Consider the following 72,089-nt stretch of genomic DNA (forward strand, 5'->3'; position numbering starts at 1 on the left):
CATCAACAAATATGGAGAGAGAGTTATCCTCAAGATGGCAATTTACAAAAGGACAACTTAGATCCATCTGATATCAACTCAATAAGACAACAGACTAAATCTGACTAGAACCAAAACCATTTCCAAAATCACATAAAATCTAGATTTCTCCACAAACCGGATGCCACAAAGGAATGAAACAACAATACACAAGTACACTAGTTCCAACCCAGACATTAAGTGAAATTACATCTTTTAACTGTAAGTGAATCAAAAAATGAATTTCATAGATTAATGCATTCACTGCATTTAAAGTATTTGTCTAAGAAGTTCGAATGTGAAACCTCTGAATGTGAAATCTCTGCATATTATCACACATTCTATTCCAAACAATAGATAAATGAATTAAAACACAATGCGAATGGGATGGACTGCCCACTATGAGCATCAAAAATACATTTATAAATCAATGTACCTCCAATTAAAACATAATACAAATGGGTAATGCAATCTTGGCATTGAATTTCCCTTGTAACCAACTTACTTCGAATCCAAACACAATGCAAAATTTCTCTTACAAATCAATTTACCTCCAATTCTACCAACTATGGACATTGAATGACTCTTATAAATGAATATACAATGCAAAATGGGCTGGTAGACCAGATTTCTATGAGCATTAGTTTACCTTTTTAAATCAATGCACTTCCAAATAAAACACAATACAAATGGGCAATGCACTCTAGGCATTGAATTTTCGTTATAAACCAACATTCAATACATCAACAAATATGGACACAGAGCTATCCTCAAGATGGCAATTTACAAAAGGACAACTTAGATCCATTTGATATCAACTCAATAAGACAACAAACTAAATTTGACCAGAACCAAAACCATTTCCAAAATGACATAAAATCCAGATTTCTCCACAAACGAGATGCCAGAAAGGAATGAAACAACAATACACAAGTACATTCATTCCAACCCAAACATCTTTCAACTGTACATTTGTTCCAACCCAGACATTAAGTGAAATTACATCTTTTAACTGTAAGTGAATCAGAAAACACAATGCACCCATTTATCCTTTAATCATTTTGTAAACCCGAGACAATTCCTTAATGGCTCTAACAGAAGAATTCCGAGAGAGGACCTTGAGTTTAAAGGATATCAGCATGCCACAAAGATAAAGGGAAAAAAGCAAAAGAGAGCCCCCAACTCAAAGTTGGTGAGCACCCATTTAAGCACATTCTACCATAAATAGAAAGAAAGAAACATAATGCACATGCAAATTTGCCATCTTATATATTTTCATGGAGATTAACGTTATTATTCAAATTCAAATAAAATGGACTAGAATTTTTCTGATATTCATAGCACAAAAGTTGCTTTCCATCTCTATACCTCCAATTGTGTATTGTAACAGGGAGGAAGATATAAATAGAGAGACTCCACCTGTTCCATTTATAAGGGGAATTTTTTTTACTTTGAACATTATAATTCAACAAGAAAATAATCTGTAAACATGGGAACAACTTCATCCTAGTGTCCATATAGCTTGCAGAGATAGTAGTTCTGAATTCCAATGAAAGGGTCAAGAAAACAACGCACAAGAATCAAATTATAACGGATAAAATAGGAGTGCGACTGTAGTAAAAGAGAGTCTTGGGTTTTCTGAGTGAAAGGAAGGTGAATAAACAAATTATGATGTCGAGCTTCCTTTTTCGAGTGAGATACTTTGTTCAAGCCTGAGATTGGGAAGTCTAGAGGGCCTAAGTCTCATCCATAACATACATACGGTATGGTTGTGATGAGAATTTTTTTCGAGATGAAGAAGAAAGAAAAAAAACCACATCAAAATGTTGTGGCATGTGATGAGAAATTCATCGGTGTATTATAAGAGATGGAACCTAATATAAGAATTTCCTGGAGTATAAATTTAACAGAAGGGGCTCTTGGACGATGGTGTCATGAAGGATAATATCCTGTAGCCACAACCATATAGAGTGGAATAGAACATATAAATAACAAATGTTCGACTTAAAAGGATAAACCTCCACAGAAATACCTCAAGATAGAGTTTGTACGCACTGTATGTTTTAATGCAGAAACATGGATGGAAACTAGGGGAATATGAGAATACATGAAAGGAGAAATAAACCTATGGGAATTTCAAATGAGTTACGACCTTCACGGACAAAGGCGGGCATGATTTTTGGAACTTAAATGCACACAGAGTTCAAAAGAAATGCACAACATTCGAGTATGCGAGTATGATGACTCCTTTTTACTACACTCATCTTAACATTTCTAAAATTGCACAATGCTAAAGTATCTTCCTATATAAACACCAAGTAAACGAATCCAAATTACTCAACAAGTCAGTGATAACACGATTCAAATGGTAGCATCGAGCACAAGTGGACGACCACACAAGAAAAGAAAAATAAAGAAATATGAGGAGGAAAATGTGGCAGAAAAGTAATATTCAACAAATTGTAGGGCCAGTGAAAAACCAAATTGCCGAACAAATGAAGTTGCAGGGAATGGGTGTTAAGCACAATGGTGGTTCTCACCGTCGTGAAGTTGGGAAGGTGGGAAACATGTAGCTACTATAGAGGAGAACAAGACCGGGTCTAAAATCCAACCAAAGCTTCTTCCCAACAGGGCTTTACAATGATTCTTCTGTTAGAGCTTGATTTTTACATCAATGCACTTCCAAAGCTACCCGAATCAACAAAATCCATAAGAAATTGCAGAAAACATGCGATAAGATTTCATTTCATAGCAAATTCAACTGTTCACAAACACAATAGTACAGTAAGAGCAAAAAAACAAAAATCCCAACAACAAGTTTAGGTGTTGAAAAACACAATGGCTGGTAGGATTTAAAATCCTACTAGATAGATGCAGAGGCCACCACCATGTCCAAACGTCCCCTAGACCTTGCCAAACCTGCAACCAAAATGAAAAAATTAGCAGATGGCTAAAACATACAAACAAATTACAGGCAATGGGTGTTAAGCACAATGGTGGTTCTCACCGTCGTGAAGTTGGGAAGGTGGGAAACATGTAGCTACTATAGAGGAGAACAAGACCGGGTCTAAAATCCAACCAAAGCTTCTTCCCAACAGGGCTTTACAATGATTCTTCTGTTAGAGCTTGATTTTTACATCAATGCACTTCCAAAGCTACCCGAATCAACAAAATCCATAAGAAATTGCAGAAAACATGCGATAAGATTTCATTTCATAGCAAATTCAACTGTTCACAAACACAATAGTACAGTAAGAGCAAAAAAACAAAAATCCCAACAACAAGTTTAGGTGTTGAAAAACACAATGGCTGGTAGGATTTAAAATCCTACTAGATAGATGCAGAGGCCACCACCATGTCCAAACGTCCCCTAGACCTTGCCAAACCTGCAACCAAAATGAAAAAATTAGCAGATGGCTAAAACATACAAACAAATTACAGGCAATGGGTGTTAAGCACAATGGTGGTTCTCACCGTCGTGAAGTTGGGAAGGTGGGAAACATGTAGCTACTATAGAGGAGAACAAGACCGGGTCTAAAATCCAACCAAAGCTTCTTCCCAACAGGGCTTTACAATGATTCTTCTGTTAGAGCTTGATTTTTACATCAATGCACTTCCAAAGCTACCCGAATCAACAAAATCCATAAGAAATTGCAGAAAACATGCGATAAGATTTCATTTCATAGCAAATTCAACTGTTCACAAACACAATAGTACAGTAAGAGCAAAAAAACAAAAATCCCAACAACAAGTTTAGGTGTTGAAAAACACAATGGCTGGTAGGATTTAAAATCCTACTAGATAGATGCAGAGGCCACCACCATGTCCAAACGTCCCCTAGACCTTGCCAAACCTGCAACCAAAATGAAAAAATTAGCAGATGGCTAAAACATACAAACAAATTACAGGCAATGGGTGTTAAGCACAATGGTGGTTCTCACCGTCGTGAAGTTGGGAAGGTGGGAAACATGTAGCTACTATAGAGGAGAACAAGACCGGGTCTAAAATCCAACCAAAGCTTCTTCCCAACAGGGCTTTACAATGATTCTTCTGTTAGAGCTTGATTTTTACATCAATGCACTTCCAAAGCTACCCGAATCAACAAAATCCATAAGAAATTGCAGAAAACATGCGATAAGATTTCATTTCATAGCAAATTCAACTGTTCACAAACACAATAGTACAGTAAGAGCAAAAAAACAAAAATCCCAACAACAAGTTTAGGTGTTGAAAAACACAATGGCTGGTAGGATTTAAAATCCTACTAGATAGATGCAGAGGCCACCACCATGTCCAAACGTCCCCTAGACCTTGCCAAACCTGCAACCAAAATGAAAAAATTAGCAGATGGCTAAAACATACAAACAAATTACAGGCAATGGGTGTTAAGCACAATGGTGGTTCTCACCGTCGTGAAGTTGGGAAGGTGGGAAACATGTAGCTACTATAGAGGAGAACAAGACCGGGTCTAAAATCCAACCAAAGCTTCTTCCCAACAGGGCTTTACAATGATTCTTCTGTTAGAGCTTGATTTTTACATCAATGCACTTCCAAAGCTACCCGAATCAACAAAATCCATAAGAAATTGCAGAAAACATGCGATAAGATTTCATTTCATAGCAAATTCAACTGTTCACAAACACAATAGTACAGTAAGAGCAAAAAAACAAAAATCCCAACAACAAGTTTAGGTGTTGAAAAACACAATGGCTGGTAGGATTTAAAATCCTACTAGATAGATGCAGAGGCCACCACCATGTCCAAACGTCCCTAGACCTTGCCAAACCTGCAACCAAAATGAAAAAATTAGCAGATGGCTAAAACATACAAACAAATTACAGGCAATTTGGAAAAAACCCATGTCTTTAGAAATTTACCTAAATTTACCTTCATGTACTTTGAACTAGTTATAATTTCGCACTGGCTCCTTCATGGACCTCGAACTTGTTAGAATTTTGCATAGGCCGCGAGAATGAAACAGAACCCTAAAACCTGAACAACAATGGTAGGCGCAATCAAACAACCACGACACAAACCCTAAGCTACTAACGAGATAGAGCAAACAACCTCGTCGGGTGAGCAGGTCGCAATGGCAAGCGCAATCAAATAACCATAACATAAACCCTAAACTGCTAACGAGACAAAGCAAGCAACCTCGTCAGGTGAACATGTCGCAATGGCATGCGCAATCAAACAACCACAACGTAAACCCTAAACCGCTAACACGACAGAGCAAGCAACCTCGCCGGGTGAGCAGGTCAAGAATGGCGGGCAAGGGTATTGGAGCCGTCCCAAGCCGTCGTCGGCGTAACGCATCGCCCAAGCATCAGACCTGAACAAAACAACACAGGGCAAAGCAGACATTGAAGAAAACAACATCAATGAAACCCTAAACAATTTAGGCGGTAACATAAATGATCCCACCCACCAAAACACCTGGCAAGCGTGAATCGACATGTGTCGTACACTGTTGGTAGGTGTCCATGTGGTCAACACTAAGGTGGAGGGGAAGGCACACAAGTAATGGCGTCCCTCCCTTATATCTTACATTTCTTTTGTCTATACACTTATTTTCATTTTACCTTTATATTCATTATTATACTTGTAAATGATTTACTATTCATATTCATTTTCTCATATATTATTTATACACATTTTTTGGTTTTATTTCTATTCTATTATATTATTTTTGTTTTCTTCATTTTTATTATATTTTAATTTTTATTATGTTTACCTTTCACTGTGTATTAACATTGTCATATATATATATATATTAATTTTTTTTTTGTCATAACCACATGTTTATATGTGGTACACCTTTATAATAATCTATTATTATATAATTATATATATCACAATGCATAAACATAGTTGGTTTATATATAATTTTTATACCATGTTATTGTTATTACTAATTTTGATATATATATATATATATATATATATTTATTAATGTGAATATAAAACCTTTATAATAATTTATTATTATATAATTATATATATCACACTGCGTAAACATAGTTGATCTATATATAATTTTTATACCATGTTATTGTTATTATATATTTTTTATTTTTATTTTATTTTTTATTTTTTAAGTGAATATAACTATTTTTTTTTCATTACCCATTATTTATAGCATATCCAAAACATCAATCCTTTATAACACCAAAGTTAATTCTCCTGGATGATTATTTGGAAATTAGGTTTGTGTTTTTTTTGATAATATTCATCATTTTTTATTTTTATAAAACACTGGTTCATCATAAAATAATGGACATATATATATTTATTTATTGTAGTTAATATTTAAAGTATATCACATAAAGTGTAGTCATATTGTATAAACATGTGGTTTGTTTATATCTAATTCTTATATTATTTTATTGTTATTATTAATATTCATATAAATTTTGTTTTTCCTTTACGTGAATATTATTTTCTTTATGTGAACGTAACTATTTTTTCACCAAAGTTAGTTTTCCTATTATTATTCGTATGAGGGTAATAACATATTAAAAAAATTGATGTTGACATTAAATCTAAGTTGTCCAAAAAATTATGAAAATTTTCCAAAATTTAACATTATAAATTAAAATTTATTATTTTAAAATCATATTTAAATTCATTTATCTAAAATATTATTGGTTCAATTCTTTCACTTCTTATTATGTAATGATGGTAGATGTACTTCACTATTAATTAATATTGTACAATTTGATGTACAAATTCCACTATTAACCAAACTAAGATTAATTACTCCATAAACTTACATGGAATAGGGTTGAGAAGACATGAAGTACAGAAACCAAGGCTTACCATCACATATGAAACCTGGGATCTAAGGTTTTAGCTCCCAGGTGTTGTGCAATTGCAACTGCTGGCCCGCGAATCAGCTCCCCCCTCGGCTCTCACTCTCATCTTTAGCTAAAAGTCTAGGGTTTGTATGCAAATACTAACAAATACTAATAAGAAAAACCCTAGTGGATCTAACTGGATGATCAATAGCCATAAATGTCAGGAAATCGGTAGAAAGATACTGTGATTAATGATCAGATACAAAATTATGGTAGTGTGAAATCTGGAGGAGAATATTAAATGCAGGTCCGCAATTCAAAAATTCGAATCATCTGACAGAGGGACAGTCATACCATATAATTAAATCTCATCATGTAATATTTTCTTGAACCATTAGTGAGCTTGGACAAAACATTTGAGCCAATTTCACAGCGAACCTTGCTAAAAATATCCAAAACAATTTATTGAACTTTATACCCTCATCTCGTGATTCAAGATTATAAGATGGACAACTATTCCTTAGATAACTAAATGAAAATTAAATATTCCCTTAGCTATGGGATTAGGGAGCAATATAATTTTTTACAAATGAGAGCGAAAAAAATTGATAAAAAAGTAAGTAATGGAAGATCATTACCTAGTAACTTTATCCTACATAGTTGTAAACACTAAATCTCCAATCCTTACCTTTATCATACATAACTACATTGAATATAAACAAGTGCTACATGTAGCTTCTTCCCCCACTCACTAAAAGAATAATGAAGCTATTTGCTATATATAAAAATAATTAGTTACTATGTTTTTTTACATGGTTGAGTTGTATGATTTAATAATATGTTTATTAATTTTTAATTTATTGCATGAATAGTGTAATTATCTTTTTTGCAAAATTGAAACTATAGTTTCTTTTTAATTTTGAAACATAATTTATATTTGTTTTTCATAATTTCACATTTATCTTAGGATTTATCATATTACTTAAAAGTATAATATCATGTTATGATGAATCACACATGAACTACATTAAGTGGTTCGAAATGTTGACCAAGTCTCAATGATGTAATTAATTAGAAAGGCAATCTCATTATCAATGTAATATCAATTTAATTTATTGTTTAAATTTTAAAACTAGATATTCTTTTAATTTCAAATTAAATTATTTAGACAATTACATGACCACTTTTTTAATTTCATTTTTAACTTGTTTAAGGTAACAAATTATATATATATTAACGACATTAATTTGATAAAAATTATTGTTGTATGTATTAAAATTTGTATACATTAAAATTTTAAATATATAATTTGAAGAATTGTTTATTATTATTCCCTGCGGTAGCATGGTAATAACGTATTAAAAAAATTGATATTAACATTAAATCTAAGTTTGTTTTCCAAATTTTAACATTATAAATTATAAATTATTATTTTTAAACCATATTTAAATTCATTTATCTAAAACACTATTGGTTCAATTCTTTCACTTCTTATCATGTAATGATGAGAGATGTACTTCACTATTAAATGGGCACACGTTTCCTAGTCCACAAGTTTACTTTATATTTAGGAGGAGAGATATCCTAATAAATGCTAAAAACTACCAAAATATACAAAAATCTTAGAGGGGGCTCCATAATAAGCATTCAATCTTTAATAATGTATTAGTTGACATAAAATAATTTATTGGTGTTTCAAATTTATAGAATTTTTTGAAACAATTCAGTGGAACTATTAATGTTCAGGTACAAATAATCGTAAATATTATTAACAGTTTACTTATAAGTTATTATTTATTATAGTGCAATCACGAATTAAGTAAGAAGTATGGAATAATAAGATTTTTACAATTACAACAAATAAACGCTGATTAAAATATTGCAATAAATAAAAAAGTAATTGTTAAAGTTTTATTTCGTAAAATTGAAAATTATTTAACATTTTTTACCAAAATAGATGGTCAAACAAAAACCTAATGCATAATACCTGCCAGAGGCAGGTATAATAGAGTATACATCACGAAGGATAACACGTACTAAAAATTTGCAGACGATTCCATACTTAAACGCATATAATAGCCTATGGAGATAATAATATTATAATATTATCACTATCTAGTGAATGTTTTTATTAGGGCCCTACGTATAAACAAACTAATTTAATATTTAAAATGTGTTTATGTACAAATCAGAGAAAGTACATATTATCCTTATTAGGGCCCTATGTATAAACAAACTAATTTAATATTTAAAATTAGGTTGGCTTTAGTCAATGTTTATAACATGTGTTTATGTACCTTTATTATAATAATACATTTCATAACATTTGTGACATGGGCCTCTAATTTAAGGATACTTTAAATAAGTAAGAATATCTACAAAGTAGCCCTTGTTCAAATACAATAGTTAGTTCATACATTTCAAAATTCAATAATTGAACTAAGTTGCAGGAAACGCTAGCTATGCGGCCTTGTTTGGAAATTGTGTTTGTTTTTTGTGGCTAATATCCATCATTTTCTATTTTTATAAAATACTTGTCCATCAATATATGTTTTAAAATTTGACATAAAATATAGTATATAAAGTGTAGTCATATTGTATAAATATAGTTTCTTTATATATAATTTGTATATTGTGTTATTGTTTAGTAATTTTCATATAAATTTCTTTTTCCTTTACGGAAATATCATTTCTTTTATGTGAATATAACTATTTTTTTTCCTTACCCACCCATCCTTTCCAACACCAAATTTAGTTCTCCTTAATGATTATTCGGAAATTGAGTTTGTTTTTGGTAGCTAATTTCCATCCTTTTTTATTTTTATAAATAAATAAATATATTTTGCAGTAAAGTGTAATACATTTAGAGCAACACCAATTTCCATCCTTTTTTATTTTTATAAATAAATAAATATATTTTGCAAATAATATTTAGGGTAAAGTGTAATACATTTAGAGCAACACCAAATTTAGTTTTCTTTGATGATTATTGGGAAATTGAGTTTGTTGTTGGTAGCTATTTTCCATCTTTTTTTTATTTTTATAAATAAATAAATATATTTTGCAAATAATATTTAGGGTAAAGTGTAATACATTTCGAGAAAAATGTAATGCATAATTGTCATCTTTTCTAAAAATAATCACTATAATATTGTGTTTAAAGAAAATTTTAAGTTATTAAAGATGGTGAGGTTATGCTATTTGGCAATAAATAACTCATAAAACTCCCTTCCACCTTGTCTCAACAAAGTAAAGGAAATTCATTTTACATTGTTCTTCACAATTTTACCCCTCTTTGGTTGAGAATAAGTACTACTTTCTAGTCTTCTAAACTTTAAAAATGAACTATGATTCCCTAATATTATAGACTAATAGTTACAACTTACTAGTAGGAAAAATGTAGGGACCCAATGAATAAATATGAATATTTTGCTATAATTTCTTGAGGAGAAATACAATACAATGCATCACTCCATGATAACTTTCGTCACTTGACCTGAAATTTTCAAATGAATAATTTTCCAACAAATTTTCCTTGTCAAACTCTTGCTTAAGGTAATGTGGTTTTGTTTTAACATTCGTCTTGTACTCTCTTGGATTCAACACCTAAGCAGATTTTACAAATATGGTCAAAGGTTATTGTTATGGTATTTCATGTAGATTTTCTTTGAAATTTTTGTATTAATAGTGAATTTTATGTAAATCCATTACACTTTCCCAAAGGGATCAAGTTTGAAACCTCACTCTGATACCAAGTGTAAGGCTTGGTTTAAAGAGCCTTAACCATAACAATATTCCACCAGCTTTTACAACATGCAAATAAAATAAATAGTATATTTAACATCATCATATTGCAAATTTAAGAGCATAATTTGTATGTATGTAATTCATTTCATGAGAGTTTTATTTAAAGTTAATCATAACAACAAGAAGAATACCTAGTTATGGTGGCTCGGTTGTGGTGCTCCTACTGGGATGACCCAACTAAGTATGCCACCCTACCAACTAGGAATGTCTATCTAACTTCCTAGCCCAGGGAACCTCCAGGTTCCCTAGCTCTCTAATCCAAAATCCAACTCGAAGTTGTAGTGTGCCTAAGATACTCATAAAAAAACCAATATCCACCTCTCAATGCCATCCAAAACTCTACATTCCCTAGTTCCTAACCAATTCCCCCCAAAAGAATCTCCCCCCTCCCAAGTTTCTTCCAAGCCCCCTCATAAAAATGTTTGCCTTATTCCCATTTCTACACTTATCTCCCTCCCCAGGTCAATGCCACCAACCCCCATGATGCCCCTATCATCCCCCACCTATACCCTTATCCAAAATTAAATTTGAGGGAGACAATCATGTTAGGGCATAAGGAGGATAAAAAATAAAATAATGATAGAAATAAAATATTAAGAAAATATTAATATTCTTTTAATGTTAGTCAACCCTATGGATTTGTAAGAATCCTATTAATTTGACTATTCAATAATCATGTTAAAATAAAATTTATTAATTATATGTTAGGATTAAGGTTGAATTAATCACTATTCAAGATTGACTATTAATCAAGCTTAATTAACAATTGATTGTCTAACATAATAGGTTATAGAATACTAGTGTATTTGTGCGAGGTGTGGGTATGTAGCTAGCATACGCATACATCATACATACACTAATAATACTTATAAGAGTCATTCATAAAAGTCAATCATTTAGCATGTAGGTTAGTAACTTAATATAAGATAATAAGATCATGACATGGTACTACAAAATGGTATATGAAGGAACCACCACATATTATGTATAAGGCATATTGGGAAACTATTGGATCTCATGAGATCACTCATTCTTCAAGCATGTTAACTACATTTGATGGATGTTCATTCATACCTCACATAATTATCCCCTACTTTCCAATCTACTTAGGAGTTAAGATTGTTTCAATTTAAGTAGAAGTGGTCAATGTTCTACTCAAATACAATTTGTTGTTGGGAACTAGTTTCATATATGCTATTATAGCTATGGCATCCTCAATTTTCCAAGTTATTTATGTTCCTCACCAAAGAAAATTTGCTACGATTAAATAGTTGTCTTGCATGCCTCAAAAAACAACTCAATGTAAGGGACCAAATGTCCCTCGCATTGATAATTCTAATAGGGCATCAACGAGTATGGATGTATATTATATCCATATTCTATGGTAATACTTGTATTTTCTTCACCTATCAATTATATTAATGCTACTCCTATGGACCTTGTGATGGATGCTTCAACAAGATCACCTAAAATATGTTATTTCAAGACAACTTATTTCTATGACCCGTGAATTCTTCCATCTCCTAGAACAACGCTGGAAGAGATGAGGAATGCAATAATGGTTGTACTTATTTCACTAAGATCACTTATCAATAAATTAGAGCAGCTTCAATAGACATCTATCCAACTCCTTCCCAGTTAGAAGAGTTGGACCATCTTACTACTCTTGTGTGGGGTATTGACTCTACCCAACCCAACAGTTATTTGGACTCAATTATTCCATGTAATGAGGAAATCTTGGAGGCCATGAACATTCTGGAGAAATCATGGGAGAACATTGGCGTCATCGATCATATATCCTCCCTAAAATTAATAGAATCACGAGTGATGAGTTCAAGGTTACCTTGGATGAAGAGAAGGTATGGTCTATAAATCCTTGGAAATATAGGCTATGTATGATAAATGAAATATGATGAATATAGAAAATATTGTTCCAATAAATATTCAAAAGATCTAAATGTCATTGAAAATGTATTTATTAGGGAGAATTCTTCTCCTTAAGAGGTTCAAATTGATATTGATCTCTTTAAATAAATTCACGATGTTTTTGCTTGGTCATATGAAGATATTCCTATGGTTGACCCCAATATGTTAAGCATGAAATTAAAATTTTTGATAGTGTCAATCATTTTCGATTAAAGTTGCATCCTCTTATTCCAAGGAAAGTGGTTGTGATAAAGGGTGAGATGGAGAAACCTCTTAAAGTAGTGCTCATCTACCCAGTTCCTCTCATTGAATGGGTGTCAAATCTTGTTATGGTTGACAAAAAGCAAGGAATCATTCACATATGCATGGATTTCATGATTTGAACTATCCTAAGGACAAGTATCTTATCCCTTTAATTGACCAAATTAAAAAACAAAAGCCAATGAGTGCAAGTTGTGAGATCTTTTCCTTCATGGATGTATTCTTCAAATATAATCAGATTCAAATAAAACCTAAGGATCAACATAACACATCATTCATATGTCATTGTGGTACCTTCGCATAAAATCAAATGTTGTTCAACATTAAAAATGTTGGTGCAACACTAAAAATGTTGGTGCGACACTAAAAATGTTGGTGCAACATTCTAGTGGGCTATGTCATATGCCTTTCATGGCATTAAGTACATCATGGAAGCATACCTAGATTATTTGGTTACTCACTCTTGCAAAACAATTGAGCATCCTACTCATATATGTGTAATTTTGAAAGGAAGCAGGTATTATAAGATTTGGTTATATCTTCACAAATGCATATTTTCTATCATTTCAAGACATTTACTAGGTTTCATCATTTCGAACAAGGGGATCATAGTAGATCTACTTAAGGTGGAAGTAGTCATTCAAATGCCCCCCCCATGCAACATTCATCAGTTACTTCATAGTATGTAGGGAAAGGTCAATTTATTTCGATGATTTATCATCAATTATGATAAGATTAGATTGATGGGTAGCCCAATTGGTTGAATCCCCCCAACAAAGTCTTTGGCCCTCTGTCATGAGGTGTGGGTTCAATTCTCTTTGGGTCCATCAGGGTCAAGCTCCATCAGTTGAATTGATTGGGCATGTGGCCCCTTTGAGTGGGTCTGCCTAAAGGTGTCATTGTAAAAACAAAAACAAAAATAATATAATATATATATATATATATATATATATATATATATATATATGATGAGATTACAAAGGGATTTATGCAACTTTTTAAGAAGAAGACTCATTTATTTGGGACAATTATGCTCATAAATCATTTGGTTCCTTGAAAAGGATAACCATGTCAGTGTCTCTACTTAGTCCCTTAGTCACACATTACCTGGTCCTTATCTTATCCATTATCTTGTTGAGAAACTAGCCTTAGTTGTCATTCACATGGTCCAACATATTTGAGATTACATTTTGTTGCAAAAAATGATTGTGGTTATTGAAGTCAATTCATTTCAATACATCTTGACCCAAAGGGCTATTGGCGGGAAACATAATCAATGGATTGCGATTTTACAAGAATTTCCTCTTGAGTTTGATTCACCAAAATCAAAGAAATACTTGGTATTTAAATAATTAATTTTGAAGTTACCTCAAACTGATGAGGATGCTATTGAATATTACATGTTATCAAACAAGCATATATTTCTCATTCATTTGAGTGAATCCATGTTAAAAAGATATTATAATATATCTCTAGACTTAGAAGTTCCCCGCTCATTTATCACAAGATAATCAATGTCATATATTACATCTAGAGAAAAATGATCTCATTATCAGTGATACTTTGTATCATCATGGGGTAGACTTAATTTTGCGTCATTGTGTCACTCATGAAGAATTTGAGAGGATTTTTAATGATTTCCACATTGGAACCTATGGTAATCATCTTTCTAGGTTGGAACAAGTGAGAATATTTTGTGTGTAGGTTATTTTTGGCCTTTAATATTCAAAGATTGTGCTGAGGTAGTCAAGAAATGCCATAAATGTCAAGTTTTTCACTCATAAAATGCACACACATCCAAATCCTATGTATCTTGTCATTATTGTCCCCTCATTTACAAAATGGGGGTTATAAGTATATTATGATAGTTGTAAACTACGTGGTTCAGGCTATGCCTACTTTTTCATATAACAATGACACAAAAACATTATTGATATTCAATCAAATCATCACTCATTTTTGTGTTCCTAGTGATATTGTCACTAATCATGTAGTCATTTCCAAAACAAAATGACGTCAGAGATAACATCTATTTTAGGATCTAAATAGATTCATCTCCTTATTACCAATAGAATAATGGATAAGTGGAGGTGGATATATATATATATATATATATATATATATATTCTCTAACATACCATTGATGTTATTAAATCTAATTGGCATTTAATGTTGTATTTGGAACTCTGGGCTTATTTTACATCAATTAATATTTTCACGGGATTCACTACCTCCCAACTTATCCACGGGGTGGAAGATTTTTTTTTTATTTAGTGTGAAATTCCCTCGCTGAAGCTAGGAATTGATCTCCTCCTATACATAAATTTGATTGGAGAATGCCTCTTTTACTTAGAACAAATTGATGGGAACCATATAAATGAAAGCACTATGAAAGAGGCTTATAAAATACATGTTAAGCTCCATTATGATGAGTTTGTCCAGCATTGGATTTTCTCTAAGGGAGATCTAGTCTTGGTTTGTAACCAAGACAAAGATACATGCAAGGAAGTTTAAAGCAATTTGATATGGACCTTACATAATTTGGCATGTCCTCAAGAAAGGAGCTTATGAATTGGTTGACTATCAGGTGATGAGCCTCATCATTGAACAACTATATGGGCCTTAATTAGATTTAATTCGCCTCCTAGCTTAGTCAAACCAACTATTCTCACAACTTATTGCATACTTTTGATTATATTTTGTTTATGAAATGAGTTAGAGTTGGATATTTGGCTTTGTGGTCTAATGTGCATGTAATGCAAGAATAAAGGATAAAAGCAAGGAAAAATGCAGGTATAAAGGATAAAAGCAAAGAACTATGGCAAAGACCTTGGTAAAGACTCGAATGGGAGAAGGGAGAGTAACTATAGGAGGTAAATCCTCCTCATTTACTACCCCTCCATTCGAATATTCCACCATCAGCTCGGAGTGCACACAGCCATCACTTTGAAGACTAAAAGATAGCGAGCAAGGGAAAGGGACAAAAACCAGTTTTTCTTGAGTTGGAGGCCAAGCCTCCCTAATGGGAAGAAAGTCATTAGAGACTTCAAATGTATAAATAGAGAGGCTTAGGACCTCATTAGGATTCAGACTTCTATTGTAAAACTCTATTTTATTTATGAGCTACAAGACTTGTGACAAGTTTGTTCTGTAATCCATGGTTTTCATAATGAGAATGAGTTCTGTTTAAGCCAGCTTTGAGTTAACTCCGAGGGCTGAAGCTCTTGGGTTAGGGCCCAACCCAAGCAACCAAAGCTCCTCTTTACTATACATATATGCTAGCATAGAGTTCTGTTTTGTTTATTTGCTTAAGTAGTTTCATGGTTTTCTGTTCATTTTCTTAAGTAGCCTTATGGTTTTCACTGTTTATTTGCTTAAGTAGTTTCACTTTCATTACAGCAATATAGCATAGATTATTCATGGTTTTCCTGTTCATTTGCTTTAGTAGCTGCATTTGTTGTAGTTTACTTCCATTTATGCCTTCTTTCAGTTCACAGGTTAGTTAGAGGAAAAAGATCACTATCAAGTTGTGCGTAGGTGTCTCGACCTCATCTCCTCCCTTTGGGACCATGACTTGAGGAAGAGACCCTTCAGCAACCCCAAAAACACAGGTTTGTGGTTCTCGCATGAGCTATGGAGTTCGCTGTTTGATGCAGTTATTTGTTCACCTTAACTAGTTTTATCTGTTGTTTTCCTTTGAAACCGCCTTTAGCACATTCTTCATGCATCGCTTCCTCGTCGTCCGATCCACAACAAACCTTCACAATCACCATCTGATTCACTATTTTCTCCAACTGCTGCATCGCATGGAGTCCATCACTTAATTTATGCACTTTAAGTCGCCACCATCAATCTGCCTCGCCTGATTCGACGGCCATCGCGTCACCCGATCACTTTAGGTGATTTAAACTCCCATATTCAATCTGCCTCGCTTGATCTGATAGCTATTGCTTCACCCGATCGCCAACTAGCATGGTCGATCTCCACTGTTGATCAGCCCCGCCTGATCCGACGGCTATCGCGCAATCTCGTGCGGATTAGTGCACGGACATTATCCACCCGAGAGCACGCGAGAAAAGTGGTTTTCTCATGCTACGCGTCGCACAGTAAGGCTAATTGCGTGAAATTTCAGAATTCCGCTTACTGCCTTGAGGGCACGCAAGAAACTACTTACCGCCTTAGAAACCCGCTCCATTATTTCCGCACATTTCTTTTCCCTTCGATACAATCTCCGCCGTCCATCTCTTGACTTCACCCGCGCGATAAGATCTCAACCGTTCATCACTCCTATTAGCCTCGTCCATCCATCTCTTGACTTCACCCACGCGATTAGATATCAGCCATTCATCTCCTATTAACCTCGTTCGTCCATCTGCTCACTTAATCCCTCACGATACGATCTTCGTCGTTCATCTTGTTCATTAACCCCGTTCACCCATTTATTCGCTTATTCCTTCACGATAAGATCTCCACCATTCATCCTGTTAGTTAACCCTGTTCGCCCATCTATCTACGTAACGTCCTGCGATCTGATCTTCGTCGTTCATTTGCCTTTCACCCGACTGATCCAACGGTTCTTATGCACTGCTGCTCCCTCACGTCCTCCTTTCACTGATTTCGTCCTCCGACTGCTCTTCCGCTTCAAATTCGAGTTAGTTTAGTTCTTTGCTTACACCTTAGTCTAGTTTTGATGCTCTTTACTTCTGTAACTTAGATAATTAGCATCAGGTTAGTGTTTTTTTAGAAATTATGTTTAGGCATAGCTGTTTAACTGGTTAGCTAGGGCATGGTGTGATTTAACATTACATGTAGCTCTCCCTTAGGATAAAATTGCTCTTCTTCCATCAAAATCAAGCTTCTTCTGACCCTATAGAAGTTTGGCTTGGAACCCCTGGGGTCTCTTGCTAGATGAGCAGTGACAATAGGCAGTATCTTCACTTTTACTTGCGCATATAACACTGTCACCTCCAAGTTTGTACGCACCCCGGGTTGATAAGTAAAGCTGGTAGACCTGGGAGTTGCAACGTTATTGTTGTAATACCTAGGCTCATCATCAGGGTAATGTGCTAAATAAGCCTCGAAATGGGCTCTATCTTAAGAGGCATTATGGTTAAGTAGTAGGCTTGGGAGTTTTCCCCTTATAATTGTTGTATATTGGTAATATTATGCTAGTTTATTAGTCCTTTTCGTATTAGCTTATCATACAATTGATTTGGTTAAAAGACACCAATGGGTTGTTTGTAGGATTTGCAAATGGAATGAGTTTTCATACTTGGAATGTTGCTTCCACGGCTTGGTAATTTTTTTCACCCACCAACCAACTTATGCTTTCAAAATATTCTTATCTCAAGCCTGCCACAAATAATGTAGTTAAGTATAGTGTCATTATACAAATACTTTCAAATGATATTGGTTATGGTGTTTGGCATTTGGTAGTTCACCTGGACTCTCCGTTGGTAATGGCTCAATTGAGTGGTGAATATCATGTCCATGATCCTCCATTACTCTGATGATTCTTAAGAGTAAGGCTTACATGTTTCTTTGATTTTATTACTTATATTCATGTTCTAAGAAGTGTTAATTTTGGCATAGATGCATTAGCTAATTTTGTGTCAAATTGGAATATGAATTATTAAATCATTATACGTCATACATGTACATAATAAAATAAAATAACAAATCATTTTCACATGTGCATAAAATCACATCATTCATTCACACAGTTTTATATAGCTAAAAAAGAGTTTTTTATATTACTTTAATATATCATCAAGTACAAACTTGTGAATCATCATGTATAAAATTAAGCATTTATCCCCTGATCATATCAATGGCTAGTATAAAAAAATACATATAGATATTCAAGCCAAAGGCCCACACACATCATGAGTCTCCTGGTATCACACTATAGCGGTAGATATTTGACAAAATAGTCATATCCAAGCATGTAGCATGCCAATCACATGCCTTAAGTGCTACTCTAAAAGATCCTCTATGTGAGTCATCAGAATCTAATAGTTAAAACCCTCAAGGTATCAGTGAGCAAAAATGTAGGATCCTCTTAGCATCTTTGTTGGTCTTCTCCTCTCCTCTACCTCAATACCTATGGTGAAGGTATCCCTCTAGTCTCACTACTCCAATATTTGCACGATTGAAATATTTTTTTCATTCCTAGTTCACCCCAAAAACTATTACTTGTTTTCTCTTAATAGTTATAAATTGAAAAATAATAAAAATTAAATAACAACAAAATAAAGAGTATTGTACCTATGTCATCCTATGTAGCATTGGGAGGAAGTGCTAGATCTAGATATCCTTTGAATTCTAGGCCAACATATGAATAGTCCTCAATCATGATGATATATGATGACCACCAACTAAATAAATCTTCATCAAAAGTGGTGGTAGTGACTCGTCCACCTCCTAGTCTCACCATCAACTCAACCCAACGAGCCATGTGAGGTTTTCGTGAGTTTAACATAGTGATTTCCATTGGTGGACTATGTCAGAACTTGTTCAAAGAATAAGGAACATATTATTCTCATCTATCCAAAGTTATTAACCTTTCCCAACTTGCACTTTATTAGCTTGGTGTTCATGCTAGATAGGAGTGTAATGTTCTAATCAAATATTGGCAAGCACCTTCACTCGAATTCCTAATAAATTTATGGCTATGATGCCTGAAGTAAAGATGTGGAACCTACCACTCAAGTTATGGTGGACCAAATTATCTTTAGCCTTAGGTTCTAGATGTTTTAGATAGGTATTCGAGAGTGTACTTTCTAAATTTCAGTGAAGCAATAAAACTCGATATATTCATTTATCATGACTTTACCTTTGCCTCAACTTTTTAGGTTCACCACCTCCCTCCACTGATAGAGGCCTGTTATGAAGTATATATCTTCAACTAATATCTTGATGGGTTAGTCATCTAACATGAAGATATCATGATCAGGACTCCAGTAGTCAACCAAATTTGTAGGATGCACTTTCATGCATGCATGTTGGGAATTCTAAAAAGATCAGAAGGCCACAATCAGGGAGGGAATTTAGTGTCACTATTTCATTTAGCACTTCATTTTCTATGTCCTCATGCTCTCTTTCTCTCCAAGTAATCACCACCTTGCACAAAGATAGTTTGAGGTCATTTTTTATGCTTCTTCATCATTGTGTGTGCATACACTATTTTTCTTAAGGATAAGTTTGTACAATTCCACCTTTCCTCAACGTAAAAAGTGTATAGGGCTACATATATGTGCCTCATATGAACAAGAATTGCATATGCACACTCCTTTTTCTAAATTAAGAAAAAATATCATTTTTTGCCTAAAATTAAAATGCAAAGGGATGAAATTGAAGAGAAAGAGTTCAAAACTTACCTGATCTAGTTAATTTCTGATTTCAAATATCATAGATTTTGATATTATCCATAAAATTTGGGGGGGCGGGGGGGGGGGGGGGGGGGGGGGGGGGGGAGTGGGGGTGTTCCAGCTCAAAATGACAATTTGGTTAAATTTCACAATAACATGGTAAAACTTATTTTTTCAACTTTTCTATAGAATTTTTTTCACCCACTTTTCTATAGTTTGAGACCCTCTTTTTCTATTTTTTACTATTAGACTAACTATAAACAAGTTTTTACCATGGAATTTGTTGTTTTTTCAGGTGTGATATAAGAGTTATGTATAATGTGACACATTTTCATCACTTTGATCCACCATTGATTTAATGCGGCAGGTAATGTTTTCGATATTTCACGTATAGGATATGGTCGCGTTGCCTTGAAATTTACATTTATGACGTTGTTTTCATCTTCACCATATGATCAATGCCACTATTTTTTGACCCTAACCTTTCTTGTTTCCTTTAAGTGTTGTAACTTAGTGTTAGAGCCTACCTTTACATGAACATTCTAGTAATTATCTCACTATCCATTTGGAATCCATGCTAGTTTGGATGGGAAATCTTAGGATCCGTTTGGAGTCTCACCATTACTCTTTAACGAATCCTCATGACTTCCTCTTATTCTTGTTCTAACTATTTCTCATGGGACTTACACTATTAAGTTGTAATTTGCATATCATTATACTACTCATACTTTTGAGCCCAAAGCTAGCTTCATTAATTTTTCTCTCTTATATCATGCTATTTACTCATTCTCTTTAGTCTCTAGCCTTGTATCTTTTACCCTTACAAATAAAAAACATTATCCCTAGAGGAAGCACTCCCAATATCAGAATACTGAAAATATGCAAAACATATAACAATACAAAACACAACAAAACTTTATTAGTCTAACCTCCTATGCACAATAGCAACACTTAATAAATAAACGAAAAGTCAGAAAATATTTACATGGTATAAACTTGATTAGGGAATCATCCAAAGGAAGGTAATAAAGTCTTTATTATCTTCAAAAATATCCAATATTACAAAGAGAACCACCACACATGTTTCACCACTTTACAATGATAATATTATCATTTTTTTTTGGGTGTCTCAAGGGACTCCCTAACCTCTATTATATACAAAGATATATTGAGGAATTACATCCCAATAATACATATGGGATAATGTAATTTCATCTCTTTATATAATAGATTATTACAAGGGTATTTTACTCTATGATGAATATGTGATATACCTCTTTTATGTAAAATTAGAGTTTCTTCCAACATAACCTAGACATTATTATCTTCCAAAGGGATGCATTCGAATAGCCCCCTTAACTATGACTAAGGATATGGAACATTATGAAGGAAGATGGAATTACATCAACATTCCCCCTTAATGACAAATTCCCACAATCCAAATAGCTTTTAAATCCACACATAAATCACCTTCGTCATGGATGTGGTGAATATATTGGCTACTTGCACATTAGCACAAGTAATAATTCTAACGAAGTTTGAACACTATCATCAGCGATAAACAATACTTGTAAGGAAGTCTGAACATTGTCACAAGTAAGAAGGAAACACTAGTGAATAATTCTAAATAAACAACACTCTTGAAGAAGTCTAAGTATTGTTACCAGCGACAAGCAATACTCTTGCAGAAGTTTGAACATTGTTACCGTCAATGTTAATAGAATGCAAGAATATGGAAATTCATATCTCCTAATAACAATGGATGATACATGGTGATACTAAGTCCTAAAGAAACTATGAAATGCACCCCAATAACCTTTGATCACTCTAACCACAGTCTACCTTGATATTCGACATTGGTCCATGGTTTTTCCTTTCACGTCTTCACTGCAAATATTTGAAAGCTAGTTTCTATGTTCCAAAAGTTTTGATTCTTATGATTTTCATGAGGATTCACTAATAAGAGTAGAATAATCATGTACATCAACAATATTTCTGAGAAAGTTTGCAATGGAATTATTAACAATCTGACCAGTCTACTCATTTCCTACATCTAGTCATTAGGAGTTTTGATGCAAGCTTAGGTTTTGATTCACTAGTAATGGTAGAATAATCATGTACATCAACAATATTTCTGAGAAAGTTTGCAATGAAATTACTAATAATCTCACCAGACTATTTATTTCTACATCTAGTCATGAGGTAGGAGTAGTAATATTATATCCAAAACCTACTCTAGATGTATGTATCTCAATAATAATAGAATTAATAATGCACTGTCCATTTTCCAAAGTCCAACTCCAATATAGCCCATCTTACTCAACAGTTGGGACCCAATACTTGTAGTGTGTTTTTCAAAGTTGGGAGAGAGAACACCAGTAATAGCCAATAAACCATGTGATAAAATAAAAATATCAATATCAACGATCTTATAATAAACTGGAGTACAAGCAATATCATCAGTAGATGAGTCGGGATGCTTAACATCATCAGTCTTCATCTCAACATTTTACAAATGATTGACTTCCAACTCAAGATTATGTTTGTCGTCTTGTAGGTTTTAAACAATTCTATCCTTTTCAATTAGTTGTATCAACAAAGGGTCATGATATTCCATCTAAGCTTGATGCTAATTTTTCAATCCTTCTTGTTCTTTCTACAACTGAGCAACAATAGACTACAAGGTAATGACTTCTCGATGAACCAAATCAAGAGCCTTCTTTTTTGAAGAATCAATAAGAACATTAACAATCTTATCATATAGAGAAGCTAAATTTTTCCACATTGCAAATGGGTTATTTTCAACTACTATATGAGCCTATAGACTATGTGAGATAACTTTCCCAATGAATTTTCTTGCATGTTTACATTATTGTTCCCATATAGCCAAATCTTTAGCATCACTATGTCTCTTATGTTCACCACTAACCAGTTGTAATAGATTCTTAATCCTAATAACATCAACCATATTTATCTTCCATGGAAGATAGTTAGTACCTACTAACTCAACAACATAAACCACTTCTAACATCGTGATGAACAAGAAACTAAACATTTGCCAAAAAAAAAACAATAACCATTGACTAGAAAAAAAATGAAAAAAACTTAAGTTCTCTCATACCTATGAAGAACTTACCATTCAAAGCTCACCAACCCAAGAGATCTTCAATAACATAATTATTGGTTCTTGAATTAATATGCCCGCATTTGAAAAATTTTGAATAATTTTTCTATAAAAATAATATATATGCTAATTTATTATAAATAAAATTATTACCTATTAATTTAACACTTAACCAAAAAGCAAACCTTAAATATCAAATAAAACATTTACTTATTATAATAATAAAATATTTATTATAAAAATAAACTATTCATAATAATAAAATAATTATTATTTAATTAAAGTTGATAATGAAGGAGGGGAGTAATGTGTGTGGTGGTATGATACGAAAGACCAAATAATACAAAACTTTAAAAGATTATAATAAAAGACCATAAACAAAATTTAAAAGATTATAATAAAAGACCATAAATAATTAAAAACAATTTACTAAATATTATAACGAAAGATTAAATAATACTTTATCATAATAAAATATTTATTTATTATAATAATAAAACTACAAAGGTGGGATTCTACTTATAACAAAACAAGGGAGGTTGTTGGGCAACAAGTCCCTCTTTTGAGTGGGGCTTGAAGGAAAAGTATAGTGAGTGGATATAAAAAAATTATATCAATCTAAATTACAGTTTCTTTAAACTTCTTTAAAGTACACAGAAATTTATATAGCTTCAATTAGAAGCAAATTAGATAGCTAAATATACATATTTTCTAAAAACCAATAAATTAATCTCTATCAAACTAATTTAAATAGATATAATGGACATAATACAGTATATATATATATATATATATATATATATATATATATATGCTTAATAGAAATTTCCTAGTAATTATAAAAAGATGTATATCATATATATAATATAAACAAATGCTTAATAAAAATTGCCTAGTACTTATTTGAAACAATCTCTACAAGCCAAGATGAGTGTTTGTCATTTTCAGAGCAAATGATTAATTTGGCCCAACATGTTAAAGATCTTAAACTATGACCTAGGTTGAAAAAAAGGGATGGAGGCCTCAATAAAAAAAATAAAAAAAACAAAAATTATCGTGGAATGAGCCCTCGTGTGTTGTAGTCAAATTAACTCTTCAAGGTTTTCTAGATGAGTATGTATGCCTATATTTCTACCTCTTTACCTATGACCATGTCCCTGCAAGGTGAAAGATCCATTACTTCGCATCTACTCATTTTTTTAATGGATATGACTGGAACAAAGTTACGAATATTATGGGAGATTCTAATACAAGTGTGCTTCAAAAGATAGGGCTTGCCAAAAAAGACAAAAATGTGAGTGTAACAATGCACGGTGTAATTTTAACAATTGGTTCTCAAAAGTCAGAACGAAAGAGATTAATATTCAAAAGTGCAGGTGAAATTGAATTTTTTTTAAAGAGGGTACAAAATCTGTGAACTTGCAAAACCTATACAGGTAGAAATTTGTTTCAAACAATGTATGTCTCTTATTCTTAGGATTGACTTAATTATTGATCTGTAAATTTTCATGGATATTCCACTAGACAATTTGTCATAACAGATTTGATAATATTATATTAAAAAAAATGAGATTCTACACTATTACAATTTTATTAAACTTTAAGATCTGTAGATTTAACTGTAGTTAGTGCATGCATGTGAATGGAAATTATACATAAAAGTAGGGAACGAAAAAATAAGCTCACATACACACATAAGACATAAGATATGCTCTTTGGGAAACCCTTTCGGGAGAAAACCCAACTAGAAGGTGAGGTCGCTTCACTCTCTTTCTATGTCTGGAAATATGGCTGATGGTACAAAGAAGTAATGTTTGTGGTCTGTGGGCTGCTATAGTGCACATATCCTCTATGTGTGTCGTATCTCCTATCTCTCCTAGCTATCTTTCTCATCTTTGGAACAAAATTCTCTCGAAATAATGGAATGTCTCTTCCTCCTAATGGCCTGGTTATAACACAGTCTGATAGCCTACTAGTGCTTAATTTTGACTACATCAACTTTTAACTAGAGTTATAATATAGACTCTTCTAGAGTCTTTTACATTATAATTACGTGGCTAGCCCCTTTTGCATGAATAATGGGGGCTGACGTGGCATCCTCCCGAAGTATAGGTGTGAAAACAAGAAGGTTAACTTATAAGTGTCATAACTTTTGTATACAGACTTTGATTGACATGCTTTTTGTGTCGTTGGAAAGATCTCTATGTGTAGAATAGCATGAAATGGTGTGCGCAAAAGCATAAAAGTTTTACCCCCAAAAAACGTCGTTTGATGTCTCAAAACGATCCTAGAAGGTTCCAGACCCTGTTTTTCCAAACTGGGTCCCGATGGTAAAAAATGGTCCTATGAGTTGATTCCTCCACTTTTTCCACTCCAAATGGATCAAGATGGATGAAAAACAATATAATAATCCAATCTAGATCACAACTCCCCATTTTGGGAGGCCTTTGGTCCCCAAAATATTCTATTGAATGAGGTAAGGAAATTTTTCCTCCACCTTCTATCGGGTGTACCATATAGCTTTGCCTGGAAGATATCACATCAATCCAATCTGCTAAAGGTCATGTTGCCTCGGTCTTGTAGTTCAGGACCTCTTTTACAAAATTGTATCTTTTGTCACCTCCGTTTGAGCATCTGGTGCCAAATCCTCCACAGAATGTAGGACCTGTTACTCTTACTGGTATAGCATGGAAGACTCATCGAGTTTCAAATTCTCTACATTCACAACTAAGTAAATGTGCATATATGGTGGTAATCTAAGTCGATAGTCATTATCACCAACATTTTCCAGTATCTCAAAGGGACCATACCTAAGAGCCTTGATTTTATTACCAGGCCCTTGCAGTCTCTCCTTGTTCAACTGTAACCATGCTCTGTCTCCCACATTGAATAACTTCCTTTTTTTGTGTTGATCATGCCTGGAATTATACTTCTCCCGTGACTTCTGTAGTGTTTCTTGTACCTGTAGATGGATCTGCCTAATCTTCTCTATAATTTTTTCAGTCCTCAAAGCATCTCCTATAAGATCTTCCCTCACTTCTCCTTGTTGGCCATATGCAGTATCCAAAGGTGAAGGTGGAAAATATCCAAAACAAATTTCAAATGGGGACTTGCTTGTAGAAGTGTGGGTTGTGCTATTATAAAACTGTTGTATATATACTAGATTTTCATCCAAGGGCTTCAGATGCTTCTGGCTGTATCCCCTCAGAAGCTACACCAAAGTCCTATTGACTACTTTTGTCTTCCCATCTGTCTGTGGATGGAATGTTGTAGATCTCTTCAACTTCGAGTCCATTTTCTCCCACAATTTAGTCTAGAATGCACTGAGAAATATTGTATCCCTGTCTGAAATGATGCTCCTTGGTATACCAAAGTGAACCCAAACCTGTCCAAAGAACAAGTTTGTTGCTTCTTTCCCACCAATGGTGTTTTTACAAGGCATCATAACAAACATCTTGTTGAACTTGTCAACTACCATGAATGGGTAGTCATGTCCCTTTCTTGTTGTCAGTAAACCCCCCATAAAGTTCAAGGAAATTCTTTCCCAAGGACAAGTAGGTAGAGGTAAGGGATGATATAGACCCTGTTTCCTGTTGCTAGGCTTGTTGGTACAACAAAGCATGCATCCTCTTATGAACCTGGCTACCGTCTCTTGCATCTTTGGCCAATAAACAAACCTCTGCAAGTTAGCCATGGTAGTCCCTACACTAAAGTGCCCTGTAAACTTGGAGGTGTGAGCCTCTCTGATCAGCTGGAATCGCTCACATTTAGGAACACATAACTTATCCAAATTGTAGAGTAACCCATCCTGGAGATGGTAGTCAACCGTGTTATCACCATCGTGCACATGACTCTGACTCTGAAACTGCTGATACACCTCCTTGAATTCATCATATTCTACATATGCCTCTCTGTATGCATCATGGGTGAATGGCTCCATGTGAATAAGATTCCCCAAAGTTGTGATATTTGATGTGGGTGACCTTGAAATCATGTCAGCCAACTTGTTTGTGATTCCCTTCTTATACTTGATCACCAAATGAAACTGTTGTAAACACCCCATCCACTTGTAATGCTTAGTTTGTTGAAACTTACTCTGGGCCTACAAGGACTGTAACGATAGGTGATCTATGTGGATTATTGTCTCCTTTCCCATCAGATAGTGCTTCCACTTCTTCACATCTTGCACCATGGCATAGAGCTCCTTATTGTTGGTAGGGTAATTAAGAAATGCCCCATGAAATACTTCAGAATAGTAGCATACAAGTCTTCCTCCCTACATCAAGGCATCTCCCATAACATACCCACTCGCATCTATCTCCACTTCAAGGGGTCATTGCAAGTTTGGTAATGTTATAACTGGTGGTTGGATGATATTCTTATTTAGCTCGTCAAATTCTCTTTGTTGACCTTTTCCCCACTAGAAACTCGTGCCACTTGCTGTTATGGTATGGAGCGGTGCTGCTACCACTAAAAATGAGGTTATGAACTTCCTCAGGTATTATGTTGCCCCATTGAAACTCCTGACCTCATAAACATTAGTAGGCAATGACCATTTCATGATGGCCTCCATCTTGGAAGGATCTATCTTCAGTTCTCCTCCACTAATCACATACCCCAAATACACCAAAGACTGTTGTACAAACTTGAACTTCTTGAGATTTGCTAGCAGCTAGTGCTTCTTCAATATTTCCAACACCTGCGTCAAATGTGACATATGCTCCTCCCAAGTAGCACTATATACCAGTATATCATCCAAATAGAAAATAACCAATGAAAAGGGTGCAATACATCATTAATTAATATTATAAATGTATCTAGTGCATTACATAGGCCAAATGGCATGACTAACCACTCAAATAAACCTTTCATGGTTTTTAAAGTGGTCTTCCATGTATCTTCTTCTTTTACTCGAATGTGGTGATATTTAGGCTTCAAGTCTAACTTGGTGAATTATTTTTCTTGTTGCAACTGATCTAGCATATCATCTATCTTGGGCAGGGGGTATATGTTCTTGAGCATGATTTTGTTCAACGCCTTGTAATTTATACATATCTGCCAAGTCCCATCCTTCTTTGGCACAATGATGATGGGTGACACACATGGTGATGTAATCAGTCGAATGACACCTTGTTCCATCATCTACTACAACTGTCTTGACACCTCACTTGTTTCTATAACATATTTCCTGTACAACCTAATATTTGGCATTGAGGATTTTGGCAATAGTTCGATCTCATGCTCCACTTCTCTCTTAGGTGGTAACCCTTTAGGCTCTCGAAACACATCCTTGTATGCCTGCAACAACTCCTCCAATTGTTTTTTATGTTTCTTAGTACATCCCTCTAAGGATGCCTTGACTCTTACTGACTCTTCTTCAGACTCACTTTCTCTTACAAAAAATAAAACATAATTCTGGCTAGAACTGATCAATTTCTTGGCTTGGTTGGCACTTACCAATGATATTTTCGACTTACCTTTATGTGCGTTGATGATGAATTATTTTCCATCCTTAACAAGTCGGTATTGGTTCTCCTCATGAATATTGCATCACGCATGTACATGTATGGACTCCCAAACATGACTCCACATACATCAAGGGGAGCCACGTCTAGATATAATTCTTCAATAAAGTTAGCACTGAAGGAAAATCTAATTTTACATTCTTTTGTTACCTTCAACTCTACATCCTGATTTACCCATCCAAATGGATATGGGTTTGGATGATCATGAACTTCCATCCCCAACTTCTTGACCAGCTTTACTAGAATGAGATTCATCTATGATCCTGAGTCAAATAGAGCATCAATATTTGTCTTCTTGACCTATATCTTTATATGGAAGAGTTTAGTCATTTATTTCTCTTCCTGTTGTTGAAGGCTACTCAGATTCACCTCCTTATGTACTGACCTACAGACAATCTTCTCATCCAAATATGAGCTTCTTTTAACTTGGTTGCTTGAATCAGTGGCCATGAGATTCTTCTTCTTGTTATCTTTCTTCTTGTTCTTTGGGTTTAGCTCTAGATGCAACTTCTAGAAATTGTCCCCCGTATGGCCATCAATGTTGCAGTGGTTGCAGTGGTTGCTAGGATATTTTCACTGGTGTGCTTTGGCTGCCATATTTTTATATTTTCCCATTTTTGTTTCTTATTCCCCTCCTTAGAATCTTCTTGTTACTCCTTCTGGTTCGATCCACTTGATTGTGCTCTCTTTAGGCCTATGTTCTCCAGGTATTATGCTTGTACACAAGCCTCGTACACAAATTTGGGTTTGAACAACATCGCTCGCTCATGTAGATGGCAGTGTATACCCCCTAAATACTTGAAGAGTACATTTGGGTTCTTTGGAGAGATACCCAACATTATATCCATCTTCATGAACTCCGTGATGTACTCCAGCACACTTTGGCCTAGATTTTTTTCCGAAATAATGCAACCAGATCCACTTGTCCTCCACGTACCCAATGGGATAAAATTGTGACTTAATAAGGGTTTTTAAATCCTCCAACTTATTCACTAGAGGTTCTCCCTCCAACGTCAGGGTTTCCATGTGGATCTCCCACTAAGTCAGTGCATGGCCCTCTAATTCCAACCGCGTGAATGATATCTTTTGCCCTTCTTCGATCTGATGGACACTGAAATAAATTTCCAGTTGTTGCAACTAGTGGTTCAGCTTCATAATTTCAATATCATCGTGGTACGACTTTATATTGAATGTTTCTTCCATTTTAACCGGGTATTGTGATTGGTTTACGACAATCGAACTAGGTTGATCTTTTTTGGGTCCTTTCTTCGACTGGTTCTCTGTTTCTCCCTGATTTTCTGATCCTCGTTCTTATTTTTCCTCTGCATTTGAACCCCCATCTTATCCAAATATCCCCAACTTGTTACTCAATGCCTCCATGAGGAGGCTTACATTGTGGTTGATATCTGTGACTTGTTGTTCCAATTACGTGAACCTCACCTCTGCTGGATCATGAGATTCGTTGACAGATTCATCAAACATGTTTAGGGTTTTACGATTTTTGGCCCCACTGATATAGTTCCCTACAATCTCCACAAAATACCCAAAGAAACCTACTCTGATACCAAATGATCCATAAATTGCGTGGATATTCCACTAGACAATTCATCACAACATATCAAACAATATTATATTAAAAAATTTGAGATTCTACACTATTCCTCAAAACGATCTCGAAAGGTTTCAGACCTCATTTTTCCAAATTGGGTCCCGCCGGTAAAAACGATCACCTGAGATGATTCCTCCACTTTTTCCACTTTAAATGCATTGAGATGGATGAAAAACAATATAATAGTCCAATCTTAATCAATTATGCTTAAGATTCTCATGCATGATCTTCAAGGGATCAAAGGCATATCATTTGATGAAATTGACGATATTGATATCCTTAAATTTGCATAAAAAATAGACTCTATGAGTGATTCATTGAGAATTCTTACCCTATAAGTCTAAAACTTAAAATCATTACTCAGGAGCATGATAACCAAAATGTAACAACCCTAGTGAAAAATTCCATGTAATAAAAGTTAAAAACAATAACCACGGATGATGGGACACTTATTCCAAGCTGAATGTTGGGCATAATCTTAATGATGGGGATCACTTGTGATTGTTTATGGCTAAGGAAATTTGCAAAGGAAATGGCTAAGGCTTTGGAAAGGAAAAATGACATTTTTGGCACAAATATTTATGAAAATAATGGAAATTAGGAGAAAAGGGAGGTGAAAGGTCATGGGTTGCATGTGAGGAGGAAATTGAAGGAAAATAATGGAAAATGAAGAAAATGGAGGCCTCATTCATAAAAATGCTTTAGAGGATCAGTTGGTAACATTTTGTCAGTTCAGTTTTGGAGCTCTCTCATTATTCTCTCTCTCTCTCATACTCTTGGAGACTTAGAGTTTTCTTGGAGCACTCTTGGTGGGTGTGGCATACTTGGATTTTTGGAGCAAGAAGGCAAAGGAAGAGCAGGAAAGTGAAAGAAGGCATTGGGATCAACAATTACATCATATTTTCTTGCAGGTACCGAGTTGCATGTATGTTTCCTTCACTAGTTCCATGCATGTGGTTTCTTGGTTGTGATCTGTCATTGGCATGGAGGATTGTCTAGATTGACAATGGATTGCCTAGCCTTGCCATTTCCTGGATAACCATGGTGATTGCAGGTTTACTTTCATTGTTTTTTTTTTGGTTGGTTCTCATTTTTCCTTATCTTGGGTTGAGTTATTAGTTCCTGGAAGCCCTGGTTGGACAAACACTCATAAAGCCCTGTAAAAACTTGGTTTGAGTTACTAGTCTTGGAAGCCTTGGTTGGAAAAATGCTATGGAAACCCTTGGTAGGTTGAGTTACTAGTCCTGGAAGCCTTGGTTGGACAAACACTTTGGAAGTCCGACAACAACTGTGGGTTGAGTTACTGGTCCTAGAAGCCTTCATTGGAATAAATGCTCTGGAAGCCCTAGAAGGCTTGAATGGATATCAATCTGATGATGGTTTTGTGATGTCCATCCATGAGGTGGAATCATTGTTTGATGGGTTGAGGTGGATGACCTCTGGAAGCCCTTGATGAGTTTTTATTGATGTGTTCTATGAGATCCCATATTCATGCTTGGAATATGGCACAGGGGTGAATGACAAAAGAGAGATTTGGCTCAGCCATTCTACGGTCGGGTGGAATGTGGAAGTCCATATTGGGTTTGGATTTTGAATCATTAATGAAAGGTTATTTATCCTTGTATTTCGATGATCATTTTGATGGATTGTATGTAATTTATATGGCTATACTTTCATGAGTATTTATGTTGCTATTATGCTGGTTATGTATGTGTTTTATGATAGCAGTCATGTGTGCCTCTCATCATGTTTTTACTTGTAATTGAGTGATCAATGTATCTATGAATTAATGGATGGAATGGAAGTTGATGTGTTGAGGCATCAATGGTTCTTAGCGATTCTCAGCTAAGTATGAGACCCCTATACTCAGAACTGTTAATTACACCTATATATTACACATTTGCAATATGTTTGATGAAATGCCTATCATGGCTAGTAGGGGTCTAGTCAAGGTCTCGAATAAGTATTTTCTTTAGTACAATCAGTTCTATGTTATTTTACTGATCTGAAAAGAAGGTTCAATTTTGGGCAGTGAACGGGGATCTGGGCCTAAAAAAGTGGCTCAAATCTCGAAGTCATTGGCATAGCACTGGCAATTTTGGTCTCTAGTCGCTGGCATGAAAGCCTGTGAGAGCGCCTTTGGGTTGCTGGTCACACTCATGCCTATAGAATGGGAGTGATTGAGACTTAAATTGTCTAAAAGCTTAGTGGGACCCCAAGGCAATCTGTCTAAAGTATTGGGTTGGTTCCTGAGAGTCATGTAGCTAATGATTAATGTTTGTATGGTGTGTTTTCGTTGGTTCCACTTCCTTAACGTGACTTAGGTGGTCGAATCATATCATAGTGGCCTCTTGTCGCATGTTTACTCTAGATGGACGGTTGCTTGGGTAGATTTGGGAGGAGGTTGTTACACAAAACTTCCTAGAATACGAGTGGAATGAAATCAGGCAGCAATGTCAGGAGCTTGATTTGAAAAAACTAAAATCAACAATTTTGGTGACAAAGTCATAAAAAAGAAGAACATTGCTAGATCTAATATCATGGTGGGTGATATAAGGTTGAGCTTTCTCATGATGATACTCAAGCCCTTTCGTTGCACCCACAACAATTTTTACCCTTTGCATCCAATCAACATGAAACAAAAAAATCTAAAAATAACACTTATACCATGTAAAATGTCATGTAAGGAACCCATAGTTGCAAAATCATAAACCAAAATGCCATGTATGGAACCCATAGTTGCAAACTCATCAACCAAAATGCGTTGATGTGCTATGTAAGGAACTGGGCCATAGTTGCAAACTCATAAACAAAAATGTGTTGATTTGAATCAACATAATAGCCCACCAATTCAACTACATGCTCATGTTTCAGCCTAGAAACCATTAATACCTACGATTTAAAAAAAAAAGGTAAAAAAGAAAATTTTACATGTGTATATAAACAAGTGAAGAACATTACAATACTATGAAAATAACAGTTTGAAAGGCAAAACAAAAATATACAATTGACTCAAGCTACTACTATTAGCTTGTGTCAATCCGAGAAGCCCCTTGCTATGCTATATAGTAAGCCTTTGTTGGCTTCTTCCCTTTCTTGGATAAACCATGATGGTTTTGTCGTTATTGAGTGTTAGCAGGTGATTTTGCTCTATGCACTGGATGTTATCTGCTGGCTAGTGGGTTTTTATCTACTGCCACTTCCTTATTGACATGGTTTTTTAAGATTGGAGTGACTCATATACTAGCTAACATAGTCAATTTGTATTCCATTATGGAAATTGTTGATCATCTAGACTTATATGGATGGTAGGTGGCGCCTCACTTTCTAGGGTCGTGGGGGGGGGGGGATAGGATGAATAGGTCACTTCACCTTGATCTTGTAGTCTTTCTTTAGCTACTTCGTGACTTGTCCCCCCTTTTTCCAACAGAATATGTTGATTGGTTAGGATTTTAAATTCTACTCCATTCCTGCTTGTCTCTTACTTTGACGGAGCCCACGCAGATGGATTCGTGTTGGTTTCAAGAGTCGACGAACACTCCATCTCCAACAGGTATCTGCATTGAGTCCACAAGTCTTTGGAGACACATAAATGGAAAAGGAATGCCCAAGTAATTTATGTTTAACCTAGATGAATAATATTCCACTGTTATACAAGCCACTGCAAAATATTTTTTCCCGACATTGTTGTTGTTGTTGCTTGAGGATAAATTTTAAGGCATTGCATTTTTCCCTGCGCAGAGCAGAACCATTAGTAAAATGGACATTGAATAAAGATTTGACATCTAGAAGAGGTATTTCTTTGAACCCCACCTTTCAATGGAGCAGTTTCAAGGAGACATCCTAACAAATCTGCTAGAATACCATATAAAAAAAAGGCTAGTGGGCATCCTTGCCTAAAAGATTGTTATGGATCCCCTTTAACAGTTGACCATCAACACAAATTGTGGTAGAGAATTTTGAAAAGGAGTGTGATCTAGTTGATTAAAGAGGATCCTAAACACAACCAAGAGAGCATATCAAGGATGAAATTTCAATCAACTTATCAAAGTATATATGAAATTCAACTTTCGGGTATGATATCTTTTGATTGGTTTCCCTTCCCTCTTTAAGGATTTCCCAGGTTGTAGTATAATTATTTAGGATGTACTAATTTTGATAAAATTGGTTTTCTGATGGTGGATAATTCTTGTGGCCAAAATATCTATTTTGATTAGCAATGGCTTTAGTTATCATCTTTAATCTAGTGATCAATCTATTGTTCTCCAACCTCCCAGAATATCTCCTTTTCTCCTTAGGAATAAAGTTGATCAAACTTGCATTCACTTGCTATATCATATGATCTACCATTAAATCCTCATTCACTTAGAGGGTTATTTGAGTTAGTTACAAATTCTATGGATAAAATATTCTTTGGAAGAGGATTTCGAATTTGTGGGATAAAGAGTGAGATACATCGTTGGACTGGGGGAACCATACAATTTTCTCAATGACTAGTAACTGCATACAAAATGATTTTTTATAGAGACATGAATTCATCTTAGATTCCAATCCCCTTTTAAATTGTGGGTGGATGTAAATGGCTATATGAAAAAACAATTACATGATCGACTAGAATTTATTTCCACAATAGTAGAAAGACATAACAGAGGGTGTTCACATAAGGATGTCTCTGGGGTTTTCCTTATGGTCCACACTCCCAAGGGATTGTAGGGGATGTTTCATAATTTTACCACGTCCTTGGAATGTAGCAAATGAAGGGGATATTCCCCCCATCACTAGTGTACAAGTCCCTTAGGTATACTACAACATAACTCTCTAACATCTCCTTAAACATCCCTTCTAAATTCTTCCACAAATGGATTTTCCTTAACCCTGTATGCTTCACCTGTACTTGGAAGTATTATGGTTAAGGTTATTTAGACTATTATAGGGTCCAAAGGAGGATTGGGTACTGCTTCCATAGGAGAGGCCCAAAAAATCAAAGTTATTGTAGTTTGGTAGAACAGACTGACCCCCTTTTCTTTGGCTTGTTCATGATATCTCTTCGGAAGTTGGTCACGATTTGGTCACTATTTTGTAATTGCTTACAAAGCTTACGAAAAAAGGTTGGTTTCTTTGAAAATTGAGAAACTTTGGGAGGTATTGGTAGGATTTACCTTATATACGTTTTCTATCTCTGGTTTGCTACCTCCAGAGAGACTATATTTTCCTTTGTTCACTATGCTTTAAAATTTTCCTTTTGATGAACTGATTCCTATTTTTCTCTGCATGCCTAAGAGTTATTATTTTGAGAGTTTTTTTCTCAAAAGTTAAAGCACACTAGCTAAATGAGAACGATAACTTCCCTAGAGTGCAATAATTTTTTCTTACTTTTTTTTTTTTCCATCGTAGTGTTTATTACAATCGAAACAACATAACACAGATTTAACCATTTGCATTTACTTGCTTAGTTATTGGATTAAGGCACAAGACAAACTTTGGTCCTGACCCTCCTCCTTAGCCTAGCATTTTGCGCATTATTGAGGAGGGATGACTGAAATTAGGGAGGTTTACCATGTGTCCAAGGTTGGGTAGGTATTCTAATCTACGTCATCCTACCAGTTAAGGCCAGAGTAGGAGAGATAAAAACAAATTAACCTCTTCGTAACTCTTTGTTACAAATTGGTTCATAGTATTTCCTAATGTTAGCAATCAAGCAAAAAATTATTTTATGCACAAGTGAAGATTTCCATTTCTTACTACACAAAGGAATGTACATTCCTGATACATAAACAATCCAAGTTTGAATTGTATCTAGCAGTACAAATTGAACACTTAAACCATAACAATGAAAATAAAAATGAATGAGGAAAGTTTGGATAAGTTGGATCATGAGACAACGAAACATATCTCAAAATTTCTCAATTTTGAAAGGAAGTGAAGCACCCTTGATCAAGAAACATCATAGGAACACAAATACAATTAACCAAGAGTCTAGATAGATCAACCCATATTATGATTGATCAAATGTATAGGACATATTGTAGCATAAGGTGATTCCTCCAAAAGCACAAGCCACAACAATGTAAAGACAAATGGGGTGAGCATATATCATTCCAGTTGTTTATTGATAACGATCTTAAGGAACTAATGACAAGGAGGATTACCTAAAGGCTAAAACTAATCCTATGTAATAACATTAGCTTTCATTTTTAGTTTAGCAATTAGTAAAATGTCAATTTTGAAAAAATCTGTGGGGGACTCTCTAAACAACCCATCGGACCTTGTTCCATTTCTACATGAAGTCTTTCTTGTGTTGTTGAATCTCCTAGGATGCGGCGTCTAAGATATCTCATCTTTCAGTGCTCAGTTCTCAGTTTTTGGTTTTGGTTTTAAGCTCTCTTCACTTTTGGTTTCTTTCACTGACGTTTTTTGGTTTCAACTCATATGTTTGTTTCCAATTCTTTGTGGTTGAGGGAAATGATTTTATTCACTCTCTTCTGCCATTCCCCATCATGTCAAGTTTCCTGCCTCCAGTGCTTGTGGTTTAAAATGAACAAGAATTTGTGTTTTCCCTCAAAGGAGGTTCCCCATGTGGGTAGATCCGGGGGGTCTCATTCTTGCCCCAGAATGAACGTACTAAGGTAAAATCAAAGCGAAAATAAACCCAAAAGAAGCAAGATGCAAGTAGATTAGGAATTTTCTCCCATGCCCAGAGGAAAGTTTTCATAGACTAAAATAGGTTGGGGCCACACTTAGAATAATGAAAAATCCTTTCCCTTAGTCGGGCATATCTTCTACAATAGACCCTCGATACACTGCTAGGTGAAGTACACTCTAAAATTTGACTTTAGAACTAGATATTTGTATTCAGGATATACCTTTGGGTTCCAACGACAAGGTGTTGAACAAAATGCCCAAATCAGAAAGACAAAATGGACTATTGTAGTGAATGAAACATTAGAAAACAAAGCACGGCTGATCATCAGAAAGATGATAAGGAGTCTAGACTTTGAACTGGAAAAAGGTAATGGAATAAATGAAGGCTCTAGGGAAGAGAGTCCAGAAGCAATCCAAGGAGATTAGAGGACCCACAAGATAAACTGGGCAGAATATTGGAAAAACAAGCGAAAACCATTGCACATAAATATGTAGAGAATAACAAGGGTGATAAAGGAAACAAACCTTTCACCCTTGCTATTTCAGCGGTACATGATGAAAAAGGATAACAAATATGAAGGGAAGGTCATCAACTCTTTCCATTTTGGAGAATTCATATAGCAGTTTTAGCATAATGGAAATAACATTGTGGATAAATGTATCAACATAGAACACATGTTCCAAATATTTACATTATTTATCATATGCATAATTTTAACAAATGTAATATGTATATTTATATGCATAGGATAAACAAATGCAATGTGACTACTTATTAACAAAATATGATATGATAGTACAATGGTCAATATGTTTTGTTTAGACAAATGAAAACAATTACCAAAACAATCCATGTTTTGAATGTAAGGTTGTAATCAAATATAAGAAGAGAAAAGAAATAACCCTTCCCATTTATGGAACATTATATTGTATTATTAATGTAAATTAATAGCTTTTTAATCATAAAACATATGATAGTACAAATTACAAATCCTTCGACACATCAAATGTGACAACCCCAACCATATCTCTTTCATGAAAATGCAAATGTAAATGCTTCTATAAAAAATAAAAATAAAAATAAAGGGGTCTGAGTAAAGGGACAGATTCCAGGGTTGAGGAGGTTGCTTGCTTGGGATCAATGAGGTTTCTTGTGCAAAAACCTACATTGGTTTTGGACAACCATTAAAGGTTGGTTGGTGATATTTAATAAACTGAACATGAATTAAATTGGTTTGCAAAAGAGGTATGTAGTGCCATGTTTACTTAGAGAACACTCACAAGGAATACAAGAAAAATTTATGAAGGATGATTGTGCTGATAGTAAGCATAGGAAATCAATTCCTCTACAGAAAAGTAAACCACAAGTAAGAGGAAGGAATTTGACAACATCCCGGTAGCATTATATAGAGCAGGGAGCTCGACTTCATGGAAGGATATCAAACATACAGGGAAAAAAGTGTAGGAAAGAGGAGGAACAACAAAGGGAAAAGTGGCAGAAGACAAAGACAATAAGATGAATTCGGTTGGCAAGATTGGTGTACATATGGTTTCCCCTTGGTGAGGAGCAATGCCTATGGAGTCCATGTAAATCCAGAGGGTGGAGGAGGGTTTTCTCTGGATTCCCTTGGTGGTATGGGTGGAGGATTGTGTCCTTGGATTCTTATAGGGAGAACCTCTTAAACCTTCTTGCTGTTGGATTTACAATGGGTTTTGGATTCGCCTAGTGGGTGGAACCATTATGTTTTTATTTGAAGGGTGGAGATTTACTCTCTGGATTCCCTTGGCATTTTTAGGGTGGAGGCAGCTTTCCTTTAGATTCCCTATGTGTATTTGACTGTTGAATGGTTGGTTGGTGGAGGAAGGAGATCCTCTTGAGTCCCTAGCTACAGTTAGTGTTTTTAATCCTTGAAGAAAGCCCCTCGGTCCCTAGAATCTGGCTCATGGGTGACAGCTGCAAGTAGACTTGGCTGCAATAATCTATGGTTAGGTGAAGAGTCCTTGTCCCAGACTTAGTTTCCCACATTTCTTCTTTAAAATCCAAGTGGGTTCCTTGATCTGTATTGTGTGCTATGGATTACGTAATTGTAAATGAAATGAACCTATGTATGCATTCCGGTATTGAAATGGTACATAGATATGTATGGTCTATTGATGTCAATTTGCAATAATGGTTCATTTATGCATGGTGTGTTATTGATAATGTTTAAGGACAAGATTCTGAAGTTGGGTCCTCGTGACCACTGTTTGGATCCAATGCCCTACACGCAGGGAGGTAAAAACATGTATGCTCATTGAGCGCTTGATTCAACCATCCAAGTAAAATTTATTAGTTGGGCCATGAGTTGTGTCTACAGTGAGCCATGTGATGGGTCACTCATGCCACTGTGCGAGGAATACAAAATTAAGTACATGTAATCATGGTTTTATTTATCGCATTGGTGATGGTAAATCAAGAGTGAACCATTGGTTTGTTGGAATAAGCCATGTCAAAAGACACCAGGATGATGTGGGGACTCGGAGCAACGTGGCATGATGCCATGAGCTAGCATCATTGCTTGGAGGAAGTCAATGGGAGAAAAACCGCTAGCCGGTTTGGAAAAACCCAATATTACCTCCAGCACCTCCCTGCGATGGTTTTTTGAAAGAAGGGGGAGGGTCCTAGAATGATCATGGGTCAGTGATCTGGCGATTAGTGGTATCCCTTTACCTCTTATTTTTGGGGGTCTCCTTTTCTTATCATTATTATAATTTACCCTACCAAAATTTCTTCCGACATCCGCACCGTTCAAATGTGTGGAGTTCCGATGGGGACATGCATGCTCTTTATTTGGTATTACATGGGGTCATGGATCAATGGCAGAGGATCACCAGAGAGGAGTAAATAATTTTAAGAGACCAAAAAAAAATTAATGTGCCATCCCATTACTATAACATGTACAAGAGGACATGGATTAGAAGTGGGTTTGTCATAGGTGGTATCAGGGCATGGTCCAACACTTGGACTGAATGGGCTCATTCATGAGCAAGTGAGGACAATGATATCTAATCTGAATTTAAACAGGGACGCAACAAATTATAGATATAACCATAAATACAGAGATGCAACAAAAATAACACTTCCTTTCATTAATATCAAATAATGAAATATGCTTACAAACATAATGGAAATGAGACTAGCTCGGGCGATGGTAGCTTATCTCTGAGAAGAGATGTGGTGGCTACATGCCTTTGAAATAAGTTACAATGAGGCTCAAAAATGCCTTGACTCATACACATCATGTCGCTTCCAGAATTATGGTTGGCCTAATAATACATCACAAACATCAAGGGGAGCAACATCACATAACACCTCATCCATGAAGGGCTTGATGTTGTATGGAAGGCGATAGTGTTGGCTCACACGTAGATCCCGTCCTTAGTGAAGCCACCTGATGGTGTATGATTGTGGGTGTGTTGTGGTCAGTAAGCCCAACCACTTCTTGACCTCTGTTGCAATGAGGTTCTTTTGGCTCCTCCTGTCGACAATGAACTGTAGTGGGGAACCCTTTACCCACATCTAGGAGTGGAAGAGACGCTCCTCCTCCTCTGGATCTTTGAGTTCCTAATTTTGGTTCTTTATGGTGGCGACGATGGTGTTGGGCTCTAATCAATAATATTCTTACCTTTGTCATTCTCCCTTTCGGGTTTTGAATTAGAGTCGGAACATGCATCTGATTCTAAAGCCTTCAGCTCGGCCACCAGTGACTGCTTGGCCCGACACTCACTTGTGTTGTGGGTGGAGCTCGTATGGAACTCACACCACTTTCTTGTGTCCTTCTTTAGCTTCGAAGTGTTTCCCTTTTCTTGTGGCCTTGGTGGGTTGTCCTGGGTCGTCCTGCCTTGGCTTTGTCGATTGTTCTGTGGTTTGGGGGCACCTTTCCCTTGCTTCAGATTTGTAGATCCAAAGTCTTGCTTCTTCTGTTTAAACTTCTGCTCAATCTTGACGACGTATCATTGTTTCGTGGTGAGAAAGGAGATGTCCAGGAACTCCATCTCGTCCTGGATGTATCTATGTAGGAAACTGCGGTACCTGAGTACCAAATGTTTCTTAGAATCCTTGATACCCAACATCGTGAGAAGGGTATGAAAAACATTGATAAACTCCGGCACATCTTGGTCCCTTCCTTGCCACAGCGTGGTCCATTTTATGTATTTGTCCTCGTAGCTCCTGAAAGGGTAGTACTGCTCCTTGATGGCATCCTGGAATGAATTTCAAGTGGGAGCGGTTGAAAACAATGATTTTGTATTTTCATCCTTTTGCTCACAATAGGTTTCCCACCAATCCTTGATGTGGAGGGTGGCTTTGAGAAGAGAAAAAGTAATATTTTCTTGGCTGGAAAAATCATGAACAAAAAAATATCCTTCTAGCATATTCAACCATTTATCTACGACATTTGCATCTATTTTCCCTTCAAATATGGGAATTCCAAAGTTTACTTGTACCTTAAAAGGTGCGGAGCCTCCAGAGTGGTTGTTGGATGTGGATGCGCCGCCGGTGGGCAACTGTTGAAGGATCTGGGCAAAGTTATCCATCATCACGTTCCTTTGTTTCTCGAGGGCCTCCTCGAGCAATATTTTGATAGGATTTACTACTCCCTCTTCTTTCTTTTATTCCCCCATTGGAGGCCGTCAGGATTTATGAGGTTGGTCTTGCAAAAGTTTGACCAGTTTGAGCCCTAACTCCTTATATCCCGACCTCATTGGGGACATGAAAAGAAAAATAGAAAGAGAAGACCCCTCTATTACCACTGATCCGAATTTAAACAGGAATGCAAAAAATTAAATATATAACCATAAATACAGAGATGCAACATAAATAACACTTACTTTCATTAATATCAAATAATGAAATATGCTTACAAACAGAATGGAATGAGACTAGCTCGGGTGGTGGTAGCTTATCTATGAGAAGAGATGTGGCGGCTACATGCCTCTGAACTGAGTTTCAATGAGGCTCAAGGGCATTTTTATTATTGAACAATAATAGAAAACCCTAAACAACCAAAACCCTAACCTGAGGAGATGTAACACCAAGAGTTAATGGGCCCCATTGGGGTTAGTTGGGCATCCAACTTCCCGAAGTCATAACTTGGTCATATTATCTCTGTTTGACGGCCATGATACCTCGTTAAAAGATATCTCTGAGGACTAAAACTGAAAACATGATTTCAATGAAAGCAACCAAAGGAGTATTTCCAAAAACACGTCGTTTAGGGCCTCAAAACAACTCTGGAAGTTCAGGACTCAAAAAACTGCCAAAAATAGTAAAATTTGTTACAATTAAGGAAACTAAAAAACTGAAAGAAACATTGGTGGGGGTTCAAGTGGAATAGGTGAGTGGCCACCAATATCTGCTTGGATCATTCCTCCCTCCTTAAGAAGCAATGGTCTCCATTGCATTGATTTCCTCCATGAGATGAGGAAACTTCTACTGAACTTGGTCCCTAGCGAGCCATTTTCCTTGGTGCAGGAGTTGGTCGGATTTGACAAATCGATACAGTTGGATCTTCTTCTAGCAAGTGTTCTTGATCTACATGTCCATGATTCGATCAGTTGCAGCTTGTTCCATGCAATCTGGATTTAACTCTGTTGGTTCGAGTTGTTTTGTAATGTCGAATGTGTCTAGCAATGGTGGAAAGTATGGCCGAAGGCAATCTACATTGAACACTGGGTGTGGGACAAGGAATGGGAGAATGTTGAGCTCAAAAGCATTATCTCCCACAACCTTGGTGATGGTGTATGGCCCATATTGAAGCAGGCGAATCTTGCGGTGGGGCCCAGCAAGGCGTTCCTTCTGCAAATGTAGCCAAACTTTGTCGCCCACCTGGAAATTGTGCGGCACCCGATGTTGATCATGCCACTACTTGTACTTAACATTAGCCTTGTCCAATATGTCATGGGCCTATTTGCAGATGTGTTGGATGTACTCAATGAAGCTATTTGCCTTGTCGGTTTCGGACTGGACATGAGTCGAATCTGCCTGAGTTGCTGCAAATGGTATGGCCACATCAATGGGACATAGTGGCTAGAATTCAAAGCCCACTTGAAAAGGGTTGTGGCCAGTCGAGTTGTGGTGAGACCAGTTGTAGTTGTGTTGGATATAGGGGAGGCTCTCATCCCATGTGTGGGGATGCTTTGATTCGTACATGCGCAGAATGTGTACGATCATCTTGTTGACGACCTCTATCTGGACATCAGTTTGGGGATGGAAAGTTGTGGAATTAGTGAGCTTGGTGTCCAGCATCGACTAGAGACTAGACCAAAATGTACTGAGGAACCTGCTATCCTGATCAGAGATGATAGACTTTGGGCTCCCAAAGTGTACCCACACTCGTTAAAAGAATAGTTTGGCAATGGATTCTGCTGTGATACTCTTCTTGCAGGCCACCATAATGGCTATCTTCGAGAATCTGTCGACGACCAAAAAAACACAGTCGTTTCTGTTCTTAGAAGAAGTAATTCCTGACATGTAATCCATGGAGATGGATTCCTATTGTTGACTAGGGGTATGTAGTGGAGTATAGAGACCTTGCTTCTTGACGGTCAGTTTGGCAATGGCGCAGGGAGTGTAGGATCTGATGTACTTCCTGAAATCTTGTCGAAGATTCAGAAAATAGAAATACTTTTGCAGTACTGCCACCATTTTCTCGACCTCGAAATGCCCAACAACCTGACTGTAGTGCACTTCCCAAATCATCTTCGCACGCTTACTTGAAGGAAAACAAAGGTGTCCTAGGTGGCATAATAGAGCATCCTGGAGATGAAAATATGGAACTTGCTTGCCCTCCAAGAGTGTATGGTTTGTGTGGCATAATTTTGGGTTGCTTTTGTAGAGAAGTGGCCAAACAGAAGTCTTGTGCCCACAAGAGTTGAGCACAGTGGTTAACGCCATGATTGGTGTTCGATTGAGGCATTCTGCAACATTATTTGTGATGCCCTTCTTGTACTTGATATTTTAATGAAACTATTGCATGTATGTGGACCACTTCTGATGGCGATCATTCTGCAACTTCCCTTGCATCCGTATGAACTGCAGCGGTCGATGGTCTGTGTGGATGACCGTTTCCTTCCCCAAAATGTAATGCTTCCATTGTCGTCAAACCTGCACAATGGAATACATCTCTTTATCATAAGTGGGATACTTTCAGACTGTGTCTAAAAGTGTCTCACTATGATATGCCATTGGATGCTCCTATTGAGTAAGGACTGCAAAAAATAGCATACTCAGAGGCATCTGTCTCGATCTCAAATGGTTGTTGCAAGTATGGTAATGTGAGCATTGTTGCAAAGAAAAGGAGATGTTTCAACTCCACAAATTCCTTCTATTGAGATTCATATCAAAAGAAATTTTCTTTCGCTCCGCCATTGGTGACTTGACTCAAGGGCCAAGTGATATGAGAGAACCCCAACACGTACCTGTAGTAAAAATTGGCAAGACCCAGAAATTCGCGGAGCTCTGTCAGAGTGGTTGGGGCTGGCCAATCCCGAATGACTTAGATCTTAGCTAGATCCACGTGCACCCCCCGTTCATCAATAATTTATCCCAGATATTGAACCTGGGTCATGCCAAAAGTGCATTTCTCCAAATTGGCACATAGCTTGTGTTGCTGCAGTGTTTGGAGAACCTATCGGATGTCGTGGAGGTGCTCTTCCCAACTCTGGCTGAAGATCGGGATGTCATCCAAGTATAACAATAAAAATGAGTTGGTGAATGACCACAAGATATCATCCATCAGCCTCATGAAGGTTGCAGGAGCATTCGTCAACCCGAAAGGCATAACCAACCATTCGAAAAGGCCCTCCTTGGCTTTGAAGGCAGTCTTCCACACATCGGAGGGGTCGATTGGTACCTGGTGATATCTGGACTTCATGTCGATCTTATTGAAATATTTCCCCCCCTTGAGTTGGTCCAGAAGGTCATCAATCTGTGGGATCGGGTACCTATTCTGGACAGTGATCTTGTTCAACACCCGATAGTCAATACAGAGTCTCCAAGTCCCATCATTCTTCTATACCAACATGATCGGGCTCTCATAGGGTGATGAACTCAGCTGAATGTGAACTTTCTACAACAACTCCAAAATTTACCTCTTGATTTCATCGTTCTCCGTAATGGAGTGCCCATAGATTGGTCCATTGGGTAATGATGCACCTCGGGTTAGATCGATGGAGTGCTTGACCTAACAGTGCAGAGGCACCCCTGCGGGGAGGGGCAAAGATGTCCTCGTACTCCTCCACGACCTTGTCTATCTATTGTTGTTGTGTGGAGGGGCCCTATCTAGAGGTCGTGGCCACCTTCTTCTTCTTTCCTTGAGGGTGTATCATCGGGAAAACAATTTTCGCAGTTTTTGAAATGAGCTTACTACAATGTTTTGCAGTAATAAGAGAGATGGCGGTAGGCAGTGCTACCTCCGGTATCCTATACAACTTATTTCCCAATGCAACAATAACAACGCGAGGCCTTGACTCATACATAGCATGTCGCTTCCACAAGAATGGTTGGCCTAATAAAACATCACAAACATCAAGGGGAGAAATGTCACATAATGCCTCATTCGTGAAGAGCTTTATGTTGTATGGAAGGTGGAATTATTGGCTCACGTGTAGATCCTATCCTTAGTGAAGCCACCTGATGGTGTATGGTTGTAGGCAGTGGTCGGTAAGCCCAGCCACTTCACAACCTTTGCTACAATGAGGTTCTTTGGCTCCCACTATCGACAATGAACTGTAGCGGGAAACCCTTTACCCACATTTGGGAGTGGAAGAGACACTCCTCCTTTGGATCTTTAGGTTCCTCCTTCTGGATCTTTGTGGTGGCGATGGTGGCATTGGGTTCCACATAAATAATATGCTTGCCTTTGTCATTCCCCTTGTTGGGTTCTGACTCAAAGTTGGAACATGCATCTGATTCTCAAGCCTTTAGCTTGGCCACCAGTGACTGCTTGGCCCAACACTCACTTGTGTTGTGGGTGGAGCTCTTATGGAACTCACACCACTTTCCCGTGTCCTTCTTCGGCTTCGTAGTGTTGTCCTTTGCTTGTGGCCTTAGAAGGTTGTCTTGGGTTGTGCCTTGGATTTGTCCTTTGGTCAATGGTTTGGGGGCACCTTTCCCTTGCTTCGGGTTTGCAAATCCAAAGTCTCACTTCTTCTATTAGAACTTCTGCTTGATCTTGACAGCGTATCGGTACATCGTGCTGAGCGAGGAGATGTCCAGGAACTCCATCTCATCCTGGATGTATCTATGTAGGCAGCCACAGTACTTGAGTACCAAATGTTTCTCAGAATCCTTGATACTCGACTTCGTGCGAAGGGTATGAAAAACATTGTTAAACTCTAGCACATCTTGGTCCCTTCCCTAACAGAGTGTGGTCCACTTTATGTTTGTCCTTGCAGCTCCCGATAGGGTAGTACTACTCCTTGATGGAATCTTGGAATGAATTCCAAGTGGAAGCGACTGAAAATAGTGAGGTCATACTTTCATCTTTCTGCTCACAATAGTTTTCCCACCAGTCCTTGATGTGGGAGGCGGCTTTGAGAAGAGAAAATGTAATCTTTTCTCAACTAGAAAAATCATTAACAGAAAAATATTCATCTAGCATATTCAACCATTTATCTATGGCGTCCACATCTATTTGGCCCTCAAATATGAGAATGTAAAAGTTTACTTGTACCTTAAAAGGTGTGGACCCTCCAGAGTGGCTGTTGGATATGGATGTGCCGTCAGTGGTAAAATGTTGAAGGATCTGGGAAAAGTTATCCATCATTGCGTTCCTTTGTTTCTCGAGGGCCTCCTTGAGCAATATTTTGACAGGATCTCCTCATCCCTCATCTTTCTTTTCTTCCCCCATGGGAGGCTATCAGGATTTACAAGGTTGGTCTTGCAAAGGTTCGACTAGTTCGAGCCCTAACTCATATCCCGATCTCGTTGGGGACATGCAAAGAAAAATAGAGAAAGAGAAGACCCCTTCAAACCATTGATCTGAATTTAAACAGGAACACAAAAAATTACAGATATAACCATAAATACAAAGATGCAACAAAAATAACACTTACTTTCATTAATATCAAATAACGAAATATGCTTCCAAACATAATGGAAATGAGACTAGCTCGGGCCATGGTAGCTTATCTCTGAGAAGAGATGTGGTGGCTACATGCCTCTGAACTAAGTTACAATAAGGCTGAAGGGTATTTTTATTATTGAAAAATAAGAGGAAACCCTAAACGACCAAAACCCTAACCCGAGGAGATGTAACACCAAGAGTATATGGGCCCCGTTAGGGTTAGTTGGGCAACCGACTTCCTAGGGTCGTAACTTGGTCATATTATCTTCGTTTGACGCACATGATACATCATTTGAAATATCTCTCCAAGGAATACAACCAAAAATGATATTATAAATGAAATCACCCAGAGAAATATTGCCAAAAAAACGTCATTTAGGGCCTTAAAACAGCTCCAGAAGTTTAGGACCCAAAAAACTACCAAAAATAGCAAACTGTGCTAAAATTAAGGAAACTGAAAGAAACAATGGTGGGGGTCCAAGTGGAAGAGGCGGCTGGCCACCAATATCCACCTGGATCATTCCTCCCCCCTTAGGAAGCAATGGTCTCCATTGCGTTGAGTTCCTTCATGAGATGAGGAAACTTCTGCTGAACTTGGTCCTTAGTGAGTCATTTTCCTTGGTGCAGGAGTTGGCCAGCTTTGACAACTCAATACAGATGGATATTCTGCTGGCGGGTGTTCTTTATTTGCATTTCCATGGTCTGATTAGTTGTAGCTTGTTCCATGCAGTTTGGATTTAACTTTGTTGGTGTGAGTTGTTCTGCAATGTTAGATGTGTCCAGTACTGGTGGAAAGTGTTAGCACTTGAATTTGCCTCAGGCTGAGGAAGGCAGAATCCAAGGCAACATCAAACCACTTAGCCTCGTAGCTAGCCCTACGAGGACAGGAGAGGGCTCTCTCCAGTCTATCTCAGCAAAAAAGTTTTCTAAAAGGGGCTGAGATGACTTTAAAAGAAACTGATTTTAGGCTAGTAAATTGATAAAAAGGGGTTTTTAATAAAATGATGGGGTTTTTCTGGGCTGCATGGGGCAAAGAAACAGCTTGAACAGAGAAATGTAATAAAAAACACAGGTTATCTCCTGAGGCAAGGTAGGCAAGAAAGTTTAACATCAAATTGAGATTAAATGGAATGGCAAGACTGCTGAGGAGCTGACAAGGGCATAGAGGATGAATCCTTGTCAAACAGAAGAAAACATTAAATATGAACAAACTTAAAGGCAGAGCATATAAATTATGAATTCTACCTTAACACTTCATTTTTTCAAATGGAAACGATCATGAAATGACATGAACACATAAAAAGCTACATATGAAACAAAAGAGGACACAAATGTTAAATTTCATACCACAGGAATCTCAGGGGTCAGAGCTGCATTTTTTAATTAAAATCTCTGTCAAAATCTGTACAATGAAAGCTCTGTTCTCTCTCCTCCACCAACTCTCAGAATTCTCCCCCTCTCTTCTTTACAAAGAATTTACAATAATAAATAAGACTGTCTGTAGAAAACAGATCGACCCAAAACAGGGGCGCTGTTTAAACTGAAATTACAAAAATAAAAAAAAACATTTCATCTATTCTACAAATAGAACAACGTTCCTCTAAATCTTCTGATGATTGGCTAATTAAGAGGCAAAACTGGAGCGCAGATCCCATAGAATCAGGACTGAGGATCAAAATAGGCAAATTCGTTCCTATATCTCTGCTTATGACAGATGTCTCTGTTTATTTTGGCTTTTGATAAGTGTCATATCTCTAGAAGCGTTTCATTTTGCTTGCATTCATGGCCAAAAATGCTTCCTTTCCAATACCATTAAAGCGCAATGTCCATGTATACTATTTTCTAATTGCACTTAAGTCGAACCAGAAAAGAAAATAATAAAGAAAACGGAGAAAATTCCAAAGATCAAATCGAAATTTTCTAAAGGTGACAAAGGAGAGGGCATCCCGTGATACAATACATCATGCACCTCATCTTCATACATAATCCGATTGTATGCAATATGTCACTCTTTTCCTGTTGATGACTGACTGCTTTTGGTTTTCACCTCATTTCCATGGCTGCTAGAAACAACATCGTGAACACAATGACAAAGCGACAGCCCCCTAGCACAAATCTTCTCCAAAAGTTTGTGACCCACACGAACAAAGCTGTCATCACTTGGTGAGCTCTTTCCTTTTCTGACTTTAGATAACACCTCCTGTAAGTTCTGCATCTGCTCGTGCTCCTCGGAAGCATAATAGGAGTAGTTAGATTGACGATGAGGGGCTTCTGGCATTGAACTTTCAACGCAGGTCCACATAGCAGTAAAGGTGTTAATTGGCTCAGTTAGTTTCAGATTTGTCTTTTATTCTTGCGATCTCAAAAGCCTTAGAGTAAACTGGGAAATTATGATCTCCCCAAGAATCAATAATAATCCCCGATCCTAAACAACTATTTCCCTTGTAAAAAGCTACATATTGTTCTGCTGCAAGTCCCTTCTTCACCTTCATTGTTGTAAAGGATATAATCATGATACGTTGGGGCAAACTGATGTACTGTGTCATGGTAAAAATCATTGAACTTCAAAGCATGGCCAAGGCTCCTAGTTAAACCACTAGATGCACCTATGTTTGCTTCAGCATACACTTTATAAGGGAATGCATACAAATGTCCCACCGCAGCAATAGCCATCTCGAGACAAAGTTCTAAATATCAGCAGCATCTTCTGCACTTTTAATCGTGCCAGACTTTGCTGCAAGAAAAACTAGCACTCCCTGCCAACAGATTTGATGATTACAAACTTTGGAACTGGATCGAATGGCCGAAGCAGATCTCTGCAGGCCACATAAAATAAAAGCAATGCATACGATGCCAAAGAGTATGATATAGTGTAAATGATAGTCACATATAGGTAGGCTTGCTTGGCACTGAAATTTCCATCCTCGTACTTTCCTTTTGCATACAAAATAAATGTAATTGCAACAAGTACGGGCTTCAGAATGACAAACTGCAATGCACCCTGCTTACAACGTCGAATGAAACGCCCATCAAGAGAAATAGGAGGAATACAACATGTCATCAGATTCTATGATGACTTCAATACTTGGCCACTTAAACTTGTGACTACAGCACCAGGACCATCCACCCATATTAGACATAGAGAAAGAAAATTATCGCCCATCACCAGAGACATGAATGACATTGTCGCATATACCAGCACCATGAAGACAATGCGAACAATATATCGTTGATATGTTGGCTCTGTGTAGTTCAAGAGATGTCTGAAAATATGCCATATTGCCAATGAAATCGCTATAATAGTGCATAGAAATGCTACTATTATGAAAAATATGGAAGCCATTTATTCCGCTAACACCAAACCATTCACCAAGGACAATGGAAATCTAGCATTGTGGATTTCAAGATCCTCTGGAAAAGCACCATGGTCCTCCGGGAAATCGAAGACCTTGACGCTGCCCAATTGTATAAAACCAAAATCCTCTGTGCTTCCCAAGAAAATCCCCTGTCTCTGCCTCTAAAGTATACCTTCCATCTCACCAATATGTCTTGCCACAAATTCAATGAACTTCACCTTAGAGCAGTGCTCTTTGCTCTAAAAGCCTGTTAGTAAGAATTTCCTTAAGAAAATGACCTCTAACAAAATGATCTGGGGTTTCTCATTTCTTTAATCAAAATTAGCCATTCCTTACTGAGACGTAGTTCAAGTATGATTCATTGTGGGTTGCATGATAAAGCCAGGCTGCTGCCCGCAGAAGCTCATCTTTATATCCAGTAGAATTGTAGAAGGCTTGAAGTGAAGGTATGCTATTTGCTATAGGAGCCTCGGTAAGAGTCAGCAAACTGAAACAATACTTGTGCATGACGAATCAATATATCTGAGTATGCAGAATCTGTATTGCGGAACACTAATGAAGCAGATGCCATTGCTGCAGTTATCTCTGCTGCTACATCCGATCCAGGACTTGAAGCATCTACCCTTAGAGTTGGCCTTTTCTCATTCATATTTTCAGGCCTTTCCCAACACTTATGATCAATGCTTGCATTTCCCACCTGGACATACAATACATTGCTTGAAGGATGTGCGTTGATCAAATAATCTGTGATCCATCTGATGAAAGACTGGGCTGCCCCTAACAAAAGTGTTGCAGTAAAAGCCATGGGTAACCCAAATTTGATGTGATCCCCAGCATCATACATTCCTTAAGAAAGGTCTGCACCGACATCATTACCATTTGACAGAGCAGAGTTCCCTCTCCATGGTATGGGATTATCATTAGGAAGCTTCCCAGCCTTCTGAATAGGAAAGAAGGTCAATGCGACCTTCAAGGCTTGGGCATATTTCTGAGAAATGGCTCCGGGAGGACCTGGAACTGGCGAGCCCTGATGGTGAGAATGCTTCCTGGAATGTAGTATTGTTAACACTGCTGCCATGTAGAGCTTTGGAACATTTTGACAAATTACATATTCTAAAAAACACATTTAATGATTTCTTCTTCAAAACAGGGTTTTGAAGAAGAATCAGTCTCACACTGACATACAAGACGGAGTCTAACAGAAAGTATGGCCGAAGGTGATCCACATTGAACACTAGGTGTAGGCCAAGGAATGGGGGAATGTTGAGCTCAAAATCATTATCTCCCATAGCCTTGGTGATGGTGTATGGCCCATATCGAAGCGGGCAAAACTTGCGGTGGGGCCCAGCGAGGCGCTCCTTTTGCAAATGTAGCCAAACTTTATCGCTCACTTGGAACTTGTGTGGCACCCAATGCTGATCATGTTGTTGCTTGTACTTAGCATTGGCTTTGTCCAATATGTCATGGACTTGTTGGCGGATGTGTTGGATGTTCTTAATGAAGTTATTTGTCTTGTCGGCTTTGGATTGGACATAAGCCAAATCTGCTTGAGTCGTTGCAAATGGTATGGCCACATCAATGGGACATAGTGGATGGAATCCCAAGCCCATCTAAAAACATTTGTGGCCAGTCGAGCTGTGGAGATCCCGGTTGTAGTTGTGCTAGACATAGGGGAGGCTCTCATCCCATGTGTAGGGATGCTTTGATTTATACATGCGCAGAATGTGTACAATCATCCTGTTGACGACCTCTATCTGGCTATCAGTTTGGGGATGGAAAGTTGTCGACTTAGTGAGCTTGGTGTCCAACATCGACTAGATACTGGACCAAAATGCACTAAGAAACTTATTGTCCTGATCTGAGATGATATACTGTGGGATCCCAAAGTGTACCCACACTCATTAAAATAAGAGTTTAGCAATGGATTCTACTGTGATACTCTTCTTGCAAGCCGCCATAATGGCCATCTTTGAGAATCTGTCGATGACCAAAAAAACACAGTCATTGCCATGCTTAGAAGAAGGAAGGCCTGACATGTAATCCATGGAGATGGATTCCCAAGGTCGACTGGGGGTAGGAAATGGAGTATAGAGACCTTGCTTCTTGATGGTCGGTTTGGCAATGGCACAGGGAGTGCAGGATTTGATGTACTTCCCGAAATCCTGTCAAAGATTCAGACAATAGAAATACTTCTGCACCACTGTCACAATTTTCTCGACTCAGAAATGCCTAGCAGCCCGATTGTAGTGCGCTTCCCAAATCATCTTCTCACACTCACTTGAATGAAAACAAAGGTGTCCCAAGTGGCATAACAGAGCATCCCGGAGGTGAAAATATGGAACTTTCTGACCCTCCAAGAGCGTATGATATGTGTGGTCGAATTCTGGGTCGCTTTTATAGATAAGTGGCCAATCAAAAGTCTCATTGCCATAAGAGTTGAGCATGGTAGTTAACACAATGATCGTTGGTCAACTGAGGCAGTATGCAACATTATTTTTTACTGCCCTTCTTGTACTTGATATTCAAATGGAACTATTGTAGGTATGTGGACCACTTCTGATGGTGATCATTCTACAACTTCCCTTGCGTCTGTATGAACTGAAGGGGTCGGTGGTCTGTGTGGATGACCGTTTCCTTCCACAAAATGTAATGCTTCCATTGTCAGTAGACCTGCACAATGGAATACATCTCTTTCTCATAAGTGGGATACTTTCAGACTGTGTCTGAAAGTGTCTCACTGTGATATGCCATTGGATGCCCCTGTTGAGTAAGGACTGCCCTAATAGCATAGTCAGAGGCGATGTTTCAACTCTATGAATGCCTTCTGTTGAGATTCAGATCAAAAGAATTATTTTTTTTTCTCCTCCTTTGGTGACTTGACTCAAGGGCCAAGTGATATGAGAGAACCCCAACACGAACCTACAGTAAAAATTGGCAAGACCCAGAAATTCACGGAGCTCTGTCAGAGTGGTTGGGGCTGGCCAATCCCGAATGACTTAGATCTTAGCTAGATCCACATGCACCCCCGGTTCATCAATAATGTATCCCAAATATTGAATCTGGGTCATGCCAAAAGTGAATTTCTCCAAATTGGCACATAACTTGTGTTGCCGGAGTGTTTGGAGAACCTATCGGATGTGGTGGAGGCGTTCTTCCCAACTCTGGCTGAATATCAGGATGTCATCCAAGTATACCACTACAAATGAGTTGGAAAATGGACATAATAGGTCATCCATAAACCTCATGAAGGTTGCAGGAGCATCCGTCAACCTGAAAGGCATAACCGACCTTTCGAAAAGGCCCTCCTTAGCTTTGAAGGCATTCTGCCACACATTGGAGGGTTCGATTGGTACCTGGCGATATCCAGACTTCAAGTCGATCTTGCTGAAATACTTTTCCCCCTTGAGTTGGTCTATAAGGTCATCAATCTATGGGATCGGGTACCTATTCCGGACAGTGATCTTGTTCGGTGCCCGATAGTCAATACAGAGTCTCCAAGTCCCATCCTTCTTCTATACCAACATCATCGGGCTCCCACAAGGAGATGAACTTGGTCGAATGTGACCTTTCTGCAACAACAACTAAATTGATTTCATCGTTCTCCAGAATGGAGTGCCCATAGATTGGTCCATTAGGTAACGACGCACCTAGGGTAGGATCGATGGAGTGCTTGACTTGATAGTCTAGAGGCACCCCTGCGGGGGAGGTGAAGATGTCCTCGTACTCCTCCATGACCTTGTCCATCTGTTGTTGTCTAGGGGAGGGGCATCTTCTTATTTCCTTAAGGGCGTATCATTAGGAAAACAAATTTCCCAATTTTTGAAATGAGCTTACTACATTGTTTTGCAGTAACCAGAGAGATGACGATAAGCAGTGCTACCTTTGGTATCGTGTACAACTTATTTCCCAATGTAACAATAACAGTGTGAGGCCTTGACTCATGCACAACATGTTACTTCCACAAGTATGGTTGGCCTAATAATACATCAAAAACATCAAAGGGAGCAACATCACATAATACCTCATTCGTGAAGGGATTGATGTTAAATGGAAGGCAACATTGTTGGCTCATGCACAGATCCATCCTTGGTGAAGCCACCTGATGGTGTACAGTTGTGGGTGTGTTGTGGTCAGTAAGCCCAACTGCTTCACAACCTCTACTGCAATGAGGTTCTTTTGGCTCCCGATATCGATAATGAATTGTAGTGGGGAACCCTTTACCCACATATGGGAATAGAAGAGACACTCCTCCTCCTCTGGATTTTCGGGTTCCTCCCTCTAGATCTTTGTGGTGGCGACGGTGGCGTTGGGATCTGCATCAATAATCTACTTCCCTTTGTCATTCCCCTTGTCCGGTTCTAACTCGGATTCGGAACATGCATCTAATTCTGAAGCCTTTAGCTTGGGCACCTATCACTGCTTGGCCTGACACTCTCTCGTGTTGTGGGTGAAGATCTTACGAGACTCACAGCACTTTCCCATGTCCTTCTTCGACTTTGTAGTGTTGTCCTTTGCTTATGGCCTTAGCGGGTTGTCCTGGGCCATCCTGCCTTGGCTTTGTCCTTTGTTCTACGTTTGGGGTCACCTTTCCCTTGCTTCAGATTCGCATATCCAAAGTCTCGCTTCTTTTGTTTAAACTTTTGCTCGATCTTGACGGCGTATCCTTACGTCGTGCCGAGCAAGGATATGTCCAAGAACTCCATCTCATCCTGGATGTACATATGTAGGCAGCCATAGTACTTGAGTGCCAAATGTTTCTCAGAATCCTTGATACCCAACTTCATGCGAAGGGTATGAAAAACATTGGTAAACTCTAGCACATCTTGGTCCCTTCCCTGCCACAGCGTGCTCCACTTTATGTATTTGTCCTCGCAGCTCCCGACATGGTAGTGCTACTCCTTGATGGCATCTCGAAATGAATTCCAAGTGGGAGCGGATGAAAACAGAGGCCGTACTTTCATCCTTATGCTCACAATAGGTTTCCCACTAGTCCTTGACGTGGGGGTCAGCTTTGGGAAGAGAAAAAGTAATATTTTCTCAGCTGGAAAAATCATGAATAGAAAAATATCCTTCTAGTAGATTCAACCATTTATCTACGACGTCTGCATCTATGTTTCCATCAAATATGGGAATTTAAAAGCTTGTTTGTACCTTAAAAGGTGTGGAGCCTCCAGAGTGGTTGTTGGATGTGGATGCGTAGTTTGTGGGAAAATGTTGAAGGATTTGGGCAAAGTTACCCATCATCGCATTCCTTTGTTTCTCAAGGGCCTCTTCGAGCAATATGTTGATAGGATCTCCTGCTCCTTCATATTTCTTTTCTTCCCCCATGGGAGCTCGTAAGGATTTACGAGGCTTGTCTTGCAAAGGTTCATCCAGTTCAAGCCCTAACTCCTTATATCCCGATCTCATTAGGGACATGCACAAAAAAACAGAGAAAGAGCAGACCCCTCTATTACCACTAATCTGAATTTAAACCGAAACACAAAAAGTTACAGATATAACCTTAAATATAGAGATGCAGTGTAAATAACACTTCCTTTCATTAATATCAAATAATGAAATATTCTTACAAACAGAATGGAAATGAGACTAGCTCGGGCGATGGTAGCTTATCTCTGAGAAGAGATGTGGCAGCTACATGCCTCTGAACTGAGTTACAATGAGGCTCAAGGGAATTTTTATTATTCAACAATAATAGAAAACTATAAACAAACAAAACTGTAACCCAAGGAGATGTAACACCAAGAGTATATCGGCCCTGTTGGGGTTAGTTGGGCAGCCAACTTCTCGGGGTCGTAACTTGGTCATATTATCTCTGTTTGACGTGCATGATACCTCATTGGAAAGATATCTCCAAGGGATACAAATTAAAATGTGATTTCAATGAAATCACCCATAGGAATATTGCCAAAAAAACGTTGTTTGGGCCTCAAAATGGCTCCGGAAGTTTAGGACCTGAAAAAACCTACCAAAAATAGTAAATTGTGCTACAAATAAGGAAACTAAAAACCTGAAAGAAACAATGGTGGGGGTCCAAGTGGAATAGGTAGGTGGCCACCAATATCTGCCTGGATCATTCCTCCCCCCTTAGGAAGCAATGTTCTCCATTGCGTTGAGTTCCTCCATGAGATGAGGAAACTTTTGTTGAACTTGATCCCTAGTGAGCCATTTACTTGGTGCAGGAGTTGGTCGGCTTTGACAACTCAATATAGTTGGATCTTCTGTTGACGAGTGTTCTTGATCTGTGTGTCCATGATCTGATCAGTTGCAGCTTGTTCCATGCAGTCTGGATTTAACTCCGTTGGTGTGAGTTGTTCTGCAATGTATGATGTGTCTAGTAATGGTGGAAAGCATGGCCGAAGGTGATCCACATTGAATACTAGGTGCAGGCCAAGAAATGGGGGAATGCTGAGCTCAAAATAATTATCTCCCATAGCCTTGGTGATGGTGTATGGCCCATATCTAAGCGGCGAATCTTGCAGTGGGGCCCTGCGAGGCGCTCCTTCTGCAAATGTAACCAAACTTTGTCGACCACTTGGAATTTGTGTGGCACCCAATGTTGATCATGCCACTACTTGTGCTTAGCATTGGCTTTGTCCAATATGTCATGGACCTATTAGCGGATGTGTTGGATGTGCTCAATGAAGTTATTTTCCTTGTCGGCTTTGGACTGGACATGAGCCGAATCAGCTTGATTCGCTACAAATGATATGGCCACATAAATGGGACATAGTGGCTAGAATCCCAAGCCCACCTGAAAAGGGTTGTGGCTAGTCAAGTTGTGAAGAGCCTGATTGTAGCTCTGCTAGACATAGGGGAGGCTCTCATCCCATGTGCAGGGATGCTTTGATTTGTACATGCACATAATGTGTACGATCATCCTGTTGACAACCTCTGTCTAGCCATCAGTTTGGGGATTGAAAGATATAGACTTAGTGAGCTTGGTGTCCAACATCGACTAGAGACTGGACCGAAATGTACTAACGAACCTACTGTCCCAATCTGAGATGATAGACTGTGGGATCCCAAAGTGTACCCACACTTGTTCAAAGAAGAGTTTGGAAGTGGATTTTGTTGTGATACTCTTCTTGTAGTCTGCCATAATGGCCATCTTCGAGAATTTGTTGACGACCAAAAAAAAACAGTCGTTGCCATGCTTAGAAGAAGGAAGGCCTAACATGTAATCCATGGAGATGGATTCCTAAGGTTAACTAGGGGTAGGTAGCGGAGTATAGAGACCTTGCTTCTTCATGGTCGGTTTGGAAATGACGCAGGCAATGCAGGATCTGATGTACTTCCCGACATCCTGTTGAATATTCCTCCAATAGAAATACTTCTGCAGTACTGCCAACATTTTCTCGAACCCGAAATGCCCAGTGGCCTGACTGTAGTGTGCTTCCCAAATCATCTTCACACGCTCACTAGAAGGAACACAAAGGTGTCCCAAGTGGCATAACAGAGCATCCTAGAGGTGAAAATCTGGAACTTGCTGACCCTCCAAGAGCGTATGGTATGTGTGGCCGAATTTTGGGTCACTTTTGTAGAGAAGTGGGCAATCAAAATTCTCGTGCCCACAAGAGTTGAGAACGGTAGTTAACGCCATGATCGATGGTCGGCTGAGGCAATTTGCAACATTATTTATGCTACCCTTCTTGTACTTGATATTCAAATGGAACTGTTACAGGTATGTGGACCACTTCTGATGGTGATCATTCTGAAAATTCTCTTGCATCTGTATTAACTGCAGAGGTCAGTGGTCTATGTGGATGATCATTTCCTTCCCCAAAATGTAATGCTTCCATTGTCGGCAGGCCTGCATAATGGAATACATCTCTTTTTCATATGTGGGATACTTTTGAACTGTGTCTAAAAGTGTCTCAGTGTGGTATGCCACTGGATTTCCCAGTTGAGTAAGCACTGCCCCAATAACATAGTTAGAGGCATTTGTCTTGATCTCAAATGGTTGTTGCAAGTTTGGTAATGTGAGCACTGATGCAAAGCAGAGGCGATGTTTCAAAACTACGAATTCCTTATGTTGAGATTCAGACCAAAATAATTTTGCTTTCGCTCCTCCTTTAGTGACTTGACTCAAGGGCCAAGTGATATGAGAGAACCCCAACATGAACTTACAATAGAAATTGGCAAGACCCAGAAAGTTGCGGAGCTATATCAGAGTGGTTGGGGCTGGCCAATCCTGAATGACTTGGATCTTGGTTGGATCCACATGCACCCCCCATTCATCAATAATGTATCCCAAATCCTGAACCTGGGTCATGCCAAAATTGCATTTCTCCAAATTGGCACTGTTAGAGTCGGTCTTTTTGCCCTCCATCAGCGATCAAAGCTCTTTGCATTTGCATATGTAGGTGTCTCATCAGTGTCAATTTTTGCATCCCGTTAGGCATGCCATAACCCTGATGGAGGAGCTGGTGTGTTGTACCCCTCTTGGCATTGCTGGTTCAGGTCATTTCAGTCATTAAGCTCTTTCAAGCTTGTCTTATCTTGTCTTGAGGTCAATTTCCTAGGTCTAGGGTTTTGGTCAAATATGTTTACAGGGTCATGTGTCTGAAAAGTCAATGAGTATTCAGCAAGCCAGAGGGATGATTGTAAAAGTGTTTCTTCAAGATTTCTTATTTGGTACAACTAATATTCACCTTGGATTTAAAAACTCTGTTTTTAAAGCCAAGGTCATTTTCCAAGTTTTTGTAAATAAGTGATGAAATTTCAAAAGTCTTCAGCGAACAAAATGCAACCCTGGTCCCCTTGCCAAGATCCCTCAGATGATCTACCTGCAAAAAGAATCAAGTCAAAGCACTCAATGAGTCAAATTCAGGACAAAAGAAACCAAAAAGTCAGTGTTATAAAGTGTCAAAGAGAAAACATTAGAAAGTGGGTTTGTGAATGAAATTTTTTCAAATGAAACTTATAAAAACCCCAAATTCCCTCCTATCACTCTCATTGTGCATCCTAGACGCTTGCAAGAGAGGTTTGAGAGAGTGATTGAGAGAAAGGAGCGAATACAGAGCGAGTTCAGGCATTGGACTGGTGCGCGACCCGTCAGGCCAGGTGCGCGACCCGTCAAGTGCGCATGACCCGTCAGAGGGTCTTCCACAGTGTAAAAATACAACGGGCGCGACCCGTCAGAGGTGCGCGACCCGTTGGGCGTGGTGCGCGACCCGTCGAGCTGTCTCCCTGCAAATCGATTTTAAACTTGCTCAAACGCTCTCCAAGCCATAAATTCGTTTGAGGTAGGTGTTCTAAACTTGAAATGGTTGCTGGTTATGATTGGTGGATATCATGAAACATGTTTTAATGATCGAAATTGTGCAAGTGAAACCTCTTCATATGACTGCAATGTTAATGGGTAAAATGTGCTAGGGTTTGTGTTGTTTCAAGGTGTTTTCCCTTTGTAATTGTTTCCCTCCTTCCCCTTTCCACTCACACTTGTATGTATGCCTATTTTTCTCCCATGCTATTCTATAAATCAAATGCAAACCCTCCCTTCTCCCTAATAACTAAAAATGCAAACCCTCCCTTCTCCCTAATAACTAAAAGTGTAAACCCTACCCCTCTCCCAAAGCATTCAAAACCCTAATCTCCCTCTACCATATGCATGTGTAAACAATAGAAAATGTTGGTGAATATGTCAGCAGTTTTGTGCATATGTTTCCCTATCTTCCCCTATTAATGCTGCATGTTTTCATATCCCCATATGTTCACTTTCATACATGTTTTTCCCATATGCAGTGATTTTTGCAAATGATTTCCCAATATCCCTGATTTTAAATATGTATTCCTATATGCATAATGGTTTGCAACATTTTCCTTAAAAATTCCCTGTTATATTTATATATTCCCAATTCCTTGTAAAAAGGTCCCTCCCCTAACATTTCCCTCATGTCTTTTTCCCCTTGAAACAACATAGAATTCAACACTTTTTACAGGCAGAGACAGCAGTACAGTTTGTCCACTTTGCTCCTAAACTATGTCAGAAACCGAAACTTACGAGCAAAGTGATGACCATTCATGATCTGCAGAGGTTGAGGTACAGAGGAGGCCTCGTAAGGGTGGTAAGGGTGGACATCATAAGCGAGAGGAGCCCACTTCTTTAGCAGAGTTACAGGCCTGTCCTATGGCAGTCACTTGTTTTCAGTACATGTCTTGTTATGAGTTCTGTGAGAGGATTTCTCGGATTCAGCACCACAGAGAGTTGGCCCGCCTTTTTGTTTTACACCTCCATGATGGACATGTCAATCTTGCAGGGGTGAACTTTACATTGACACCCGAGGTGATCTCACAGGCTACAGGGATACCTAATGTTGGTGAGGTGTGGAATAAGCGCAAGATGCTAGATACTGTTCACTTTGAGCCTTATGTCCGGCCACCATTCATGAGACATTTGGCGGGTGTTTTTCCATTCAGGTTTCTCCGGAGCGAGTATGCTCCCATCATGAGGCTTATTATGCACTATTTTACCTGTGAGGGCAGATTTTCACAGGTGTACTCATATCACATTCGCCTTTTGATGCACTTCACCCGAGTGAGGATGATGAACATCCCGGTTTTCTTCTTTCAGAACATTCAGAGGATGGTGCCCATGTTGCAGAGGAAGACCCCGACACAGCAGTACAGGAGCCTTCACCATTATGGTTTGATTCAGCTAGTAGTATTGCATCAGTTGACTCAGCAGGGCATCTCATGGGAGGAGTTCATCTCTCGTGAGTTTTTCACAGCACCATCACACCGGCATCACATCCCTGTCACTAGACATGTCAGCTCTTCACCTTTGGTCACCTATCAGAAAGGCCCAAGGGCCTTATTTGCAGCAGCCAGGCGAGTACTATCTCCACAGCAGGTGGAAGGGGTCTCGCCTTCATCTTCAGCTCAGCGAGTGTTATCTCCACATCAGGTGGAAGGGGCCTCGCTTCCTTCACCAGCACAGGCAGCACAGAGGGGAAAACAACCCATGATTCATGAGGGTCCATCAGGAGTTCCAGACACTGAGGTGATTGATCTTGAGGCCAGTTCTCCTAGCCGAGAGGCAAAGGAGATCATTCAGCATCTCAGAGCTGAAAATGATGCTTTGCAGAGGAGATTTGAGGGTGCCCAATGGACCATCACCTACCTGGAGCAGTGCAACAAACAGTTGGAGGAGGAGAAAGCACTTGATGAGCTATGGAGGATTCGTAGTGACCGAAACTTGAACCGTAGAAGACCCGGTGACCCATTGCCTGCTGATCGAGAGTCTATGCTCATCCAGAAGAACGCACACTTGGAGAGGCTGTTGGCTAAGGCCAACCAAGAGAAGATATTGCTGAGGAACATGAAAAACCATTATTGGGCAAGAATGCATGTGTGCAAGGCCAAAATGAAGATGTTTCAAAGGCGGTTGACCGAGGCTCTAAAACGGAGAAAGAGGCCAAATCCCCTCCGTATCCTGGCTGAGGCTTCACTAAAAGATCATGGCACTCAATAGCCTAGCCACAGCTCAAATCCCAATTTTTTTGAGAATTTTGGGTAATTTTGGCATTTTTTGGTAATTTACAGGTTTTGGCTCTTTAACGGGTCTCACCCCCCGCGCGACCCTTCATCAGGGCAACTCCTTTTCAAAAAAACTCAGCATTTCCTGATTTTTCATGCAAATTTACATATGCCCATGGATGGACTTGAGTTTTTATGGAGTTTTGGGCCTCCAGAAGGTCAAAATACATGCAAAATTTGACTTTCTGCCACTTTTCTGAACTGCAGAAAGCTGTCTTGGGAGAATTGGTTTTTGACAGGGCAAATGAACTCCAAATTCAAAAATTCTAGTTGGGTTGGAAAGTAGACTCACAGACATTTCCAACAAGCCCACTTTTGCTCAATTTTGCCACCTGCAAGTACCCCAAACAAAGCTCCAAAGGGGCGCGACCCGTCAGGCAGATTTGTCCAGAAATGCACTGTACAGCCCAGAAAACGCAGATTTGACTCAGTTTGACTTTTTGAGGTTAATGATGGTCCTCTTTGATGTAATTGTGACACTTTTTAGACACTTTTACCTTTTTGTAACTCTTCTAGAAGATTCATTTATGAAAAGGGTAAAAATTAAATGTATGAATTGGTTTCCAAGTTTATAGAGGCAAGTTGTTTTGACTGCCTAGTTTGTAGTGCTTAGTTTAGAAGTGGTTGAAACAGCTCCTAGGATAGTGAGCTCGACCCATGGAGGCAGGGAAAGAGGTTAGATCATCTATATTATGTACTTTCTTGCTCATTTTCATGGTTGGACTCTTGAGGGAGAAGCTATCATTGTATTATTTCACTGTATCTCTGCAATTTTTGGCTAAGGAAGACCAGGGTTTTGCAGTCCTCTTTGGGATTCTTGTGGAATCATGTGTTGATGGTGTGTTTCTCAATGTTCTTGTAAGCTTTGTTATGTGATTCATTTCCTTTCTTTACTTCTGCACATTAAACAAATGAAGTGTTAAAGTAAGAATTCATGCTTGCCATGCTCTGCTTTTAAGTTTGTTTAATTTCAATGTTTTATACTGTCTAAAGAGAATTCAAAGTTATTGTTTGCTCTCTTTAGCTCTTCATCTTTCTTTCCTGACCATCCACCTCAGTTAAAGGCATCAATACTGTCTCCTACCTTGCCCCAAATAACCCCCTGCAAAAACTGTGTCCAATCCCCGCACCCAAAATTGCCCTCTCCTCAATTTGCCACCAAAAACCCAAAAAACCCCAAAATCAATCTTTCTGATCAGTTTACTAGCCTAATATCAGTGATACCTTATTGGTCATCTCATTTATTGGAGATTTTGCGAGATAGACCGGAGAGAGCCTTCTCCTGCCCCGTAGGGCTAGCTACGAGGCTAAATGGTTTGATGTTGCCTTGAGGTTTACCTTTCTCAGCCTGAGGTGAAATTTCAAGCGCTAACAGGCACATAGCTTGTGTTGCCCACTGTCAGATGTGGTGGAGGTGCTCTTCCCAACTCTGGCTGAAGATCAGGATGTCATCCAAGTATACCACTACAAATGAGTTGGTGAATGGTGTAAGATGTCATCCATCAGCCTCATGAAGGTTACAAGAGCATTCATCAACACAAAAGGCATAACCAACCATTCGAAAAGGCCCTCCTTGTATTTGAAGGAAATATTCCACACATTGGAGGGTTCGATTGGTACCTGGTGATACCTAGACTTCAAGTCGATCTTGCTGAAATATTTTCCCCCCTTGAGTTGGTTCAAAAAGTCATCAATCCATGGTATCGGGTACCTATTCCTAATAGTGATCTTGTTCAACACCTGTTAGTCAATATAGAGTCTCGAAGTCCCATCCTTCTTCTGTACCAACACGATCGGGCTCCCACTGGGTGATGAACTCGGCCGACTGTGACATTTTTGCAACAAATCCTGAATTTTCCTCTTGACTTAATCGTTCTCAATAATGGAGCACCAATAGATTGGTTCATTGGGTAATGGCGCACCTGGGCTCAAATTGATGGAGTGCTTGACTTGACAGTGCAGAGGTACCCCTGTGGGGGAGGTGAAGATGGCCTCGTACTCCTCCACGACCTTGTCCATTTGTTGTTGTCGTGCGGAGGGGCCCTGTCTGGAGGTCATGGCCACCGTCTCCTTCTTTCCTTGAGGGTGTATCATCAGGAAAACAAATTTACCAGTTTTTGAAATGAGCTTACTGCATTGTTTTGCAGTAACCAAAGAGATGACGGTAGGCGGTGCTAACTCTGGTATCCTGTACAACTTATTTCCAAATGTAATAATAACAGAAAAGGACTTGAATCATACATAGCATGTCGCTTCCAAAAGTATGGTTGGCCTAATAATACATCACAAACATCAAGGGGAGCAACATCACATAATACCTCATTCGTGAAGGGATTAATGTTGTATGGAAGGCAGACAACATTGTTGGCTCACGCGTAGATTTCGTCCTTGGTGAAGCCACCCGATCATATACGGTTGTGGGTGTGTTGTGGTCAGTAAGCCTAGCCGCTTCACGATCTCTATTGTAATGAGGTTCTTTTGGCTCCTGATGTCAACAATGAACTCTAGCAGGGAACCCATTACCCACATCTAGTTGTGGAAGAGACACTCCTCCTCCTCTGGATCTTCGAGTTCCTCCTTCTAGATCTTTATGGTGGTGACGTTGGTGTTGGGCTCCACATCAATAATCTTCTTCCCTTTGTCATTCCCCTTTTCAGGTTATGACTTAGAGTCAGAACATGCATCTGATTTTGAAGCCTTCAGCTTGACCACTAGTGACTGCTTGGCCCGACACTCACTTGTGTTGTGGGTGGAGCTCGTCTGGAACCCACACCACTTTCCCGTGTCCTTCTTCGGCTTCGAAGTGTTTTTCTTTACTTGTGGCCTTGGTGATTTTTCCTAGGTCATCTGGCCTTGGCTTTGTCCTTTGTTCTGCGATTTGGGGGCAGATTTCCCTTGCTTTGGATTCACAGATCCAAAGTCTCGCTTCTTTTGTTTAAACTTCTGCTCGATCTTGACGATGTATCAATACGTCACGACTAGTGAGGAGATGTCCATGAAATCCATCTCTTCCTGGATGTATCTATGTAGGACGACGCAGAATTTGAGTACCAAATGTTTCTCAAAATCCTTAATACCCAACTTCGTGCGAAGGGTATGAAAAACATTGGTAAACTCCAGCACATCTTGGTCCCTTCCCTACGACAGTGTGGTCCACTTTATGTATTTGTCCTTGTAGCTCCTGACAGGGTAGTACTGCTCCTTGATGGTGTCCTGGAATTAATTCCAAGTGTGAGTGGCTGAAAATAGTGAGGTCGCACTTTCATCCTTCTGCTCACAATAGGTTTATCACCAGTCCTTGATGTGGGGGGCAACTTTGAGAAGAGAAAAAATATCTTTTCTCGACTGGAAAAATCATGAACAGGAAAAATATCATCCTAGAAAATTAAACCATTTATCTATGATGTTTGCACCTATTTGGCCCTCAAATATGGGAATGTCAAGTTTACGTGTACCTTAAAAGGTGTGGAGCCTCTAAAGTGGCTATTGGATGTGGATGCACCGCCGGTGGGTAACCATTGAAGGATTTGGGCAAAGTTATCCATCATCGTGTTCCTTTATTTCTTGAGGGCCTCCTCGAGCAATATTTTGATAAGATCTCCTGCTCCCTCATCTTTCTTCTCTTCCCCCATGGGAGGCCGTCGGGATTTACGAGGCTGATCTTGCAAAGGTTCGACCAATTCAAGCCCTAACTCCTTATATCCTGACCTCGTTGGGACATGCAATGAAAAACAGAGAAAGAGAAGACCCCTTTGATACCACTGATCTGAATTTAAGCAAGAATGTAAAAAATTACAGATATAACCATAAATACATAGATGTAGTGGAAATAACACTTCCTTTCATTAATATCAAATAATGAAATATGCTTACAAACAGAATGGAAATGAGACTAGCTTGGTCGATGGTAGCTTATCTCTGAGAAGAGATGTCGTGGCTACATGCCTCTGAACTGAATTACAATGAGGTTGAAGGGCCTTTTTATTATTGAAAAATAAGAGAAAACCCTAAACAACCAAAACCCTAACCCGAGGAGATGTAACACCAAGAGTTTATGGGCCCCATTGGCGTTAGTTGGGTAGCCAACTTTCCGGGGTCATAACTTGGTCTTATTATCTCTGTTTGACGTGCATGATACCTCATTGGAAATATATCTCTGAGGACTACAAATGAAAACTCGATGTCGACAAAATCACCCAGAGGAATATTGCAAAAAAAAACGTCGTCTAGGGCCTCAAAACAGCTCCGGAAGTTCAGGACCCGAAAAACTGCCAAAAATAGTAAGTTGTGCTACAATTAAGGAAACTAAAAAATTGAAAGAAACAATGGTGGGGGTCCAAGTGGAATAGGCGGGTGGCTACCAATATTCACCTGGATCATTCCTCCCCCTTTAGGAAGCAATGGTCTCCATTGCCTTGAGTTCCGTCATCAGATGAGGAAACTTCTGCTGAACTTGGTCCCTAGTGAGCCATTTTCTTTGGTGCAGGAGTTGGTCGGCTTTGACAACTCGATACAGTTAGATATTCTGTTGGTGAGTGTTCTTGATCTTTGTGTCCATGATCTGATAAGTTTCAGCTTGTTCCATGCAGTCTGGATTTAACTCTGTTGATGTGAGTTGTTCTGCAATGTCTGATGTGTCCAGTAATGGTGGAAAGTATGGCTGAAGGCGATCCACATTGAACACTGGGTGCAGGCCAAGGAATGGGGGAATGCTGAGCTCAAAAGAATTATCTCCCATAGCCTTGGTGATGGTGTATGGCCCATATCGAAGTGGGTGAATCTTACGGTGGGGCCCAGCGAGGTGCTCCTTCTACAAATGTAGCCAAACTTTGTTGCGCACCTGGAACTTGTGTGGCACCCGATGTTGATCATGCCACTACTTGTACTTAGCATTAGCTTTTTCCATCATGTCATGGACCTGTTGGCGTATGTGTTGGATGTGCTCAATGAATCTATTTGCCTTTTCAGATTTGGACTGGACATGAGCCGAATTTTCCTGAGTCGTTGCAAATGGTATGGCCACATCAATGGGACATAGTTGTTGGAATCCCAAGCCCACCTGAAAAGGGTTGTGGCCAGTCAAGCTGTGGAGTGCCCGGTTGTAGGTATGTTGGAAATAGGGGAGGCTCTCATCTCATGTGCATGGATGCTTTGAGTTGTACATGCGCATAATGTGTACGATCATCCTGTTGATGACCTCTATCTGGCCATCAGTTTGGGAATGGAAAGTTGTGGACTTAGTGAGCTTGGTGTCCATCATCGACCAGAGACTGGACCAAAATGTACTGAGGAACCTGTTGTCCCGATCTGAGATGATAGACTATGGAATCCGAAAGTGTACCCACAATCATTCAAAGAAGAGTTTAGTAGTGGCTTATGTTGTGATACTCTTCTTGTAGGCTGCCATAATGGCCATCTTTGAGAAGGCCTGACATGTAATCCATGGAGATGGATTCCCAAGGTCGACTAGGGGTAGGCAACAGAGTATAGAGACCTTGTTTCTTGATTGTCAATTTGGAAATGACACAGGTAGTTCTGGATCTGATGTACTTCCCGACATCCTGTCGAAGATTTGGCAAATATAAATACTTCTACATTATTGCCAACGTTTTCTTGATCCTGAAATTCCCAGGGGCCCGACTATAGTGCGCTTCCCAAATCATCTTCATAGGCTCACATGAAGGAACAGAAAGGTGTCTCGGGTGGCATAACAGAGCATCCTGGAGGTGAAAATCTGGAACTTGCTGACCCTCCAAGAGCGTATAGTATGTGTGGCCAAATTCTGGGTCGCTTTTGTAGAAAAGTGGCCAATCAGAAGTCTCGTGCCAACAAGAGTTGAGCATGGTGGTCAACGCCATGATCGGTGGTCGACTGAGGTATTCTACAACATTACTTGTGTTGCCCTTCTTGTAATTGATATTCAAGTGGAAATATTGCAGGTATGTGGACCACTTCTTATGGCGATCATTCTGAAACTTCCCTTGTGTCTGTATGAACTGCAGGGGTCGGTGGTCTGTGTGGATGACCGTTTCCTTCCACAAAATGTAATGCTTCCATTTTCATCGAGCCTGCACAATGGATACATCTCTTTGTTAGAAGTGGCATACTTCTGGACTGTGTCTGAAAGTGTCTCACTGTGCTATGTCACTGGATGCCCCTGTTGAGTAAGGACTTCCCCAATAGCATGATCAGAGGCATCTGCCTAGATCTCAAATGGTTGTTGCAAGTCTGCTAATGTGAGCACTAGTGTAGAGAAGAGGCAATGTTTCAAATCTACGAATGCCTTCTGTTGAGATTCATACCAAAAGAATTTTTCTTTCGCTCCTCGTTTGGTGACTTGACTCAAGGGCCAAGTGATATGAGAGAACTCCAACACAAACATGCGGTAGAAATTGGCAAGACCTAGAAAGATGCGAAGCTCTGTTAGAGTGGTTGGGGTTGGCAATTCCCGAATGACTTGGATCTTGGTTGGATCCACATGCACCCCCCGTTCATCAATAATGTATCCCATATACTGAATCTTGGTCATTCCAAAAGTACATTTCTCCAAATTGGCACACAACTTGTGTTGCCATAGTGCTTGGAGAACGTGTCAGATGCGGTGGAGGTGCTCTTCCCAACTCTGGCTAAAGATTAGGTTGTCATCTAAGTACATCACTACAAATGAGTTGGTGAATGGCTGCAAGATGTCATCCATAAGCCTCATGAGGGTTTCAGGAGCATTCGTCAATCCAAAGGCATAACCAACCATTTGAAAAGGCCCTCCTTGGCTTTGAAGTTAGTCTTCCACACATCGGAGGGTTTGATTGGTACCTGGTGATATCCGGACTTCAAGTCAATCTTACTGAAATATTTCCCCCATTGAGTTGGTCCAGAAGGTCATCAATCCATGGAATCGGGTACCTATTCCACACAGTGATCTTATTCAACACCCAATAGCCAATACAAAGTCTCCAAGTCCCATCCTTCTTTTGTATCAACATGACTGGGCTCTCGCAGGGCGATGAACTCGACCGAATGTGATCTTTCTGCAGCAACTCCTAAATTTGCCTCTTGATTTCTAGAACGGAGCACTGATAGATTGGTCCATTGGGTAACGATGCACCTGGGGTCAGATCGGTGGAGTGCTTGACCTGACAGTACAAAGGTACCCTTGTGGGGGAGGTGAATATGTCCTCGTACTCCTCCACAACCTTGTCCATATGTTGTTTTCATGCAGAGGGTCCCTGTTAGGAGGTCGTGGCCACTGTCTTCTTCTTTCCTTGAGGGCGTATCATCAGGAAAACAAATTTCCCAGTGTTTGAAATGATCTTACTACATTGTTTTGCAGTAACCAAAGAGATGGCGGTAGGCGGTGCTACCTCTGGTATTATGTACATCTTATTTCCCAATGTAACAATAACAATGCGAGGCCTTGACTCATACACAACATGTCACTTCTAGAAGTATGGTTGACCTAATAATACATCAAAAACATCAAGGGGATAAACGTCACATAATACCCCATCCGTGAAGGGCTTGACGCTGTATGGAAGGCGACATTATTGGCTCACGCGTAGATCTTGTCCTTGATGAAGCCACCCAATGGTGTACGATTGTGGGTGTGTTGTGGTTAGTAACCCAAACCACTTCATGACCTCTACTGGAATGAGGTTCTTTTGGCTTCCACTGTCGACAATGATCTGTAGCAGGGAACCCTTTACCCACATCTGCAAGTGGAAGAGACGCTCCACCTCCTATGGATCTTTGGGTTCCTCCTTCTGGATCTTTGTGGTGGCTAAGGTGGCATTGGGCTCCACATCGACAATATTCTTCCCTTTGTCGTTCCCCTTGTTGGGTTCTTACTCGGAGTTGGAACATGCATCTAACTCTGAAGCCTTCAGCTCAGCCAAAAGTGAATGGTTGGCCCGATACTCTCTTGTGTTGTGGGTGGAGCTCTTATGGGACTCACAACACTTTCTCATGTCCTTCTTCTTCTTCGCAATGTTTTCCTTTGCTTGTGTCCTTGGCGAGTTGTCATGGGCCATCTCTCCTTGGCTTTGTCCTTTGTTCTACGGTTTGGGGGCACCTTTCCCTTACTTTGGATTTGCAAATCCAAAGTCTCACTTCTTCTATTTAAACTTTTGCTCGATCTTGACGGCATATCGGTATGTCATGTCGAGAAAGGAGATTTCCAAGAAATCCATTTCGTCCTGGATGTATCTATGCTGATAGTCATCTTAGTTGGGTACCAAATGTTTCTCGGAATCCTTGATACCGAATTCTGTGCGAAGGGTATGAAAAACATTGGTAAACTCTGGCACATCTTGGTCCCTTCCCTGCCGCAGCATGGTCCACTTTATGTATTTGTCCTCATAGCTCCCGACAAGATAGTAGTGCTCCTTAATGGCATCCTGAAATGAATTCCAAGTGGGAGTGGCTGAAAACAATGAGGTCTTACTTTTATCCATGTGCTCACAATAGGTTTCCCACAAGTCCTTGACGTGGGGGGCGGCTTTGAGAAGAGAAAAAGTAATATTTTCTCGGTTGGAAAAATCATGAACAAAAAAATATTCTTCTAGCAAATTCAACCATTTATCTACAACATCTACATCTATTTGGCCCTTATATATGGGATTGTCAAAGTTTACTTGTACCTTAAAAGGTGTGGGGCCTCGAGAGTGGCTGTTGGATGTGGATGCACCATCGGTGGGCAACCGTTGAAGGATCTAGGAAAAGTTATCCATCATTGCATTCCTTTGTTTCTAGAGGGCCTCCTCGAGCAATATTTTGATAGGATCTCCTGCTCCCTTGTCTTTATTTCCTTCCCCCATGGGAGGCCGTCGGGATTTACGAGGCTGGTCTTGCAAAGGTTCAACCAGTTCAAGCCCTAACTCCTTATATCCTGACTTCATTGGGGAAATGCAAAGAAAAAAAGAGAAAGAGCAGACCCCTCTAATACTACTGATCTGAATTTAAATAGAAATGCAACAAATTACATATATAACCATAAATATAGTGATGCAACATAAATAACACTTCCTTTCATTAATATCAAATAATGTAATATGCTTACAAACAAAATGGAAATGAGACTAGCTCGAGCGATGGTAGCTTATCTCTGAGAAGAGATGTGGTGGCTACATGCCTCTAAACTGAGTTACAATGAGGCTCAAGGGCCTTTTTATTATTTAATAGTAAGAGAAAACCATAAACAACCAAAACCCTAACCCGAGGAGATGTAACACCAAGATTTTATGGGCCTCGTTGGGGTTAGTTGGGCAGCCAACTTCCCAGGGTCGTAACATGGTCATATTATCTTTGTTTGACATGCATGATACCTCGTTGGAATGATATATCCGAGGAATACAACTGAAAATTTGATTTCAGTGAAATCACCTAGAGGAATATTGTCAAAAAAATGTCGTTTAGGTCTGCAAAACGGCTCTTGAAGTTCAAGACCCGAAAAACTACCAAAATTAGTAAAGTGTGCTACAATTAAGGAAACTCAAAAATTGAAATAAACAATGGTGGGGGTCCAAGTGGAATAGGAGGGTGGCCACCAACATCTTCCTGGATCATTCATCCCCCCTTAGAAAGCAATGGTCTCCATTGCGTTCCTCCACGAGATGAGGAAACTTCTGCTGAACTTGGTCCCTAGTGAGCCATTTTCTTTGGTGCAGGAGTTGGTCGGCTTTGACAACTCGAAATAATTGGATCTTCTATTGGAGAGTGTTCTTGATCTACATGTCCATGATCTGATATGTTGCAACTTGTTCCATTCAGTCTAGGTTTAACTATGTTGGTGTGAGTTGTTCTGCAATGTTGGATGTGTCCAATAATGGTGGAAAGTATGGTCGTAGGTGATCCACATTGAACACTGGGTGTAGGCCAAGGAATGGGGGAATGCGAAGCTCAAAATCATTATCTCCCACAGCCTTGGTGATGGTGTATGGCCCATATCGAAGTAGGCGAATCTTAAAGTGGGGCCCAACGAGGCACTCCTTCTGCAAATGTAGCCAAACTTT

General features: G+C 38.6%; 2 pseudogenes; both read right to left on the bottom strand.

Annotated features, from left to right (window-relative positions):
• Positions 1–5,276: 5,276 nt before the first annotated feature.
• On the bottom strand, positions 5,277–50,528 carry LOC149221654 (uncharacterized; annotated as a pseudogene).
• Positions 50,529–50,862: 334 nt separating this feature from the next.
• Positions 50,863–51,619, bottom strand: LOC149221655 (endoglucanase 10 pseudogene; annotated as a pseudogene).
• Between the last annotated feature and the right edge of the window lie 20,470 nt (positions 51,620–72,089).

This window comes from Pinus tabuliformis, chromosome Q (assembly GCF_031772625.1).
Source record: "Pinus tabuliformis cultivar Carrire ecotype Pingquan chromosome Q, CPIR1, whole genome shotgun sequence".
Classification (NCBI taxonomy): domain Eukaryota; kingdom Viridiplantae; phylum Streptophyta; class Pinopsida; order Pinales; family Pinaceae; genus Pinus; species Pinus tabuliformis.